The 62,463-nt window shown below is 47.8% G+C and overlaps 2 protein-coding genes across 2 annotated transcripts; both read right to left on the bottom strand.

Annotated features, from left to right (window-relative positions):
- Positions 1–5,326: 5,326 nt before the first annotated feature.
- Positions 5,327–45,399, bottom strand: POU2F3 (POU class 2 homeobox 3; the record flags this gene model as incomplete). The annotated part of the gene is made up of 14 exons (XM_080631734.1): positions 5,327–5,366; positions 6,307–6,439; positions 7,033–7,099; positions 8,539–8,700; positions 10,360–10,496; positions 11,378–11,519; positions 11,906–12,088; positions 12,208–12,290; positions 15,475–15,577; positions 16,831–16,935; positions 29,482–29,516; positions 40,333–40,401; positions 41,205–41,258; positions 45,192–45,399. 14 exons carry the CDS (start codon positions 45,397–45,399, stop codon positions 5,327–5,329), a joined length of 1,521 nt encoding a protein of 506 aa, XP_080487860.1.
- A 5,501-nt stretch (positions 45,400–50,900) lies between these two features.
- OAF (out at first homolog) lies at positions 50,901–57,721 on the bottom strand (the record flags this gene model as incomplete). Its single annotated transcript, XM_080631691.1, has 4 exons — positions 50,901–51,175; positions 51,649–51,829; positions 52,311–52,445; positions 57,485–57,721. 4 exons carry the CDS (start codon positions 57,719–57,721, stop codon positions 50,901–50,903), a joined length of 828 nt encoding a protein of 275 aa, XP_080487817.1.
- Positions 57,722–62,463: the final 4,742 nt, after the last annotated feature.

Here is a 62,463-nt window from a genome sequence, read left to right as displayed (position 1 = left end):
AGTCTGGTGTGTGTGTACTGCGCTCCAAAGGATGGTTCTCTGTGTTCTAAAAATGCTTCTAGTTGGATTGTAGATTACAGCTTATATTTGAGCTAAAACTTCCTGATTTTTCTGTTCTTTGCCAGCATTTCAGCCCCACTCTGAAGCAAGCCCATGGGCTGTGTAGGCAGGGACCCCACTGCAGCTCAGCAATGGGTCCCTGCTGGCATCTGTAACAGTGAGCCTGAATTGAAGCTTAGCTACCAAAGGCATTGTACTGGAGTGTTAGGTTCTATGCTAATTCTACAGGATTGTAAATCCCAAGGCTGTGAGCATCAGCAATGATGAGAGCACTTGATGGGATCACTTAGACACTTAGAAATACTCAAAGTCTCCCTTCAGGCCACAGAAAAAACTGGGAAGGGCAAGAAACAGAGCCCTGTTCTCCCAGCTTGCGCTCACTCGCCTCACAGGTGGAAAACAGAGGAGGAAAGAAAGAGGAAAGAACAATAAAATACATTAAATACAAGAGCAAATTGTGAATTTTCCAGCCCTTCCCAGTCTTCCTTGAACTTGGGCACTACCAAGCATCATGGATGTTTCAGGTATCTCACCTCCTACTTCATCTGCATGTGAGCCTAGGTCTCTAGAGTTGCTACAGCAGAAAAGCCACCCTTGTTGTGAGTCATTAATAGGAGTGCATTTCCTATATGCACTCCAGCATCTGTCAACAGGGGAGAAAGCCAGGAGTATTTATCCCTTTTATATTCTGAGGATGTCAGTTCATTTGTCTCTGGCTGAGGAGAGCAGAACTAGAGAGAGATCCATCTACAGCCAGCCTGTAGCTTCCAAAGGCACACCATGTCCTTGGTTTGGCTTTGGAGCTGAGTGAGGATCCAGCTTATTTCTCTAGAGAGCTTGTGAATGACCAGACCACAGATAAAGATGAAAAACAAATGGGGTCACACCCCGTATACTCACAAGCAATTGGGATGGGACCCACAGATGTCCTTTAGACAGGGACTTAGCTGACAGCTCTCTCTTCGTGTGCTCCTGGGGTTCGCGTCACTGATGCTTGAGTCCTAATGATGGAGGAGCTCTTCTCCTCAGGAGAAGAGAAGGGACAGAGAGCATGGAGACTGTTCTGGCACAGGGCTGCTTTGGGAGCAGGTCAGGTTGGCCAGGAGATGATGTGAGTTCTTATAACCACTATGAGGCACATCTGCAGTGAGCAATTGTTCCCAGCATTGTTTCTCTATGGCTGTGGAAGGTGACTCTTAGTCTTGGAAAGCTGGAATTTCCTGCTCTGTGTGTTTTTATTCCCTTAGATGCTCCTGTGAGACTGGAAGTGTTCCTAGAAGCCAGGGATACCCCTTCCAACTATAGCTTTTTGTCAAACAAACAAGCTGCTGATGTTTATTTTCCTATTCAGCACCAGTTTATCAATAAATCTGAGCGCCTCATTATTGTGTTTATAAACTTTAGAGTGGAGATTGACTCTCATGATGTGTTTGCACAACACCTGGCACAGCTTGGCTTTGAGCTCAGCTGCGATACTAATGTGCAGATACCGTTATTCAGCATTTAATGCGCTTGCAATTCCCCTCCCAGCTCTCAGAAATAATATCCCAAAATGTATGAAATGCTGCTTTGGTGGAAGCCAATTACTTAGAGGGATTTCTGAAGATTACATTGATTAGTCCTTGTCTGGTAAGAGCCAGATGATCTTGATGCATCTTCTCTATGCTATAAGAGTGTATACATGTACAGCAACTATAATTGTAAAGAGTTAGCTGCCTTTCACAACTTTAGTTTTGGTCTCTTTTGACAAAGAGGCTCCAAAACCGAGAGTTGAAGTAGACTGTGAACTGAATGTGAAATCAGCAGCCAAGTTACAGCTCGGCTCTCAGGTATAGGATTAATGCAAGAATGCTAGGGCTATGAGGCTATAAGAATGGTCGCTTTGAGCTTTTAAACTATTGCTTATAAACTATGAAATAACTTGTGATTTTTCACAATAGAAATGAGCTGGTAACTAGAGCTTTACTAAGGGTCAGTGTAGTAAGAGTATTCTATTGTGGCTGGCAGCAGAATCAGCTGTAATGTTCATCATCCATCAACTATGCTGTTTAGCACTGGGAGGAAGGACGGACTATCAACACCATCATCTAATGGGGATTTAGTAATTTGCCCAAGATCACGCAGGAAGTAAAATAATATAGGGTGGTGCAAAGGTACAAATTGGTGGTTTAAATCTGTTCTTCCTGTCTGCTAATCTTTAAAGGAAAAGAGAAGAAAAAGGGCAGAAAGAAAAGGGAAAGGAAGTGTAACTGTCTTAGCAGTGTGCCATCCTGTGATGTACTTGTGGCCATTATGTAGAGTGGTAACTTGAAGAAGATCTATATTTTAGGAGGAAGAGGCTGGAGCAAGATCCCTTCCACCCCTCTTTTTCATCCCTGGCCAGGGCTGCTGTTTGGTCAAAATCCAGGTCCTACTGACTTTATTCATAGCATTGCAGCATGGTGAACAGTCACATCCAAATCACTTCGCAGCCTGGTATGAAAAGACATCATTCGTTTCATCCTCCTCTTACCGTGTTGGCCAGCCCTCACAGGAGCTCAAGAGAGGTGGTTCAATGAAAGGCCTGAAAGTAAAGGCAGCTCTTTGAGGCAGGGGTTATGAATTTGCCAGCTCTCACCTATACCTGTCCTGTAGGACTCACAGCATCTCTTCCCCAAGGGCCCATAGCAATGCCCCTCGCCCCACTCAACAGGGGAAAGCATGATTGAGTCGTCAATGTACATTGGCTCACCTTAATCCACTGTGGGTTTTATGCCAGCCCAGACAGAGACAGGAGAAGAGAATTCCTATTCCAACCCTTCTACCTGCACATGAGTACAGGTCATACCCCACCAGCCTCCAGGACAGTTCAATGCATAGGCTCATATGAAATTAATCAGGGAAAATACTTAAGTGCAGTAGCAACCTCAGTTCTCTATCCAGTAACAAAGATCCTGCGTGTGAATAAAAACTGGTTCCAGTCCATGGGTGTTTTGAAACAGCACAGAGGTAGCTGAGCTTAAACGCAGTCGTCGCAGCACTACAATCCTGTTGTAGGATCATTCTCTTGGCTGGAGGAGAATGTGTTTTCTCTTCAAGAACCCTGTGATTAAGGCACACCATAGAGGAATTTGTCATGTTTAATTCCTGTCACTCTAGCTGTAGAAGACAGGGAAGTTCTCACAAGGAAGTCTCTGATAGAGACAGTAATAAGACCTTAAGAACACTGCCAATCCACCCGCGCAGCTGTACCGAGCCTGTCACAGCTCCTCTTCACAATGATTATATTCCAATAGTTCATTACACATCTCTATATGTAGTGGGAAAGCAATGGAACACAAGGCTTGAAATCAATCCTCCCAGCATGCAAGAAAAGAAAGGCAGAAAGAAGGGCCATAGCAACCAGGAGAGTAGGATTAATACTTCCCGTCTGGATGTCTTTTTTTCCTTAGCATGTTTTTAAATCACACCAGATTTTGTTGCCCCAAAACAAAAGTTTCCTTTAATTTTAATGTTTCCATTGAAAAACAGATACGATGAAAGTGTTTTGAGTTAGAGGTGAATGAGTGGTGACGGGGAAGGCAGGAAGCAGAAATACAGTTTTTCCCTTGTTTATGTTATGGCATTTTGGAAAAAACCAAAACCAAAATAAACCCCAATTTAATTATTAAAAAAAAAAAAAAAAGAGATTTTTTTCATTTCTATTTCCCCAAAACCTGCTACCCTCTCTTTTCCAGTTGTCATTATCAGTGTCTGCTTCTGTAACAAAACCTTATACTTAAAGCAACAACTGCTGTTCTAGATCAACACGTGTATAGGGCTCAATACTTTGTGTGAAGGTAGCTGAGAAACTCTTAAGGTTCACAAACTCCCTATAGCAATGATTCATCATGATGAGTAGGATAAGAAACATCAATATTTCCCCCCCAGCAATGAAAAAGGATATTTATTTTTTTAAAAAAAAGCTCACATTTTACCTAAAAAAAGGCATCAGGAAAAAAAAAAGGCTCCTCAAAAATATCTATTTACAATACCAGGTACTCATTTACTCTAGTTCCACTGAATTCATTACTTGTACCCATAGACAACTTGACCAGGGGTAGGTGTTACTCAAATCTACTTTAAAGATCTGCCTCTTTTCAAAGGGACAGTTGCAAAGTAACTGCAATTTCCCTGGTAATACGCCGTGAAAGGTGAAGTTTCCTACACTTTGGCATCTCATGAAGTTCAGAACCACTTGAACACACAGACCTCTATATTCACACCTGAGCAGTACAACTTGTCCCCCTGGAACAGAAGAGCATGCTGCAGAGAACAGGCAAGCTACATGACTTACAGTTCAGGAAAGGCCAGAACACAAGCACACCTCTACTCCAGGTTGGTTTTGTTTGGTATCAGATAGAACCCAAAGGATGAATGAAAGCAAAAGGGAAGGTCAAGACTAATCCTTGTCCCATCAAATCCATACAAACTGCTTCTGTGTGCAATGGAGTCAGAAACCCAAGGTCTGCAAACAGTGACATCCTCCAGTGGGGCATTGAGGCCAGTTGTGAACAATAACAAGACCTGGACACAGATTTTGCAAAAGACAACCATTTTTTTTGAAGGAAAAAAATAAGAAGGCTCTAAAATATTAATTAAAAAAAATAAAAAGGAGAAAGAAAACTGGGGAGGAAAAAAAGCCCCTTTAGAAAGAGAACAGAATGGCTCAAAGCAAAGCAAGTTTGGTAGTGGGTAAAGAACAGTGCCGTTAACCTTGGCGGTCTGTTGAAGACCAAGGCTCACAGCTAGACACAGGTCTCTGGTGAAATGAACTGGGTAACCTCGGCTCAGTTTGAGGGTTTATGGTATGTGTGCGTGATAGTATCAGCATGATAGACCCTTCTTATGGGAAGCTCTGAAATGAGCGAGAGGGGAAAAAGAGGGTCCTGACACAGAAATCCTTCCAGATCAGAGATTGCCAGGCAATCCAGTGTGAATGCAGAGATTTGCAAGCAGAGGGCAGTGTTTCATGCTAATAGTGCTAAGCAAGGGCTCATTCTTGAAGTGAATGCCTGGAAGAGTATTATAATGTCACTGTTGGCGTCGAGAATCCTTGGGGAAGGTCAGCTGCAGTTTGAGTCCCTGGAGAGTTCTGCTGCTATGGGCTCCCTTAAACAAGACCTTCATTTGGCAGCATTTTGAAGGCACTGGAACACCAGATGTTGCCCCAAGCATTGTTCCTAGAGAAGTTGGTCCATAGCTAGAAGTCAGAGCTCCTTTTACACATGGTGGAGGAGGAGTCATCTCAGTGGAGGTAGGTAGGTTGATTCCATCGGTACCAAGATCTGTTTGCAACATAGGGAATAAGAGCTACAATTGCCATGTTGTTAACAGCTTCCCTTTGAAATAAAAGGCATTATTATTCTGTAACCATTGTTTAACTTGGCAGCCAGTGAACGATCCTTTGGGAGCTTATAGCAAAACCCCTGCCTTTCAAAGCAACACCTTCAATTGTGCTCAGGATTTCACATATTACCTGGCTGTTGGACTTCCTCCACGTAAGAGAAGGTCTGATTCACAGCACAGGATGATCTATGACTCAAAGCCCAGCAGCTGTGGGTAAACGCCCTCTGCTCTCTGCTGCCTTCCTATTAACACAGCATTCTTTATGTGATGTAGCAGGAACTACAAGTGCAGAGAGGCCTGAGCAGCTCCGACTGTAGCAAAGGCACATTCTTTGAAATAACCACAAGTGCTCTGAGCCTATATGTGTGGCTTAAAGCTTTTGCAGCATCTAAATGCAGGGTAGAGGAAAATCTTTGTTCTTATTTCATTTGCCACCATGGAATAGTTTTTCTGCAGCAGTCCCAAGTTATTCTATTGGGTGGCACTGCAGGAGAGGAAAGGGGCTGTGCAGCAGGTTATCCAAGCAGAAACAGCAAAATAAGCTTTGCTCTGCTTCCTCCACACAAGGAGCTAGTTTAGGACAGTCCTTTGGGACTGTGTTTCCATTCAGTCCTTCCTTTCCCTGTCCTTTTTTAACCAGCACGGGGTTTTGTTTAGAAAAAACTTGATTTACTATTTGTCTTCAAGATGAAAAATAGCTATATCTCAAGAAGCTTCAGGTTAGATATGAAGCTTTATGTAAGAGCATGCCACCATGTAGCTCCATGTTGCTGGACTCTCTAAGGGCATTCATATTCTTCTCTAAGGTCCCTTTGCTTTTCTCCCCAGCCCTCCCGATTCCTTTGCCAAGGAGCAAGCTGTGATCCCCCAGTGCCTTACCCTGAAGAGTTGAAACCAGTAGAGTTCATTGCAGCTTTGGAGTTGCTCTGGGCTGTGCCGGGGCTGCTGGCATGGAGTGCACTGCCAGGGGACGAGGGCCTGCTGGAGTTCCCTGGGGAACACGATGATGTTACTGCGTAGCAGAGAAAGCAGAATAAAACCGGGATCTCCTTTTCCTGCCTCGGACAGCCCAAGCCCAAACGGTCCCATCATATCTCGTACCCATCCTGTTGTTCATCTCATTCACTGCCTGCCCTGCAGCAGCAAGGCAGAATCTGTGCCCCAGCCACAGAGAAACAGGGTGGGCTCCAGTACTGCTGCTTCTGTAGTACTTGATCTCTATTAGTGTGAATCACGCTTCTCAAAGGAGATCTGACAATGTTCTGCTGAAGAAATGCAGTAACCAGTAACCTACCCCCAAGCACTCCTCTTGTTTGGCTTCTAGGTGTGCCTGGCTCCCGAACCTAAACACCCCAATAAAATTTGCCTAGGATTATCCTGGGAATGTTATCATGCCTGGGAAACTTTCCATGCCTTTGTTCCAGCCAAGAGACAGTCTCAGCTGTTTTTATCCCTTGTACATTAATTGTATGGGGTTACTTTCCCTGACCAAACCCAAGGGTCTTAAGTGGCCTGCAAATGTGACCTAGAAACCAAATAGTCAGAGAGCTAGAGCAGAGGAAGGAGGGAAGGAATGGTGAGTGAGGCAGGTTTCTCAAGGCTTACCAGTCCCAGGCATGGTGTTATGCACTGGATTGACGGAGAGGGGCCCCAAGGACCCTGAGGTAGAGACCTAAAGAGAAACAGAAGCAAACAGTAAGCAGTTGGCACTGTGACGGTATAGATCATAAAGCACCACTTCTTTCTCATTCCCTTTAAGTGTCTGGGCTCCCAGGTAGACTTCTTAGCCACATCTAAAGCTCCCAGAGATATTTCTATTCACACACTAGTGTAAAAGCACCATTCCCATATCCAGGGCCATGGAAAGAAACCAGAATGAGTATTACATGTGCCTGAAACTCTATGTATATGTCTAAATTTGTGGATCAGCCATGGAAAACACTGAAAATATCAAACATAACCCAAGCTTTCTGGAAATCACAAGATCCGGTTGGTAGGAGCTGCTGCCCTTTAGGTGTTTCACACTGGATGTTCCCAGTTGAAACTTCCCAGCTCACCCTGGTCTCGAGTACAAATAATCCCTTTTCCTTCAAGGAGCTCATGATGGGTGAGAATTCTCAGGTGACAATTAGTAATTTGGTGCCTGCAATCAAAGCGAGCCTAGGGCATTCGTTGTTCAGCTGCGATACTTGAACTCGACGTTGCTCACAATGACTGATGAGCAAAGGGCATGCTTTGTACAACGTGTTCACAGGGAAATTATTCACCAAAGCGACTGCTTCAGAAATTCATGGCTTGCAAGCAGCGTTTTGTGTCTCTGACTGTAAACCCAATGTGTTGTGCAACAAGTGACCAAGCTCCTTGTGATGTTTTTCCTGCCTTCTGATGGAGAACTCAAAAACCCAGATTTCAAGATAAAATACTGCTTGCAAATATGTATTCTGCCTCCCACTCATATGTGCTTCAGCACTAAACACCGTTGGGAGGTTCCTGCTGCTTTTATATGTGGAAGCAACCATTAAGCAGCAGAAATGCAATAGTAGCTTGTTATCCACAGTAGCCACTGACATTAGGTTACAAGGATGCGCTTTCACCATCTCTCCATAGTCTCTCCTTTCCTCATCTTTCCTGACTTGCCAAGGTGTGAATGCACAGCATAAGAGGACAATTATTCCACAGAATGCTGATTCCTCCTCCATTGGCATTGGAAAGCTTTTATTTACCAGTCTCAGGATTGAAAGTTTTGGGATAGCACCTCTATTCGGATAAATTACCTACACTTAAACTGACCTTCTAGGAAACACACATTTTCTTTCTATTGTTCACTAATAGAGTAAAAGTAAATGCTCTGTAAGTGTGGGCATGAGATTCCATTAAAGTTGTGATGCGGATTATATGTGCAATCCGTGGCTAGCCCACCTGCCTCTCTGCACATTCCTGGAGATACAGTCACCCACCGCACTGTGAAGTGGCCTTGCCAGCAACTGAGGGACTTGTGTGTACAAGGAAATGTCCTGTTTCCTTTTCCAGCAAACCCTGCTGCATTCCTCCCTCCCTTTTCCCTTCTTGTTTGAGCTGCAATGCAGAACTCCTTAATCCACAGCCCCTCACCAGTCTGGAGTTGTAGATGGGTGATTTGATGGGGGATGGTATTGGGCAGCTGATCCTTTTTTCCTTCTGACGCCGGTTGCAGAACCAGACCCGAACCACCTCCTTCTCCATGGAGAGCTGCTCTGCTATCAAGGATATCTCCTCCGAACTGGGCTTGGGGTTCTGCTGAGAAAGGGCAAGAGGTTAAAGAAAGTCCCAAAGAGCTGTAATTTACAGCATCAATGAAGGCTGGAAAGGCAGAGGACAACAGGGTGGGGTTGTCTGTAAACTGGGGAGGGGACAAAATCTGCTTCTAAATCAAAGGGTAAATATTTGGGTGGGAGATTATGTTCTGTGAACCAGCAAGTGCCTCTGAATCAACATCAAGTCTCATGGAAGCAGTGGGGGGTGAGTCACGGTACCTGGACCTGTTATTGCATAAGGCACCATGCTCTTTGATCTTAACAGCACCCTAAATCATTGCCGGGGGGGAAGCTTATGGCTGTTGGTGGTCTTATCACTACATAGGACACACAAGCTCCAAGTGCTGTTTGTACACCAACCTGCAGCATCTCAAGAAAGCCATTTCATCTATTCATAGAATAGTTAGGGATGGAAAGGACCTTAAGATCATCCAGTTCCAACCCCCCTGCTATGGGCAAGGAGACCACACACTAGACCATGTCACCCAAGGCTCCATCCAACCTGGCCTTGAACACTGCCAGGGATGGAGCATTCACAACTTCCTTGGGCAACCCATTCCAGTGCCTCACCACCCTTACAGTGAAGAACTTCTCCCTTATATCTAACCTAAACTTCCCCTCTTTAAGTTTGAACCCATCACCCCTTGTCTTATCACTACAGTCCCTAATGAAGAGTCCCTCCCCAGCATCCTTGTAGCCCCCTTCAGATACTGGAAGGCTGCTATGAGGTCTCTACGCAGCTTCTCTTCTCCAGGCTGAACAGTTCCAGCTTTATTCTCTTTCTCCCTCCATCTGTCATTTATAAAAGGAAGCAATAGTACTTATCCTTTCTTCTGAGTCACTTATTGTCTGCTGCATTTGACAGCATTTAGCTCTGTGGGTTTTGATCTGAGTTGGAGACTCGAGGGTCAAAAATACCTAGCATGGAGATGCCAAGACAGTTCTCCACTTCCAAACAATGGCTCATACTAGCTAAAAAAAAGAGGTACCCATAAAGATATGACAGTGAGTGTCTTCTATTCTCATTAACAGCCTTAGGAGGAAATTGTGATATGATCAGATATGAGGGAGAAATCAATTAAAAACAAGGGCTGATCAAAAGCAGTTTTGATGAGCATTTTTCAATGCCCAGTTTAGTCATACTGATTTCAAGCTCTGTTTGCTCTCTGCAGTGATTTTTTTCTTTTAAAATCTTGATGCTTAAAAAGTAAAAGGCTCCACTTGCGAAGTGATTCAGCAGCAATTAATGGAGCAGCTACTTCTGTGGTCTCACAAGACCTGCTTAATGGGGCATCGTTTCCATGCCACAACGTGGCTGCACTGTTCCTCTGATACAAGATCACAACTCGGAGAGAGAAGGGTGCAGGAAATCAGCTTTGGTTATGGCACTGGTCAGTGAATGATAATGAGGAGCTGTGGGGTTGAAACTAATTCCTTTAAAACTCCATTTATCAAGGAAATAATGGGATCTTATTTCTTTGGGTTTGACACTTTTCCTGTTAACCCCCTTTCTTTTAACCTGCTATTAAAGCAAGCAAACAAACAAGATCTCGCTTTTTGAGGATTCAGTGCTACTATGACCTAGCAAATGCCAAACTCAAAAGAGAGTCCACAACACATGGAAGGATTTTCCCCTCACATCTTGAAATCTTTTCTCCAGCGTAGAGCGAATGTTGGTCTCAATGCTGGTTCGCTTCTTTCTTTTCCGTCCAAACATCTCATTCACTGAGGGGTAGGAGTTGGGAGTGCTCATGGAAGAATCTAAAGGAGCAGATTCTGGGGAAAGAAGGAGATCATCAAGAAGATAATGAGTTATGTTCACTCCTAGAGCCTTTCTGTGAAATATGGCACCTCTTTAAGTAAAACGTTCCTACATTGTGTCCTTCCTCTGGTGATGATTAAAATTGCTCTGACAGTCCCAAATCCATTAATGATAGCGTCCAAATCAGGAAAGAAATAGGAATGCTAAAGTTTTAATCAACACGCTAGATTTCCTTTTCCAGCTTGATTTCCAGCCTGCTCTGATAGGAACCAGGCATTTCCAAGTTCCTTGATTTCACACAGTTAAAGATATTGACTTAAACCACATGGATCAGGTCTCATGTAGCCGAGACACCTCCTGACCTGAAAAATTGGTCAACTCCCATAGGGTTGCGTGAAGCACATTAGACTAATGCCATTCCTAGACCGGTTTGCAGCCAGCAGAGGACATCAGCCTAATCCTGCTCCTACTGGGGATTCCCCTTGCAGTGATACCTTCCTTTTTTAATTGCTGCCTAAGGGCTGATCTCTGAGCACTTTAGTAGGAGTCTCTTCCTATTCTGACAACTTACATAGGGAGGGACTGAATGGACTAGCCCAGTGATTCACCCCAGGCCATGCAACAGAGCAAGAGGTGATGCAGAAAGTGACTGGCCCAAACTCTAAGTCACAATGTGAATCCCATACTGCCAGGGAGAAAGGACAGATGTGGTTTGATATCTAGGCAGCTCTGCAACCTGCTGTGTGATTCACAAAGTAGTCTATTACCAGCTCAGCTATGGATATGAGAGATCTTAGCTCCAGCTTTGATTTTCCTGGCTTTTATTGGAGGTTCTCAGGTGGATCCTCTCATCCTGGCCAAGGCTGATGGCATTTCTACACATAATGTCACCTACCTGCATCACTCAGCCACTTCTCAAGCAGGGGTTTGAGCTTGCACATATTCTTAAAGCTCAGGTTGAGAGCCTCGAAGCGGGAAATGGTGGTCTGGCTGAAGTCATTGCCATAAAGCTTCCCCATGGCAAGTCCAACATCACCCTGCCAGAGAAGATCCAAATCACAACATGAGCTCAGAAAACCTCTTGACAGCTTCCTGCTGCCAAACCTCCTCTCAGGTTGTTTCCAGAATAGAATCAGCCTGGTTTCCAAGGCCTGCCTTCCAAAGAAAGTGAATACTTTTCCCATGGGAATCTGCCCTACACTCCTGAGTCTTTTTATATTGAAGAAGGTGCAGTAATGAGATCACGGTAATGAAATACCTGGAAGGGCTTGTCTGTCATGTGCTTGGAAGGGGATTCTCCAAAGGAAGCTAAACTGTACCTAATCCAGCCCTCCCTCCACCCGTACCTCTGCCACAAGCTCCCCCAGCCCAACAAGTCAACATCACAAGTGACACCACTCTTCCCACTGACAGGGCTGCTCACCTGCGTGAACCCCAATTTGATTCGCCTTTGTTTGAAAGTCTTAGCAAACTTTTCCAGCTCCTCCAAATCACTGGGCTCCTCAGATGCTCCTGATGGAGTTAGGTGCTTTGCCACTTGCAAATGCTGGGGTACATCCAGGTGGGGTTCAACCGATGAGCCAGGGAGGCCAGAACGACCCACAGCCTGTGAAAATGAAGATGCATAAAGTCACGATGACAGAAAAGTACATTTGGCCTTAATGAAGCAGCACCTTTTGCGGATGGGTGCTTCTCAAGGTGGGATTGTATGTTGGGGCAAGTTACCTGTGATGCCAGGCTGGGGCCCGGCTGGGAGAGGAGAAGGCTGCCTTGTTGCTGAGGGAAGGAGAGGATGTTTGGCTGCAAAGCTGAGGAGACAAAAAGAGAGACATATGTGATCAGATCAGCTCCTTCATCAGCATCTAGGCAGCTGAACATCACCAGGCACCAGAAAGCCTCAGGAAGCTCTCAATGGAAAACATCAGTTAGCTCTTGTTCAAAATATGAGCATTTCAGCCATTACAAATGTGGATGGCTCCAAGTTGGATTATGAGAAAGAAAAGGTTATTTCCATGGCTTTTTAGCCTGAAAGGGATTACTACAATAATGATATAGGTAAAATATCCATTGATCCCTGCACGTAGCTCATTAATCTAAGGCTGAACTAAGGCGCAGACATTTTACATAGACACCTAACTTTGATTTTAGATGCCAAGCAGCAGAGAAGTTACTACCTCCTTAGCAGTGATCTCTCCCAGTGCTTAATCATTGCAGCTTTTAGAAGAGTGCATCTTCTTCCCAATATAAGCTTTTCTGACTCCAACCTTCAGCGCTGATCTTGTTAAAAGAAATCATCCTGATCCTACAGTTAATCTCATGAGCCTACCCCACTTTGCTTTCTACTCTACATTTCATTTTGAAGCATCATTTCGAAGCCATCTGACCCTTTCTTTTCTACTCTACTGTATTTCAAATAAATTGAATTTCTGTTGGAATATATAAGCTGACAGAAAATGATGAAAGGAAAAAAGAAGGGAAATCTATAAAACTAACAAAACCCAGTATTTATAGAGACTGCATAATTGTTTAGTTGACAAACTGCCTAGTACAAGCCTACATCTCTTACAAGCAATGCCCTAAAGGATTAAGTAGTGACCAAAGCAGCGTAGTTCCCTAGAAATGCAGTCAGATTCTTCAAGTCTGTTGTGGGTGAAGCCTATAGAATTCAGTGAGGATTTATAACCTGTCTTGAAACAGTCAATATATTCTATTGATTGCGAGTGACAGTCACAGGGAAGCTATACAAATTTATGGACTTCTGCTAAAAAAACTGGGAAAAATATCTCCAGAATCAATCACTCCCCCCTTTCTGACTTCCCTCTTTTAATTTAGATCTGAATGTGCAGGATCCCATTTATTTATTTAGATTGGAGCTTCAATAAGCCTTCCCTAATGCTGGAACAACTTTGAATTTCAAATGCAGGCTGGTAATGAGGTGCACATTTTGAACAGTGAAGGTAATTAATCACTGGAATGGCTTGCCTAGGGACATGGCAGATGCTCTGTCATTTGGAGTCTTTAAAATCATGATTGAACACCTTTGCAAAAGCAAAGCTCTAGCTCAAATGAAAATGATGGGCTGGAGTCAGGAATCACCGGTTTGGCAGCTGATGGATGGGACCAAGGCTGTGTTTTCCTAAGATGAAGACTTCAGCAGCAATATTTTGGCTGACAGTATTCCCAGCATCTACCTGGCTGCTTGCTTCCGTCTTCACAGTACAGAGCTCTCACCTCCTTATTTAGGTGCACCAGCATTAGCTGCTTTAAGGGCTGCACAATAATCACATCAGAGCATAATTAATCAGATCTGGGGACAGATCTGGCTTAAAACCAGCATGAAAACACAAAAAAAACAAACCAAAATGTGTCCCCTCTTGGGAAGGTTAAGCCCACAGCCACGTCCCTTTGGCCATGAAACCCATGAACTGATGTACCCATCACTCAGATCTCAGGAACATCAAGGGTTTTCCATGATGGCCTGAGGGACAACTTCAGGAATATTTCATGCATCTCTTTGGTATGTAGAATGCTCCACTGTATCTGTAGCAAGCAGCTAATTCCACAAAAACAGTCTGTGCCTTCACCTTCACTCCCCACTGGCTGTGATTGCACATGGCAAAGGATCATTGAAACTTGGCAATCATCTGTTCCACTGGAAGTGCTCTTGCACAGAAAGCTGGAAAATCCAGTCTTTGTCAAGTTTGGAACCGAACAGGGTCATGGCCAAGCAAGTGTCCATGCGTTTGAGGGGTTATAGCTACCAAAGGAAGTCACTTAACAGAAAAAACTCACTCTTTATAGAAATGACTCCTGTTTTGCAGTATAATGTTTCCTATTATACATGAATAAAAGCGGGCAGTAAGCAAAAGATTATCCTGACCCTGTCATTTCAAACAAACTAAATACTAGATTATTGGGAAATATACATCAAGTAGTTTCTTTATACATCACTCAGCATCATTTGGCTGAGAAAAGAGTTTATATGCTGCCAAAGACAAATAGGTTTCCCACCTGCCTATAATAAACATTTTCTATTGGGGCTTATGTATCGGTAGATTCAAGTTGCAGAGATTTTAAGGTTTTAAATCTGAATTTTGGGTCATGTGGAGGGACCTCTGTGCTGGAATAAATAAAGAATGTGAGAGAAGGACCCAAGTCCCTGTCTGTCAGGTTATGAATCAAAGCCTATGTTTGTCTGTCCTCAAGCAGCATAAAACTTTACCAATGGCATGCTTGTATCCCCGTTGTTGGAGAAATGCCATTAAAATCGACAGTAAAAATAGAAACACAGGGACTTTCTCTAGTAGTGAGTTCAGTCCTCACAACTTCCATCCCTTTCATGGGTCTGATTACACTGTGTTTCAGAAGTAGTTCTACCTGCTGTCCTCCTCCATGGCTTGGAGCAAGATTTGAGAACAACTACTGGCAACTCCAAACCTCTCAGCTCTCATCCCTAGGTTTCTCCTAGCTAGGTTAGACCTATTTGTTCTAGTGCCAGCACCATCCTTCCTATAAAGCAGCTCAGTTCCATCCATGGATTTACTCCTTCTAAGGTACTTGAGATCAACTCAACCTCCCATCGGTTTTCTGCATGAAATGAAGAGCGCTAACCCAGCGATCCTGGGAGCACAGGCAGGCTGCAACTGCTCCCCAAGGAGCAGGCTCCTTGCCCTTTTCCTGAAAGCCATCCGGAATTCCAGAGGTGGGATCCCTACCAAGCCTGCGAAGAGCGGCCCCAAGGTGGCACTCTTGGCGCACGCAAGTCACAGGTGCCAGGAGCATCTCTGGAATTGGACCCTTCCCGCAGCAACTACACACGTAGGGAATCATCCCAGGCATGGGAAACAGCATCCAGTAACGTACAGGGTAAAGACACCATCATGCTTGGATAAGGTAACAGACCAGATTAAAAGCAACAGCAAAGAGAAGAGAGGTTTTCCCTAGATAAGTATCTGCTTATAACAACACCCCTTCAGCTTTTATTGCTCTTACCTTGTTGCCCGGCCTGTGACTGAGACAGAAGAAACTGGGGAACTGACTGCATATGACCAGGAAGCAATACAAGCTGCTGCAAGGTGTGAAGAGAGCTCATATCCTATGGGGGGGGAAAACAAAGGGAAGAACAAAACTCAGATGTCTGCTCTTCATACAGCATACAGAGGTGCTGGCAATCAAAACCTGGTTGTCAGAAACCACAGGGAAACCTTTGGGATTCCAGTTTCTTCCAGATGATTTGGAGAGGGAACTCCCTAAAATTACACAGTGAAGCGCAACTGACTGTCCCATCTCACCGAGAGCCTGCTTTCCATGGAAGGCTGGTTTCCCAGGTAGCCATGTACTGGCATGGGAAAGAAGCAGTGCCCAACAGACCCTGATTCTCTGCACCTATAGCAAACACACTGTAATGAACACAGTGACCAGACCTAAAAGTGTTTCCTGATCTTTGCCTGGAGGAAATGATATGCATCCAGCAGATCAGGCAATAGGTACTGAGAGATTAGGATTACATGCTAACTCCCTGTCACATTACTGGGGTCCCAGTCCCAGGACCTTTACTGGGAGTAGGGGATAAGAGTTTGCATTTGCTTGGGATAGACACAGCCACACACATGCAGATGCCCCAGTAAAACCAACTGTTCAGAGGTACATTTTTAAAGGGACTCATTGCTCAATCAGATGAGCTCTTTGAGCTTCTCAAGAACTGTTTTGAAGCTTTAGGGAAATTGAACAGTGCCAGATTTCGTAAGGGATCTGAATACCCTGCAAAAGAATAGGGAAGATAAATACTACTGATTACTGAGCAGTTCTGTGGCCTTCTGGCTTCTAACTCACACTAGCTTTTAGCAAGAGTTAAGTGCTCAACTCCTATTTTATACCTTAGGAAAACATCCCTCAAGGAATTTGTTTTCTGGTGTAAATCAACTTGAGGCAATATACTCAAGGATGAATATACTGGTTCACATCAAGAGTTACTCTAGCTGAGCATCCTATCTCCAACTATGGCATTAACCAGATGTTCACAAAAGAGAAAGCAAGCATATCTAACGCTTCCCCTTGGTGTTGTCTCAACCTCCAGTTATTTTCAGTTCAAGAGATTTCCTGAGTTTGCCTACTCAGTAAACCCTCAAAGGAAATCATTTTCAAGTACGTGTCCAGTCTACCTTGGAGCCCATGTATAACCTTCTATGGAAAAGAAAGAGGCTGAGGAGGAAACTGACTTTTGCCAACAGACTCTTCTCCAGTTTAGTGTCCATCATACCCTCAAGCCTCCCCTTGTCAAAATACTAAGTAAGTACCACGAAGTGCTATTTCAGACTTTGGGGTCTGTGAAGCATTGGAATCACTTACCCCTGCAATTTGGCTTCCGGGCATCATTGATGATCCCTGCACAAGGTGACCTGACCTAGGGGGGATTGTAGATTGCAAGGAGTCACTGAGGTCTTCAGTTTTAATCTGAAAAAGAGCAACAGAATTGTAGCATTAGGAAGCAGAGACAAGGGGATGCAGGAGGTGTGGGGTACCTAGAAGGATGAGAGGCAGGAAAGGATTCGGAAGGGGCTCCTTTCAGGGAAAAGTTAAAGGTCAGGGCTCACTGCTTCCATCCCTGGATTTGCAGTAAGTAACATACGATTGTTCCCCCACTTTTGCTCTCCAGTTTATCACATGGACATAGTTTTCCTGCTCTACCAAGCCAAGGGAAGGCTTGCAGTTCACTCTACTAAAATGCATGAATTAAAACACTTCGAGAAGTAATCAAGTTCCAGTGGCTTAGCGAGGTTTAAAGCATGCGAGCGCTTTCCTCAGATGGAGCACTGAGGTATTTTGTGGAGTTATAAAGGAAGACACAAAGCTATTATCCTTTATAGATCACGACTCACAGACCGATGGTGGGGCTGTCTATAGATAGCCTCTCATTTTGTTCTGTGGGTAGGAGAGAATGGTACGAGGTAATGGGAAAGGAAAGGTCATGAAGTAAAAGACCTCAAAAAGCAGTGTAATCTTCCAGACCTGAAAATGCAGCACCCCAGGCACCAAACATTTCTGCTCAGCTTCTATCAGAAAGTGACAAAAACCGTACTCATCTGGCAAAGAAAAAGCCACTTTCTTAGCTAGAACATGCTGTGGAGAAAGAACTGGAAATCTTCACTGATGTCAGCCCTTTATGCAGTGGTCAAAGCTTGACCTACTTTAATGCTCAGGATAGATTCCAGTCTACAAGAAAATTACGACTTCCGAGTCCACATTCTGAAGAGAAGAATTTACCCAGGGACCAGGGCTGAAGAGAACACGGCTGGGGTGGTTTTAGAAGGTTTTAGGTTGATTCCTGAAAGCTGTATGAGGAGTTTCTATGCACAGATACCATGCACAGGAGACAGAAAAGTCATATGGAGATCTTGTAACACATTTCATTTAAAAAGAGATCAAGCAAACAATTTCCAGACGTAGGCTCAATTTATTCCTAAGCATGGCAATGCATGGAACAACATCATGAATCCCATTCCTCATCTAAGCCTTCCTAGCGCAAGAGACAGCTTCGGTTTCCACAAACTGGAAAAAGCAGGACATCATCCGGAAGGAGAAGTCTTGAAAACCCTGTCCATGGGCTCAGCAGTGTAGACTCACTCTTATTATTATGGCTGAACCTCGGCATCTCACATCAAATTACTCCCTAGTCCCCAATGAGGGTCACACTTGGTGGGGTTTTGCGGTGCCGTTGACTTTAGGTCATGCAACCTCCTACCAGCAGAGGGGGACAAGAAATTCAGCTTGTGAAAAGAATGGCCCAAGCAAGTAGTTTTGGTTGAGGGAGGTTTTGTTTCAGTTTGACTCAAGCAAAAGAGCACACAAATCACCACAGGAGCAAAGGAGAAAACACCATCGCAAGAGGCTCATGGCTGCAGTGCAGTGAGCTGGCCACGTAATATTACCCTCTGCATTTTGGAAGGCACTTTGTAAAGGGAAGAGACTTACAACATCTCCCTTCATTACAGCTATAGCTCTGGACACTGCCGAAACTAGTTTTGCAATACTACCAGCTCCTTGCAACAAGAGTTTATACATGCTATGAATTCCAGTTCTTTCCTACCTTTCAGGTTGGCATGATCATCCCTCTTAGCCTCGTGAAAAGAAAAAATCAGATGGAAAGATCTTCTTGATCACTATTGATGCCGATAGGGTCAAAGCTACCAAATGTTAGACAAAAGGCTCAGGAGGATACACCGTTACCCCTGAGCCATCCAGTCATTGCAGGCAAATGGGTTTATGCACGTTTTCCTTTCTGAGGGTGCATTAAAAAGGAGTCATCCGAGCCAAAAAGCAAAAAATAAATTACCCCTCCTTGCAATTCATGCGTATCTGGCTCACACAACGCAGTCATCCAAGTCTGAACAGTCCCAAAAAGAAGAGTTATCCGTGTCTTAGAGAACCAGGCACTTGATCCCGCCTAAGTTATGATCCCAATAGAAGTGGAGTGTTGAAGAAGCACAAGCCATTTCCAAACTGAAATCAATTTTTACAGCTGCCAGGCGGAATGATTTGGAAGGGTTCCAGGGTGAAAGGGGTGTGTAGCTGCATCCCAGCATCGCACAACATGAGAACGGGAGGTGGGTTTGGCAAAGGACCGGTTCCCGATTTAAAAACAACAACATCTCCCACTGCTCCTTCCCCCGTCCCTGGAATTCTCTGGCTCCCTCCTGCACAGTGGGCGGGAACCTGGGTGTTCTTGACAAATCCTTCTCCCCTGCACCTATTTTCATTGGGTTTGGGCTCAAATTTACCTCTCCCTCCTCTTCCTCTCCCCAACAGCTCTGCAGCTGGCTAATGGTTCATTAGCAAAAGTTCAGGGTATATCCAAAACTTTGGGGATGGTTTATGCAAATCCTGCACCTTCATTTTTTCCCTGGCTAAACCGGCAGTATTACCAACTGAACATTAAAAAAACCAAAACCCCAAACCCCAAAAAACCACACACATTGTGGGCGAGGCCACTCAATATCATGAGACTCCCTTAAAATAATGTAAATTTCCAATTAATAAAACAAGGAGAGCAGTTGCCTTCTCCTTTCCCAGTGCATCTGCCTCAGATTTGCAGGCATTTGCTACAAGCATGAGAAAAGTTTTCCTTAAGGAACCAAAAGCAGTTGAAATTATCACAGAATCACCACATGTAGGGATGTGATGAGAACCCTGCTAAAACACTGCAAGTGAGCAACAGTGATTTGGATCCCACTGTGGTTCTTCAGGACCTTGGCTTTACATGATGATCAGCCAGATAAATGGGGAATGAGAAGTCATTGAGAGCAAATCTGAGATTCTGCCCATTGAATTTGATTTGGGGCAATAACACAACCTAAGGAAAATGATCTAAGGAAAAGCTTGGAGAACAGCGGGACCAGGCAACACACTGCAGACACGTCCTGTTCACAGCTCGCAGCTGAAGCGAGGTGCGGAGCCTGGGCTGCTGGCTGCGAATTCAGAGGCACCTTCTTCCCTTTGGGCTGGAGGGGAGTCTCCAGGCAGGGCCGGGAGCAGCTCCGAGCTCCTCCTGAGGAGGTAACGGCAGGTGGCGGCACCGGAACGCGGAGCTAGCGGGGGCTCTGGGAGAGGAAAGGAATCACACTTGCAAATCTCAAGTGGATGTTTTCGCAGCCTTAAAATAGGGTCAGCCGCCCTCAAGCTATCAGGGTGAAAAACACAGGAAGGGTGACTGTGTGGAAAGAGAGTCCTTTCCTTGGCTAGCACATCTGCTGGGCCTGGGCAAGGATGGGTTGTTTCTTCCCTATCGCTGGCCTAAACACAGAAACAAAAAGCAAAACAAACTAAGAAACATATTGAGGGTGATGGAAAGTGATCAAAGCTCTTCAGCTTGCTTGCGTAACCGATTTGTGGAAGGTGTTTCATAAACATTTCATAAGAAGGAGAATTATGAAGAAAACATCTCCCAACCTGCCTGCAATTACTGCACAAACTCTTCCTTACCAGTAGGAAGAAGGGGAGAGGGAAAAAAAAAGTACATCTGTTTTGTAACTGATCTGTGAACTTTTGGCAAGCGTTCGGCTCATGAAAACATCCTGCAGACATATTGAAAGCTGTAAAAAACCAGCCTTACACGAGGAAGTTGCAAAGATTCACCTTAGCAGCTCTGATTTCACCACGTGGAAGGCCATACCCTTCTGACAGACTGACCCACGTTCGATTCAATGAACTGATGGTCAGATCCCATTGGTTGGGCAGGGTGCTGGTTGCAGCCCACCTCTTATAAACCCAGCTTAAACACTGCTCACTGGTAACCTGAATTGGTCTTCCTCACCTATTGGACACCCAAGCAGGCAGCTTGAATGCAGCTCCTTTTGATGAGCACTTCTGATGTAATGTAAGCATTGCTCCGTCATTCACTTCACAAAGGTGGGACCCACTGACTGATTCAGCACCCAGAGCCTTGGATGCTTGCCCCAAATCTAGGTAAGAGATCTCCGTACCCTGCCAGAGTGAGGCCGTTAAAGCCATGTCAGCCTTCTCCAGTACCAGATAGTAGGCAGCAACTGCGGTCATCATTGTGAGATAGAAGACAATCGTATTTGTTGTGTAGTTTCTATTTAGACGGTAACCTCTTTGAAACAGATATTTATCTGCCTTCATATCTGGCTTATCTCATAGTCAGCAACTCACAACTGTTTAAGAGGTTGACTTACTCATATCTATCCCTCCTCCCCTACTGCAGAGTGCTAAGGCTATTTCACTAAGTAGCAGAGGATCAGGTACACACAGACTTAAGGTCTGAACCGATTGTCCCTCACTGAAAACAAACAGCACAGGGCTCAGTCACTCCCAAAGCACTATTCAATACAACAGAGCTGTCTGAAGCTGCCCAAATTGATTTGCCTGAAGTCAAGGGAGGAAGCTTTAAGACAGAAGCAGGTATGAAAACTGAATCCAAGGCTATTGCGCTTAACTAAGCCTTCCCACCTTCCAATGGCATAAGTGTACTTCTCTGTGAATTACCCACACACGTGGGCATCATAAAATAAAAAACACACTAACAATAAATTATAGCAATAATAATAATGGGCTTGCAATTACTATTTCCACATGTACTATCCTGCACATACGGCAAGGCTTAACAGACTTGCAGGGAGAAAGCAGCAAACCCTTATGTATTCACCCTATAACATTTGATGTGCTTTCACAGGGAAGGGGGGGATTATTCAGGAGCAGGCAGCATGACAAAAGGGGAGTTAATCTCATGCTGGATGTCTAAGAGACTATATCCTCAAACTCAGCAATGACAGCACACTGGAACATTAAAATGCAATCCCTAACCTCAACACACCTGCACCGCAGCTATACGAGGCTTTTGACTTTATTAATTGAGGCCTGATCTGATACGCTTTACCCTCTGAGCTTCAGTTCGGGACATGAACAGTTGTGCCTTAGCTGTAGTAAAAGTGGGGGTGGGAAATCAAACTAACAATAAGCAAGCCACATGCTTCCCAAAAGAAAACAAAGAGAACCACGCTCAGCCCTGCATTCACAGGCTTTCTGATGCAGCATTCCTTTAGTGTTTCTGCAGCTAAACAGAGAACAGGGAAAGGAAATAAGCTGCCCCTCTCCCCTGTGCCGACAATAAACCTCAAAATGACCACATGCAGCACAACGGGCTTCAAAAGCAGGTGCTGGGCAAGGGAGGCGAAGAACCAAAACCAGAGATGGGAAGAGCACCTGCCCTGAATGGCCACACTCATATCAGTGCCTGCTCAGTAAGTGCATCCTGACAAAGGGCTGCTCTCCACATTAGAGACTGCAGCCTCTGCAGGAGCATCAGGAGCACAGAAGCTAACTAGTGCTTTTGGAAGGTGATCTGTGTCCAGGGATCACAGAACTAGCAGAAAAATACTGAAAAGCAACCACTTGCAGCATCTTCGCTCTTATTATTTGTACTTGGGCATGTGGCATCTTCTCTGCAAAGGCCTGTGGACATGCCAAACTGGAAATACTTTCAAAAAGGGGAGGAGGATATCCCATTTTCTTGGTCAGAATGGTGAGAACATCCAAACAAAAGCATGGAAAGCAATTTCAGCACCATTAAGGCTGTCAGTTCTCTCATGTCTCCGTTCCAGGACTCTCCCCGCCCCTTCCTCTATAGCCATCCTCAGTCCAGGGGTCCTGCCCTTCCACCCCAACCTTCTCATGCATTGCAGCGCTGCTCCCTGCGTTTCTCTCAATTTCACTTGCCCAACTTCCAAAGCTCTCCAGAGCTCCACCTCTGCCTACACCTTTGTGCTTATCTTCTTTGCTCCCACCCTGGCCTGCATCCCTGCCCCTTTCCTTATCAATCCGATTTCACACACACCAGCCTTCATGGCTTCTCCCATGCCCTCTTGCATGCTCACACAGGTTCCCCAGAGCCTAATCACATTCCTGTTGAAGTCAGCAGCAAAGTTGCCTTATTGGGCTTTTCTGGGGCCAGAACCAGACCCTTCACCATTCTCCTGCATGAAAAATCTCCCCTTTCCATGGATCTCTTCTCTAGAGGGAGGAAACTGTGATTGGTCTGGATTCTCTGTGCCCTCTGGCTTCCAACCAGTCACAAAATATCTAAATACCTGTCACTGCCTCCCTGCTGTACAGTACTGATGTCCCCAGCTCAGTCATCCATGAGGAGGGCAGAGCAATGTCCACCTAACGAGTCATGGAGCAGGTAGCCCTCTCTAGCAGGGCTCTTTCCACCACATCCTGCGTTTGAAAGGAATTAACTTGGAATCAGACAGCTCCCATGACTGAGGCTGGCTCCATCCCAGCTCCACAGGTTTCTCTGATTGGCTCCCAGTAGTTTTGGCACCAGTTGCTGCACCCCAGGGAACTGGGACACAAGAAATGAAGCTAGAGGGATTGCATTAAATACACACAAGTAATGTAATTAAAAAAGAAAGAGAGAGTGAGAAAGATCAACTTTGCTGGAGCATCACAGGTTTTCATTTTGGGTGGAGGGAATAAAGTCTAGATATTGAAGGGAAGAGGGAGCTCAGAGCCAGTTCTTCTCCCAACGTGGTGGCTCTGGGCAACTTCCATGTGTCGGCAAGCAAGGCAAGAGGGTTTCTTGCTAGGATAAACCCAATGTCTGACTCCTAAGGGGCTGAGCTGCCCCGGTTCAGCCCACTGATTTCACATGGAGCGCTAGCAGATCAGCACCTCTGGGAAGGGAGAAAGGGCACTCTGATGTCAGGCTTCCAAAATTAGAGGCCTTGCTTGAAAGCCCATCACCTTCACTTTCTTATGCTATGACTTGCCCTTCTGCAAAATGGGTGTAGGGCCCCACCCTTGCTGGGTGGTGCAGGCTTTTGATTGAATTCTTGGAGCTCACCAGATGAAAGGCCTTCAGGAATTCAGAGTCCTCTCCTTATTACTGGTGAGCCATTCTCCAGCAGGCACAAGAGTCATATCCATGCACAGTAGTTCCTGCAACTCACCGCTTAAAAGGGTGCTGGGCAACCTCAGTAGTGGTTTGACAGTGACAACCATGCCTTGAGCTTAGTTTCTATTACGGACACAATTGTTATGTCCCTCTAGACAGGTCCGTGAAAATAGGGCTTGTCCCCTATGAGCCTAGAAAACATCTCCCAAAGGGTGATAGAAGCCCTGCTGGAGCAGGGAATTTGCACAAAGAGATCTATCTGTCTCTCCCTCATCTCTAAGACAGCTTAGAAATGGCTGTACAAGCTACATTGTCAGTGGACCAAGGCCACAAGAGTAGGAAATACCTTATAAACGCAGGTTGCTCTTAAGCCTCGAGAAGGAAAGCAGGAGTTTATGAACTGACTGCAGCTGGATCTTAAGGACCCAGACACGTCTGAAGCCAATCTGGGTTGCTGTCAACTGTTATTGACTAACATAATCAGCGGTCTCAGTCCACCTCTTGAGAAGAAGTTTTAAAAGGCCAAATCCTCCTTCCTGCTTCCATCCCCCTTTCCCTCACAAGCTTCCCCAGAGACTCAGTGGCCTGTTTTGGAGTTCGTTCCCAGCCATCTCATCTGAGGGCCTCTGCAAGGCGCCAGAGCAAAACCAGCTTGAAGAAGGGGTTCCTCTGCATATCTGTCCTAAGCAAAACAGTGCCATATATAGAAACAGAGGACTTTCCCTCAAGCCAGGGCTTTCTCTGATGTTTTCCCAAAGGGCTGCATTTCAATGGAGAACTAGAACACACATACAAATTTATGCAATCAGTCTGTCCCTAGGACAGAGCAAGGAGACTTCAAAAGGGAAAGGCCAAGGTAGCATTCAGCTTAGATGCAGTGTCAGTAAAGGCAGATACGGGACAGCCGGGCTGATTTCCAGTTCATGAAGGCTCAAGAGATGAAAAGCAGATGCAAGATTTCGGCAGATACCCCGGGGCAACACAGAGAAGAAGAGAGAGTGAAATCTGAATTGATCCCCAGAGGGGAGAAGGAAGCAGGATGTGAACCTCCCCTTGAGAGGAGGGCAAAACAGGACTGGGATGGAAATCTGGAGGGCAGACTGAAACCTGAACTACCCACAGGGAAAAGCCAAGCAGGAACAGAAATGACATCTAGGGAACAAATGAGATTAGGGGGAGGTGGGAACGCAAAGTGGAGTGAAAAACTGAGAGAGATCCCTGGGGGAAGGGAAGCCCTGATTGAGCGAAATTAAATCTGCAGGGAGTTTTGCATCCCAGATATTAATAACAAACTACCTAGCAAGTTAGGCCCTTCTTTCCACCTTCAAAAGGATGGAGGGGAGGAAGAACTTGTCTGTGGTTGAGCACAAGACTATGAATCAGAGAATCAGAGTCCATATACCAGCACTGCTAAGGAGCAGGTCCCTGGATTAAAATACACCTTAATGTCCACGGGCAACTGTCCTATAAAGCATCCATTGATTTCAACAGCAATCACAGTACTCAGCATCCTTGGGAAAAGCCAGGTAGTCAGTCTGTGTCTGCTGCATCTGTAAGGCAGGGTTAAACGCCTCCCTACCTTCCAGAGGCACCAAGGTTCTAAAGTCATCAGCAAAGAACCTTCAGACGTGTGGGTGGAAAGTACCAAACAAGGTCAGAGTGTTATTAATGGCACTGAAAAAGAGCCCCCAGTGATTTTAGATCTCAGGTGCAGTTTGCCCACTCTGATTTCTCATATCATGTTTCTACAGGACATCAGCTATGAAGATCTGAGACAACTCACTGTTACCCCATGTGCAAAACTAAGTGCTGAGCTAATGTATGTAAGAAACACGAGGCCACTTCAATTGCATATCCTATGTTCTTATTTTGTTCGGGATGCTTCTGTTTGTGTTCTGAAGATCTCTCCTGCCCCAGCAATACATCTCCAAGCTACCTATTTCTCCCAGGTAAATCCATCCCAATATCCTACTTCTAGGAAACCTGTGGGAAAGAGATATATATCCTTCTTAAATCCCCTGACTGGTGCAAATTGAAGACAATAAACTGATAGGAGTAAAGAAACAACAGGAAGATTCAAGCTGTGCTCAGCCCAGCCCTGGACTGCTCAAGCACATTAACGCCTGCTTGTCTGTCTTATGGTAAAGTCTCACAGCAGGATCCCCTTCACATTGATACCAATATCAAACCTGTCATTATCATTAAACAAATGATAGCCTGTCTGCAAGGGGTAGCCTTCTGTTGGCGTGAAATTGCACGACATATTTGAATACAGAGCACGTGTACATCCTCCTGAACCTTTCCTGCTCTGGCAGCACGTAACCTTTCAGCTCGATTTCAAGACAGGCATTCTCTTCCAACACAGTGTTTGAGAGCATGAAGGGGCTTGGAGAGCACTTCTCATTCCTTTCTCTGGAAGTAAGGGAGATCTGAGCCTTTGTTCCTCCCTAGCACTCAGAGACTGCATTGCTGCAAGGACCAACAGGTGACACGATCCTACACATCACTTCCTCATGGAAAAGAAGTCAGCGATTCAGCATCTGTGTATTTTCCTCCTCCAGCTGCAGATCGATGCACGGCACTATGTGCGGGGCTATCGTGCACACAAGCCCTGTCATCTCCCAAAACCATCAGCCCTAGCTCCGTATGTGTATTCCAGAAGACAACACAAACTGCAGGCACAGGGTGAATTACCTGGGTCTCTAGAACAGCTCTCTTCAGAGCAACCTACAAAACCAAACAACACACTATTTCCTTAAAGGCTGAACACTGCATATACCAATGGAGAAATAAACCAAACAAGACCTGGTAAGACCGCAGCAGCATCACCACATTAGAGCAGGGAAAAGTTCTTGTTTCAATGCTTTCAGTCTGACCTTCCCCTGGTCCCACACAATGTCCTTTCATGGCAAGACTCTGAGTAAATCTGCAAGTTCCTCAGCTCTGTTCCTGACATGCTCTGGACACGATCCCAAACCATCAAGAAGCAGATGGCCCTATCCAGGTTGCCAGCACTGAAGGTGAAAGTTTATTACTATCTCTTTGCATTTCCCTTGATATAAACAGGAAACAAACAGCATTAGACTCGCTAAATGAAAAGCCAAACCAGATAGGCAAGGCAGAAGATGCTGCTTTTTTCATACACACCCTTTTCCCTCTCATTCACATACAAATTACTGTTGCATCCAGGTGGGAGGAGAGTTTGAAGAGTGGAGGGGGGGGGGGGGAAGAAATGTTTGCCAAATAGGTTGAGGGATCAGAAGGCAGCTTTCTCATAAAGCACAGGGCTGACCCACAAACTGCCTGAAAACCTCAAACTCCACAAGAGTTTCCCTCCTCCCCATTTTCAGGGTGAGTGCAGCCACAGCAGGGAATTGGTAGGCAAGTAAGGGGTCTAACCAGGTCACTCCACCCTGCTCTTCCCGCCTGGAGCGTAACATGGGAGGGAAACAGACCTGAAATGTAGGCCATCTACAAAGACTGGGGGAGAGGCTTAAACGATGTGAGATTTATGATCTTCAAAGTGATTAGCGCCCAGCACTCCAAATAAAGTCAAAGAGAGCTCAGCAGCTCTTGCGTTCGGGATGGAGTTGGGTTTCAAACCATACTTCTTGGCTTCAGCTTGAGAACTTGAATTGCAAGGTAACAAAAAGAAGAAATGCCACCCAAAACCAACCTCAAACCCCAAACCAAAATTAAACCCCCACCAACCTCCACCCCAAATCAAAGAGCTCAGCACCTGATTTCACACGAAAACACTCTGAGATTTCCATATCCCCCCTCTTCCTCTTTCTCGGCGTTTGAAATTTACTTGGTGAATTGAAGATGAATTCACCAATAGCTGAGGTTAACCTGAAACGTGAGTGTATAACCCATGTGCATTTGGGCTCCTCATTTCAAATAGTAGTAATAATAATGGCTCAAGTCTACCCATGGCCTTGTGAGAGCCAAGAGAGGGAGACAAAGAGCCGTTTGCTCATGCTTGTGTCCACTCACATGGACTGTTAACAACCCCAGCCCTGGCATTGCTGGAAGAACATTTCATGTGGGGAATCAAACCAGATTAAAGAAAACCCCCAAACAAAACAAGAACACAACATTAAAATAAGCTTTCTCCCAGGCTTCTGCTTTTTAAACCTCAATAGGTCCCCAGTCAAGTTTGCTGCTCAATGGCACAGAGGTGCAGGCCCAAATGGAAGGGAGTTTGTAGCACCCTTTTGGTAGAAGGGGAAAAGAAGTGAATGCTACAAAAAGCTGTCACAAAACCCCAATCTCTTTTGGGGAGGAGGACATTTCTATCAAGCTGAGTCTGGCCCAAACCCGACTGCCTGTGATGCGAAGCTGTCTGCCCCCACGACTTTACCAGCATCTGCTCACTCAGTGACATGCAGAGGACTAGGACCTTAAAGATAATGGGTCTGATCATCAGTGGCTGTAAATCAGCACCACTTCACCACAGTCAATAACATTTCCTTGATTAACCTCAGCCCAGCTTCCAGTTCTAACATCTTTGTGGTGCTGCCATAGGAAAAGTTTGCAGTGATCTTCTACCTTCATGGCTTATTTCTATCTCGGGGGAATTTTCTTTTATCACTACTTAGAAGTAGATTGGATTCTTCTCTTGGCGTGCAGAAAGCCTGTGCTTTGGGCTCTGCAATCCCCAGAGCTGGAGACACAAGACTTTTTGTTTTCAGCTCAGTATTCCAAAAACCTGGAAGATGGCTGAACATGTCAAGACACCTTTGACAGGAAGTTACGACCCACCCAAAGCCAGAGCAGCCAAACCAAACAAACAAACAGCAGCTTGCTGACATCTGTCAGACCAGAGCCACAATGGCAAGCTGGAAGGACCGAAGAGTCACAGTGCTGCCCATCTGCCATGAGTAGGAAGCCTTTGCAGGCACTCAAGGAGACAGGGGTTGTTTTCAGCTGTATGAAATAGGAGGATAACAACAATCACAGCAAAGACAACGGTCCCTGACACGTTTGCTTGCAATTAGGGCTCGCTTACCCTGCAAGAAACACTTCCTTTTATCTGCTGTCCCTTTCCCCACTGTCTTGCAAAGAGGAATCTGTCATTGTAGGCAGGCCTGGTCTTGACCTGTGCACTCCAAGACCGCAAACCACCTCCTCCTCAGTCCTTGCTGATACTCCTGTGAGTCAGCCCTGTGCTCTTAGACTTGCGTACCACAGTGCTTTCAGCGCCAGTGTCACAAACAGTGGAAATGCATGGGGGTTTGGGGCGGGATTTGCACATTTGCCAGTGTAACTGAGGTCCCTTTTGTTTCCAAATGACAATGGGAAAAATTAAAAAGCCAGAAAAAGCCTGAAGCAAATGGTGATTTAAAGATACTCTATAATTAACTGAACTTCTATGAAATAGGAAGGCCTGGAAACCAGGAGTTTAATCTGTCATCCTATCCCACAAGGGGAATTGCAAAGAATTTATGTGGTCTGTTTAATGGTAGCTTCTGACCTAACAGTTTTATCTCTTAGCAGTAGCTGCCTGAGACTCAGCAAGATGAGCAATTAAAAAACAATAAGGCAAGAAAGGAGGAGAATACCTGGTAACCCAGGGAGCGTCTTACCTGCCTGTTAAAGTCCAGCCCATTCTGTTCATTCCCTACAATGAAACAAACGAAAATCTCAGGATTAATGACAGCACTGATTTAAACTTTCCACAACTTAGAACACACATAAGCAAAGACACACTGCTGGCCCAGCTCAGTTTGTTGTAAGAGCAAGGAGAGGAGGAGGAGGAAGGTGGAGTCAACGTGAAGGCAGCAATGGGAATACAAAGGCAGCTTTTGCAACATTTGGAGGTATCAGCCTTTGCTGAAGTTAAACAGAAAAAGCTTCTGCCCTGGAGATACCTGGCCAAGCAGTGAGGGTGGGGGAAAGCTCACTGACTGCAAGGGAGATTCCAGCAGAGGTGAGCTGGAGGACATTACAAATATCCAGGGAAATCCATGACCATGGCACTGTACATGAAAGAAGAACTGACTGTGGGAGAAGCTAGCAAACAGGTGGCCAAGGCTGTGAACCAGGGATCTTCGGGAACCCATGTGGCACCAAGTAATTACGGGATATCTAAAGGAACAGAGGGTGCCGTGGGGTTGTGCTCAAGAGGCGTCTCCTTGATTCCAAGAGAGATTGGCAGGCAGAGGGGGAAAAATCAGACAGGTTTCAGCCTGAAGGTACCGCACAGGCCCTCACTCATTCCCCTTTGATGATAAACATTTCCCCCCCTCCATCACACCTGCCAAATTCATCAAGAATATCACAGAGGAAAAGTTGTATGCTCCATAGATATGAATGCTTTAAGGGATTCCACGAAGCCTCTTTAGTTGCAGAGGCAACCCCAAGAAACCCCTTCCCTTTGCAATCCATTCCCTAAGTCATTCTCTTCTAATCCAACTGAGCTGGTGGTAAACAGCCTGAAATTGCTTACATCCCACAGGCACAAGCCCCGAGGGCCTCTTCCTTCTGCTTTTTGAGTATAACGTTCCCCATAAAGCATAGCCCATGCCCTGTGATCTGATCAAGCTTCAACACATCATGTTTTTCAGTTCATTTCTCTCTTGCATAAAGTTGGAAAGTGGTTAATAGAGGTTGTGCAGGCAGCAGTGCAAATCCAGCACTCCCACTGACTTGCTTTCTTCAATGGAACAAGCCCCTATCCTATCCTAGCACACAGTTTTCCAGCTTGCACTATACACAATATTCCCAGGCAAGTCAGCATGGCTCTTTTTGACCCTCAGGGGGAGCATGCTTGGTACAATTATTAGATGGCAAAATATTTTAGAGTCAAACCATAATGATTTCATGGCACCCTGTTCTCTGCTATCTAGAAACAGCTCTGGAGATTTAATCTTCAGCGTGTTAGCAGCATTGACTGTGGAAACTGAGCTGCCTTTGTTGCTCTTGTGAGGCTGAGCTGTAGGTCTTCCCTTCCAAGCAATACCACAGCACTATTTCACAGCAGAACAAGCTGTTGCCCCCCAGCTCTGAAATCTCCTCTATCTTCTCATCATCTGCAACTCAACCTAGATCCAGCTCTGCACCTTCTCCCCCAGCTTGTCTGCATTTCTGCTGTGCTAGAGCCTGCCCTCACTTCCTGGCTTCCTCCAGACTCGCTTCTCAAAGCTTTTTCTCTTCCCAATCTCAGGTCTTTATCTTCTTCCATGTAATTCCCCACTCTACTACAACCTCCAACTTGCCACGTGCTTCCATGCCTCTCACTGTAACCATCTGCTCCCTGACCACCCCTCTCCAGCTGCTCCTGCCCGGGGAATTCGTTCATTCATTGCGTTCCAGCTCTACACCCCAAGAGCCAACAACTGCACACATAACGATGGGAATGCTGATAGTGTTAATAGATGATCGCAATCAGTATCCACACACCTGAGCAGGACCGTGTGAGGATCTTCAAGGCCTGCAGTTTCTACCTTTGAAACAAACCCTCGGTGGGTTGATGCAATCTAGAGGCAGTAGCTAAAGGGAAGAAAGGCAAGAAGAAGAGAAGGAGGAAATAAAGCTAGCTGCTAAAACAGAACAGGAAGCAAAAGGTTATCTTCTGATTTCTCGGATACAAGAGTTTTGCTCCTGTTCAAATGCAGCGCGTTGATGAGGCAAGATCCAAAGACCTTGAGGTTAATCCCTAGGTGCCAGTGCTGATGGCTCTGAGTCACTCTCATACACCCCCAAAACTTGGAACTTGAGACACACAGCTGGAACAGAGATGCATTGCTCTGCACTGCTAATACCAGGCCCAAGTTCTCCTGCTTATTGTTTCCTCCTCTTCCAGCCTTCCCATCTCTTACTTTTTCCTCCCATCACCAGCATGTGCAGCTGACAGGCTTCTGCCTTTCTTTTTCCCTTCCTCTCCTACAAGGCCAGACACTGCTTCCTGCAAGTCCTACCCTCTGTTCTCTTGCACATCCCACTGCAGATCACCAGGGATGTTTGGGAGCACCTCAGCCAGGTATTTTGTGACAGTGGAGCATATTGCAAATATGCATGGAGAATGACATTAACTCAGTCGTAGCTTGGGCGTCTAAGTCTGAGATAACTGCCCCAGGCTGTCTTGGTAGACAGCGAGAAGAAATAGGCACCTCCAGAGGCCATTCATTTGACCTATCTCAGATGCCTATCTTAAGCTGAGATGAATGGCCCTCTGGAGATGACTATTTCTCTTTATTGACTACAAAGGGACCCAGGGGCAACTAGTTCAGCCTTAGATGTCCAATAGTGAGATATTTAAAACCGGGCGAGGTTATTTCTATTCCCACTGGTTATGTAAATGGAAGCTGGATACACAAATCTCCTCAATGTTTCAGCAGAAGCGTTTGTGCACAGATTTATTTGCAAATGAGTCTTGTTTTTGTCTATTTCAGTAAAAGCTTGAGTTTGAGCAAAATTGAAGCGATTCCAGCTGCAAGCCAAGGTCTGGGTACAATAGGGATAACAATTCTCCTCTTTCTCTTAAATCAGTAACTTTCCTACAAATATGATCAAATTAGATTCCATTTTCTCACAGTTTCTATCCACGTCAGAACTCGCACTGAAGTAGTCGTTTCTCTCCTTAAAGGAGCAGGCTGTTCAAACAATGAGGATCTGCACTTAAGATTTAATCTTTTCTAGCTCCAGGAGATAAAAAGAAAGGAAAGTGTAAGAGGCAGCAGGTTCTCTGCTGCTGTAAAATGCCAGAACTCCACTAACGTTAATGGAGCTTCACACCAGCCAGCAACTTGCCTCTTGCTTCACCAGCCAGGCACAATGGATCCAAAATATCTGCTAGATGCAGTCCTCCCTTCCTTAAATTCCATCAAACAGGGGAAGCCTTGGCATTTAAATGGAGAAGGATCACTCTGAGCCCCTTGCACTGTGGTTCCCAGGAGCTTCCTCATCTAACAAGCCTTCATTCCCCTCTTTACCGCTGTTCTGGACAGGGGGAAAAAAGGCAGCGATAAGCTCAGCACGGCAGACAAGGACTCTGCTGCTCTCCTTGGTTCACCTGGCAGCTGTTTTGCATAGCACTGGCATCAGATCTGGTGCGAGTTTGCCTGGGGAGGTTTCTCTGGGGATGGGAGCAGCAGAACAGTTCCGGACAGCTCCCCCCCACCCGCTGCCATTCCCCCTGCCTGGAATGTGGTGCTTGCTCTGAAAACCAAAGACAAGCGCTCTGTCAGAACCGACACCATTCCCACTGGAAGCCGCTGAGCCAGTCCAGCGCTTGAGGATAAAAGCACCCGAATGGGAGAAAAGTAAAATCAAGATTGTAATGTGCCTTCATCTTTGCCAGGTAAACACACGCAGCAACATGCAGACGTCACCTATAGGGAGTGACAACCGCCCGTGGCTTTTCACCCCATGACAAAAACAGGGCTGAAACCAGAAGGCTAACCTTATACCTCTTCCCACCCAACTCCACACTGAATTCACCCCACGGTTTGATCTCAGCTGCACACAGGGACAGGCAATGAAAAGGTGATTTCAATCTTGAACAGGTGTTGGGGAATTCCCACAGGGAATCAGTTTTCTGCCGCATGCATTTGGGAGGGAAATTCGGAACAGCTGAACGGCAATGGAGGAACAGTGCCAGGCAGACACCAGGCAGGGGATTCAGCTGCCTGGGCTTAGATGTCTAACTTTTAGGTGTCTAATTCTGAGCCAATTGCTCTAGGCTCCCTTTACAGCCATGGAGAGGAAGCAGGCGCTTCCAGAGGGCAATTCATCTTACCCCCGAGATAGACGGCAGGGAGATGAATCACCTTCTGGAGATACCTATTTTCATTATTGACTGTACAAGGAGCCTGGGGTGAGCAGGTCAGACTTCAGCCTCAAAGTATTGAATAACTAAAATTAAGATGAATCTCACCTATCCTGAAGATTTTAGCACTCCAGCTGATAAAGCACAACACCATTAGGGACTGGCAAAGCAGGCCAGATGCAGAGTGCCTTTCAATGTACATTTTCCAGGAGCTGAGAAATTCAGCCGTTAAACTGAGACAAGAATCAAATCTCTCGCCTCAGACAACATGGGAAGATAAGAGATTACTCATGAGTGGGTAAAGAGTGGCAACAATCACTGCCACTATAAAAAATACTTGACCCACACACTGGAGATTGAGCAAAATGCTCACCTGCACTGAGAAGAATGTATTCTATTAAGCAAAAACGATATTCAGCATCAAATACACTTAGAATTTCAATTCACTTTGGAGACTCAAGCAAATACCAAGCCATAGCCCTCATACTACTCTTCCCAGCAGTCAGACCAGCTTCTCCTCCAGGACTAGCAAGGAAAGGAGCTCACTTTAATCACCTTCTCTCCATATTAGTGGCTGCCCCCAATTCCCTCCAGCTGCATCCAGTGGAAGCAGAAACTGCAGCTGAGCAGGCACCAGTCAGTTCCCTGGATCCTGCTGGGATGCTGCTCCCAAGTCTTACCTTAAGTAGTTTTTAAAGGGAGCAGGAGAAAGTGTGAACAGGATGGGGAGTTTGAGGCAGGCAGACGGAGCTGCAGCTTTCATCTTAACCATTTTCTCTAAAGACAAAACCAGACCAAACCGGGGCATCAAGAGCATCGCCATGGGAAAGTTAAGGCTGGTTAGCCAGAAAAGTGAATCTGTGCTGACTCAGTCAGGCAGCTACAGACTCCAGGGGAAGCTTTCACTGAAGATAAGTGTTCCATTTGGGTGGAACCCCCTGGGTTATAAAAACACCTTTCCTTTGTCAGCAGTGCCTCAAAGGAATCCCATCTTCTAGTCCCATTGCAGCTCCAAGTGCAATATACCCTTCGTGTGGAGTAGGGGGAGAAAGGAGGACAGCAACTGTGGGAGACTGGGGCAGTTTCCAGAAGGAAACCCGAGGGCAGCAGTTGTTCCCACGGAAAACATTTCACCTGCAGGTGCTGGGAGAGGGCAAGTCTCTTCTCTTAGACCAGAGGCAAGAGGCAGATCAGACCAGCTCTTCCTTTGCCCCTCTAATTCAAGTCAAACCAGCCTTTTGTTCCCCTTTCCCCTTCCCATCCTTTTTTATCCTCTTCCATAATGGGATGTTTAAGGGGAAAAAAAAAATTATATATATAAAATATAAAATAAGCCAACCTCAAACCCTAATCACCTTCATTTGAATTTCAAATACCCCCCCTCCTGTCCTCCCCCACGCCCCAACTGACTCGGAGCTGGGAATATGGAAATTTCTCCTGCTCGCCTTAAATGTGGCTGTGCTATGAAAATCATCAGCCTTATGCAAATCCTAAGCAGGCCCAATTGCCATAGCAACCAGCTGTTTCCAGCCCAACTGCTGCTGCTTTCATTTATCCGGAGCTTGTCCTGGGGCTGTGCATGGCTGCAGGGGGAAGAGACAAGAGAAATCCTGGAGGCTTTGTGGGAAGTTTCACCAGGGAGAGCTCTCCTTGGAGAGCAAAGGCGTAGCCAAGGACTAGGCTCAGTGTGGGGCCAGAGAAGGCCAAGTTTCCTCAAAAGGCTTAGGGCTGGCAATGTGCTTCCAGCCCCATCTGAAGAGGTAACAAAAGGCAATAGAAAAGCTCAGGCTGTGCAGTCTTTAAGCTTGCCTGCGACAAGGAGTGTTCCTGCGCACCAAGCAGCACAGCCTGAGCACCCATCAGCTCATCGCGCACAAGCCATTGCATTGCTCCATCTGATATCCCTCGCTGGTGCACGTGTCCTTTTACCCAAGTTGGAAGTTGACTCGGACATCAGAGGCACCGTACCCTATCCCAGCATGAGCCATTGCCTTTAGAGAGACCCTACCCCAACACCTGCAATTGGAATGCAATAAACAGCTTTCCCAGTGCAGTGCACTCTGCCCAGAGCTGTGTACCCATCCCTAGGGAGAGCAGCACCTGCATCACAGAGCTTACAGCCAGGCAAAAAGGTGGGAGAAGACATCAGGACCCTCGCTTTGGAGCCGAGGAACAGGCATAGACTTCATTAAGTTTGTGGCAGAGAGACAGACTGAGACATGGTCTCTGCTTTTCCATCTGCCCTGGTATGGATTTAATGCAAAAAGCAGTGACAAAGAAACCAGAGCACTGGGTGGAGCTCTGGTGTCTAGTTTAAGAGCTGCCCTTGGGTTCTCTCCTCCACTGCCAAGGGACCTTAGGTGTCTGGCAGCAGCAGAGGAATGAAGTATGCGATGCTGACATCCTTCCATAGGCACAAGGTAGTTGAAGTTGAGGATGCAGGGGGAGAAGAATGACATGCATAGTGTCCAAAAGGGACATTTTGCAATACCATAGGAGTGGATGCATATCTCCTTACCCTTTTCATTTTCTTGGTATCTAAAGGAAAGGATCTTTCTTACTGTCAGAGAGAAGGCATCTGCTTTATTGCTTCCTAATGCACTCAGATAGGTTACCAGAGGTGTGAGGGCTATATAACCCTGCTACCATGGCCACCAGAGCCCATCTTTCTGGCTCCATGTGCCTTCCCCAGGAAACCACACTCCTCTACCTGGCTGCTGCTCTTCAAGATCCTGGAGCTGGGCAAAACCATGAGGTCAGCCAAGCACCACCAACCCGAGGAGTGATAGCGATGGCTCCCAAGGCAGAAATAGTGCTGTGGGGCTGCCCTATATTGCACCCACACATACACACCCCAAGTGCTGGAGTGCCCATGGCACCCCGCCCTGGGCTCCTGGCAGGCTGGCCAGTTCCCCGTGTTACAGGGCGGGGAAAGAAGATGTTCGGAGCGCCTGCAGCTATTCAGTTACCGATGGTTGTGTTTGAAGAGCTTCCCTATCGCCCTTTTGGCTTCCCCCCCATAGCCTCAACAGATGAAATCAAAGGGAAGTAGCTTTGCTTGGTGTAACCTGTTTTGATCAAGCAGATAAACGGGGAACAAGTGTCTGACACAAACAAACAGACAGACAGAGGCAAGTCCCACCTCAGCATTTTGTTGCATCAGATAGAGAGCGCTTAGATAAACCACAAGAAGGGGGAGATCTCTGCCTCTCGGCTGGAAGACCAGGGGCGACACTCTGCAGTGCCAAGCCCCCACAGTTCCCATAAAAAAAAATCAACCCAGAACTTGCTGGCAGGGCTTTCATCAGTTTAAAAAGATGAAAAGAGCTTAGAGCCAAGCATAAAACTCACGCTTGTCATTACCCCCCATGGAGTCAGCGGAACTGCCTGCAAGCCCAGCCACAGCCGACCATTAAGCTGTGTTGGCATCACACAGAACAGGGTGAAAAGGACCTTTAAACAGCAGAGATGACCCAGTGCTCCAATTACGGCTGACCTGCACAGCTCCCGGGCCATGGGGAAAGCAGTTGAACCTACATCCCTTGCAGGAGGGGCTCATGCCTATTCCCCTTTTCCTATCACACATGTACCTTGATAAAAAAGGGCAGAGTTAACGCCAAAGAAGAGATTTACAGGACTGCGCAGGGTACGTGATATTCTTTAGGTTTATATATATATATATATAAATTTTCTGTGAAATGGCAAAATTTCACTATAACCAGTAGACATGGAAGGGTGGGTGAAATCAAGCAAAAATGGGGGTTTGGAGAGCATCTTATTAAATAGAACAGCTTTGAAGCCTTTTCTGTGAAATTGGTGTGGATGGAAAGAAAAAAAAGCTTGACTTTCCTAACCCCCTATGAAAGACCAACCATTTTGCCAATTTTCTCTAAAAAAGAAACCTCTCCGCTATTATTTTAAACACTTTCAAAGTAAAACAATGCCCCAAATTACCCTTTCCCCCCTCCCCAAGCCTAGAACTGGCGGAGATATGAAAGGATGAGATTATGCTTTTGACTACTGACATTTCCCATCAGATCTTCAGGCATCAGGTTTAGATCAAGGGCTTGGTTTACAAAAGCATTTTGGCACCCATCTCCCTTCAGTACTTTTTTAATTCTTCTTGGAGCCAGTCTGCATCTTTTAGTGATGAAAGGCCCTTGTAAATATGCACCTCGAAGGATTTCCATTCTTTATAAGCTCCATTATTGTTAGGTTGGTAACTGCCCTCTCCTTTGGGGGTAGCAAGAGTCCCGGGGAAGCTGTGTGGATTGGTCCAGTTCATCAGGAAACGGGTCTTCAGTTAATGAGTCATTGGAAAAGAGATTTTCCCACATGAAGCTAGTAAACAAAGCACTGAACTAGGAGGTGTTGCAGTAAATATTCCTCTAACGACGTGTGTAAGGGCAAATAAAAACTTCCAGGGAAGTTCAGTACAAAGAGCTCTGTTGTTTATAAACAGAATGGTCGGGAAGAGAAGAGAAAAAACCAAAGCCTGACGAAGATGCGCAGAGGCTTTAGGTAAAGCAGCGAGGCCGACCCTTCATGGGCTTGACTGGTTGTGATTGCCGATGGGGCTGATGTGCCAGGTTACAGCACATATACAGCTGAGCAAGGGCTTGTGATCCTGCCCTGGGCATCCCGTTCTCCGAGTTGTTGTGGAACAGGAGGGCTTGTGCTGTTTGCTACAGACCCCTTCAAGCAGCTCGTAACTGTCTGTAGAGCTTCTCATCATGGCTAAAGCTCTGGTGGTGATCTCTGGAGATCCCAAACAGATCAACCACTCACAGGGACTGCATTGTGGCGGGGGCAAAGTAATTTAAGCAGGTTCCTCGTATCAGTCCGCGGGGAAGTGTCGCTCTTGTGCAAATGAAGGCGATTGACTTGTTCTGATTTCCCTGCTTGATTTGAAGGCTCCTGGAGCAGAGCGAATGCTGCTGCAAACGTTTTTGTTATTTTAAAACAAATTGACTTCACTTCTCTGCTTTCTTTTCTCGATTACCACTCGAAAGAGGTGCTACAGCTAACACTAATGGCTGTCTGGGAAGCTTAAGCTGAAAAACGCGTTATCCAATCAACCAGGGTGCCAGCTTCTCACCTATTTAACACTATTGACTGCAACATCAGCAGCCAGAGTCTCTCACTGCATTCACGCCGACGTCAACCCCCAAATACCGTCTCTCAATAAAGCTTTCCCTAATCTTGACTCAACTTTGCTATCCATTAATTCTGCATGCCAAGACGCACAAAATACGTCAGGAGGCTGGTTCCCAACTTCATGTTTTGTTTTAAAGAGCTTGGAATGTTGGGGACATATTTGTTGCTAAGTGACTCGGAAACAGTATCCTTGATAAGACGGTTTGGGGTCATTGAAAGCCCTGAACAAAAGCCGACCTGACCAGAGTCAATCAGAGCTCATGGCCGTGAATAGAACCAGGTCCCATCTCTAGCTTAGATTAGGCCAAATAACAGCTTAATAGCTAAGAGCAGAGAGGGTTTCTAGTCCTCAGTGTAAGCTCTAAATAAAGGGGTAGTTTTAGCCTCATTAAAACATGCCTGGGGTTCTCTGCCTTTATCAAGGTGTCTTTATTTATAAGTAATCTCAAATGACAGAAGAGAAACAGTAAAATCATTCCATGCAGAGTTTTAATCTGATGTTACACATTCTCCTCCCCCAAGTTTAGGGCTCTTCATTACTCAAAGAACAATGATTCTTCTACACTGTCTCTACCAGCTTTGGTGTTAAAGGTGTTTATTTCCAAGTCTATAATAAACCACAAGGTTTCTAATAATCTTCATTTCTTACACCAAGTGGGTGCTAAAAATACTTCTTATTGATGTATATTTGCCTAAAAAGGAACCTGACCATGAGCCTTTGTGAAATTATGTTCCTGTAATTTCACAGATTACAGGTTGAGGCAGTCAGAAGTGATGCCAAAAAAGACAGAACTGATTTTCCTGGTGTACATCACACCTTGTGGCAATGCAGAAGTTGGTTGGTAACCTGGCAGAAATCAGTGCTAACACCAGCACTATCATCTTCAAAGGATCACCCTGTTCCTCAGCTTTACATATGCAAGGAAAACTGGGGCTTCCAGCCTCGGAGCAGCGAGAGTCTCAGCAGCGTCAGGTGGGAGCAATGGAGATGAGAAACCCAATCATGCTCCAAGGTGAAGAGCAATAAATTTTTGCTGGAACTACCTGGCAGGATTTGACTATTCCCCAAATCCCTTCCATTTTTCTACATATATGTGGCCAAAAAAGGCTTAGTCCCCAGGCAGTTTTGTCTACAGAAGCATTCCTGATATGAACCCTGTGTAAAATGAAGAGGTGTTTGTGCTAGACAGAGTGGACCAAGGCTATTTCAATAACATTATTCCTTTGCCAAGACATGAGCATATTTCCATGCTAAAATCGCAGAGGACATTGCTGAGGCACAAACTGATTCAGTGCTGCTACAGAAGGATCTTGCATGCTGATCAAGATACAAACACAATCCTAGCCCAGAGCACATTCTTGATCAGCTCCCAGGCTGGTTGGGAGAGCTCAATGCACCAGCAACAGGAGTCAAGCAAAGCACAGATAGAAACTTCCAGCACCCATGCCCCCCATTTCTTTGCTTTTCCCTCCCTCCTTGCTTGCCCCCCACATCCCAGACCCTCCTTACCTGGCTCCACCTGGTCAGGTTCATGCCGAGTATCTGTGGAATCTGCTGCATCACCGCTCATCTTGATCTCTGGAAAAGGAGGCACAACTGATTTTAATAACAGGTCACAGTCCCAGGCAACAGGCACATGTGGCTTCCACTAAACAGCACAAATGAATGTGTAATTATAATAAACCATCAGACTTTCAAATTTCTGATTCCTCAACATACAGTCACTAGAATATTCATCAGCTCCGAGGATGCACTTTCCCTCCTGTTGCTCTTCACATCCCTCTCATTCCTCTTCCCCCCTCCCCAATTTGCTGCTGTGCTCTCACTTCTCACATTCCTTCTTCTCCTCCTTTTCTTCCACCTTCTTCTCCTGAACAAGGGATAAGGAGCCATTAGAGCACTGGGAACACACTCAACCCCACAGATCTCTCCCCTGAGCTTTATATAGACTTCCCAAGCCAGCTGGTGTGGCTCCCAATTTAATGCTGTGCTCACACCTGTGGAGGCAGTGAATCCCTCTCAGCCTTCCCTTCTCCTCCATCCTTTCCTTGTCCCTCAAGATGGCTCAGCCAGGCCAGTGCTTGGTGCTGTATGAAGCACATTTATGGAGGACCGGTCTCAGAAGGATGCTCTAGGGAAGGTAGTGAAGTCTCTCTTCTCCTCTCCTCCTTTGCAAACTCAACTTGTTTCTCTCAATACATTTGATCCCTATTTGCACAATATTTACCCTGCTTTCTCCCACATACCTGTGCTCACAGCCCTGAAAAAGCACCAAGAAGCTGCCTTGCTCCAAAGCACTGTCCCCAGCCTAGGAGCAAGAAGAGTGCTTTGCGAATGTACTTCCCCCCATCCTCATCAGTGCCAATAGATTTGTCATTTACCCTTGAAGTGATGGCCGCCACCACACCCGGGGCCACTTTCTCCTTCGGGGACAGCTGAAAGAAAAGGTGGGAATAGTCAACTTCACACTAACTTGCTCATCCCCTCTTTAAGAGTCAAAGTACACACCAGTGAGAGAAAGAAGAACATCTATTCAAATTCAGATGGACACCCCCCTCAGCTCTTCTACCCTTTCCTTGGGAATTTTAACTCTTTCCTGGCTATCTGGGGAATAAAACCCCCAGAAGATAACATTTTGTTCTGAAGAACTAACTGATTTGCATGTGCTTCCTGCAGCCAGTCCCTGCCACAGAATTTACCCCATTTGCATCGGGTAATAACAACACTGTGGAAGCGGGACCAGTGTTTGCTGTGGTTTTGCTAGGGTAGAAAAGGCAGGTGGAAGCCTTCTTAAAGGCATCATGCAAGCCTTTTCCTCTTCCCTGTATATGCTTGTATGATTTCCTAGCAGCCAAAAGGGTGGAAGGAATCCTATAGGTTTTTATACCTATTTCCCTCTATTACTCACACTAAAACAAGCAGGTCTTTTGATTTTGTTTGGTCAGGTTTTCCTCTCCCCTAATCAAACTGCCCAGCGTGCAAATAGCTCCTTTTTGGCCAAAATGGAGAAGTTTTGCTTTGGTTGAACTTTGAAACTTTTTATTCAGCAAATGAATAAAGGAAAAGACAAGATTTTATACCAGGCACCAAGTGCAGAAACATTCACACACTTCAGAAGCTTCTTTTCCTGTATTAAGGGACAAGGTGGAAAAGGAGAGAGAAGCAACTTGTGGGATTTCCCTCCCTCCCCCCCCCCCTTCAAACAAACCCTCTGCAATTAAGACATGAAAATTTAGTGGGGCTTCTAAGCATTTCTACTGCAGGAAGAGTAATTATCATCAGCTATAAACATCTTCTTGTCTTGTCATACTGCCAAGGGACCCTAACTTAGGCAATCTACAAAGCGCAAAGTTTCACTTGGTGCCAAAGAGTATCTTAAAAGAGAAAGCCTGATTCTCATAAAATAGAGGAAGAGAAATCTTAAGCCAGGCAGAAGTTCAGTGCTTGCTTTAGTGAGAAAGAACCAAACCAAGATACATCCTGATTCTCCCATACGGAGAACAGAAGAAGTTTATTTTCACACAGATAATTCCTGCCATAAAGGTACACAAGTTATTACAGTTTAAATACCTTGGGGAAAACAAATACCAACAGGAAGCAAAAGAAAACCCTTTTGATCAGAGCCTGATCTGAGTGGTGTGGGGCTGGCCACCTTTTGTACGCCTATGGACAGCAGTGAAGGAATCACCTTCCAAGGGATCCTTAGGAACAAGAAGCAGGCGTATGGAGGAGTCACTTTCCAATACGATATGCGTGTAGCCAATATATGGGCAACACCTTTTTTATTGACACCCAGTATATATACGTATCATATATACACCCAACATATATAGTCCTCCACTATAAACAAGGACAGAGTGATGCACCTGGATTTGACTGTCCCCTCCATCTTGTCTCAAGGCAAGACAGGCTGTGAGCCTTTGAGCCCAACTGAATGCAGGCTCCTTCTCTGCAGCTTTGCCAGGCTGGCAATCAGCAGGGAATAAGCAGGCTTAGGAAAAAAAGCTCTCTGGGAAAAATAAAGCAACTTAGGCCTGCCTAAGTCCTAACCACAGACCTATTAGGAGCCGCCACTGTGGCCTGGGCCATATTAAAAATGTGCTGCTATACCTCAGCTAGCAAACAGACCTGGAGTAGGGGTAGTCTGGTTTGTTCACCCAGACCAAAGAAACTCTACCAGTGCAGACACTTCTCTGGGGATGGATCTGCATCTGTATTTTTGCTGAAACAAATGGTGTCAGCAAATAAAGCTTTCCCAAGCCCTTATTCCTAGTAGCTGTTCAGACACAGGCACTAGGGTAAACCAGCCTGATGACTTTAAAAGGGAAAACGAGAGCTGCTGGTGGTGGGAACTCAGCTTGGCTTCAGACCTGAAGCTGATTTGAATTTTCTGTGCTTTAAATGCCCAAGCCCCTCTGGAGGTGAAATATCCAAATGCCTAGGGAGGAGGTGTTGTTAAGGCTGCTGCAAGGAAACCTTCTGAGAAGGAAGCAGGGCATGCAAAGCCCAAGCAGCCCACTTGCACGTTGTGTCTTCACAGGCAGGGAAGAAGCAGAGCGCACCTCTGCAAGCAGCTCACTGCAAGGTCTTGCTGTTCAGGGACCCCAGGACTGAACACGGGAGCTGCCTTTGCACAAGGGTGAAGAAACACCCCCCCATCAGTGCTGGGGTCTGGCACACGAATTTGGGCCCAGGCTGGTGTCCCTCCATGCAAAAAGACTGCTTAAAACTGATGCCCCTCTGGCAGGCAGCAGGGTGGGATGATGTGGGAGAATGGAAGATCAGCACGCACCCAGCTCTGCTCAGCTCCCGGCCAAATCCGCCCTGGGAGTGATGCCACTGGCTTTGACAGCGGGCACAGTATCGATCTGGGGAATCTTCTCATGAAGAAAGAGTCGCCCACAAGCCAAGCAGATGGGTGGATAGGAGCCTGCGGGGGATGCGTCCCCGAGAGACACCACACACAAGCACACCCAGCGCAGGTGCTCAGACTAGTCGGGCTCACACGCTGAGCCAAGACCATGAGCCTCACGCCTCCCGAAGCCTCTGCTCACGGCTGGCATTGGGGCTCCCCTGCTGCCTTCCCCATGGCTGGCACAGGGAGCCTGTCTGCACAGTGGGGTGCTGACCACCTCAGAGGGGCTGCTGGTACCCCAGAGCCAGGGGGAGGTTGCAATGCACCCATGGAGCAGAGGCTTTGGCCATCTCTGCAGGCTGACACGTTAAGTGATGGCATTTCTGCAGCATCTCCCTTGCCCTGCAGGCCTGTCCATGCGCCCGTCTTCAGGCAGAGCCTGTTGAGGGGCTGCAAGCATTGAGCATAGACCCCTGAGTTTCCCCTTCACAGCAGGACCACCAGATACCCGAGTTTCACTGCAGCGTGCTAATAGGTATGCAAAGGGAATGAGCCTGATGCATGTATCCACCCTCTCCCCTCCAAACCTGGGGACAACACACAGTGTTTTGTGCTGCACAAAGCATTGGACATAGGTCACTGCCAGGGTACATAGCTCCCAACACTCCACTGCCTGCCCCTGCCACAGAAGGGGCTGTCAGTATCTGGCCTTCATTGCTTCCACTGCCCTGCTTCTGCCCCAGCATCATCCTCAGCCCTGGTATGCCCAGGGATGCAGTGCTTCCCCTCGAGCACAGGGGCTTGAGCTGGGGACAGAAGTTAAGCTTGCTCCGCTGGGATGAGCCAGAGCTCAGTGCATCTCCAAGGGATTTGGCAGTGATTGCCCTGGTTCCCCAGTTAATTTTATAGGGCAGGTCTGCTCACAGGAGATGTGAGGCTACCTAAGCCGTATCTCTGGATCAGACCCCCTAGAAGGAGTCTCTGTCCTCCTGAGTATCCCTGCTCATTCATTCTTCACTCAGCCCAGTCTCTGACAGCTCCCTCCTCATTCATTTCTCCCTCCTTTTCCCTCTTTGTCATTAACTTTTCCCCTTCCAACCCATGTCCTATCCCACTCTCATTCACACACACACCCTTCCACCCTTGCTGCATCCCTCTGTGAATTCATCCCCTCTCACTCCTCCCAGCTTTATCCCACAGGTCAGGCACTAAATGCTCACTTTCCAGGTACCCGAGAGACTTCTGCGCTCTGCTCCCTGACCCACGTTAGGGCTGGCAGCGTGAGCGATGCGCCCACATTGTGGGCATGGCTTGGCAGCCCCCTAAGTAGGATCAGGGCAGCATCCATCCCGAGGATGTGGGCACTTAACCTGGCACTCCAGTGGGAGGAAAGAGGAGGGAAAGGAAGGGAGGAAAGGTCACAGGAATCACAGCAACCCCATTTCCTGCCCAAGCCCACGATCTCAGCCTCACGGCGAGCTCCAAACCCGATCCTTCCTCAAGTGCTCTTTACCTGCGTGCACAGACTCCAGGTTCACCATCCTGCTGGCGGAGGGAAATCCGCGGTGCACCCAGCCTCCTGCCGTCAGCCCCAGGTTGCCAGGGGCTGCCAGTTTGCCCTCCCTCCTCTGCCACCCGCTGCCTCTCAAACCGGGCGTGGGTCCGCTCCCGAAGGGACCTAGAGCTCCATTGCCTGTTGCCATGCAGGGCCAGGTGAGCATGCGGCTCCACGCCACGCCTCGCCCCACCTCCGGCTCCCTCGGGTGCCCTGACACCCAGCAGCCTGGCGCCTGGCCCATGCAAAAGCTCTCATTTGCATATTAGTAACTCGGGAATAGATGAGTCCCTGCAGCGCTACCAGGGCGCGGGGTGGGGTGGGAAGGAGGGAGGAAGGAAGGTGGTTTTGCCCGCCCTCAGCTGCACCGATACACCCCGCAGCACCTGCCTGCTGGGCTGCGAGCGGGGGGCTGCCACCGTCCCACTTGTGCCCTCGTGGATAGGCTTTGGGCTCTGCCCTTTGCAATGCATGGGTAAGAGAGGCCGAGGCATCCGGCCAGGCTGGGCAGCACCCACAAGGGAAGGTGTGCAGGCTGTGGGAACAATCCCTTCAGTAAGCAGAATGTGGCCACTGATAAACCCCGGGGTCTGCTCACAGTGAGCCTGTGTGGTTGAGTCTTTGCAACCCCTAGGTCTGGGCTGAACCTGAACGATGTCGTATGAAACAAGCAGCGCTAAAAGGAAAGGTAAGAGCAGATGGGTAACCTGACTTGGCTGAAGACACATGGCAGGGTTAGGATCAGCACATGGAGACTCCCCTCCCCTGCTTTGTGCTCTGTGTGGTACGTCAGTACCCTTAGAATAGGAGAGTAGCAGCCTCTTCCTCCTCCTCCATGTTGTTAGAAGCTGCAGTATTTAACAGACTTCCAGGGAAGCCAGGGGGAAAAATCCCCTCATATTGGCTTCTTCTGGAGAAAGCTGCCAGGGGCCAGACCCATATCCTATGCTCAGTGCTGTGATGGGGACCAGCAGTCACCCTGCCTAACCCAGACACCATCCCTGCTTTGCACTGCCTTGATGACCCCCAAACTTCCCAGGGGTAGCAGGACGCCTGCATTAAACGCCTGAGCTCCAGTGCTGCTGAAAGCATTAACATGCTCCATTGGTAGCTGCCAGGTACAAGCTATCACACATTCATCTCTCCCTGGCTAATTCACGTTCCAGGGCTCTCGGCTTTCCCACATACTGCTCTCTCTCCCTGGAAAGACAGGTTTCTCCAAAGAGATGGGTGGGTGGGTGGGCGGGCAGGCTCTCCAGCCTCACCTCCAGCCCAGTTCGACCCAGTTATGGGGCTGGAGTGCCTGCCCTCGGCTTGCCTGGTCAGAGAGGACATCCTCAGGAGGGGGCAATGCGCCATGTGGAAAGGGTGGCCGTGTTAAACAGAGCTCTAGCAAGGAAAAGGTGGAGGGGAGATGAAGGAAAGCAGTGAGGAAGGGAAGTTCTCAGGTCAGGCTAACATTTGCAGGACAGGGCGCAGGGCTGCTTTTAGCGCTGCTCCAGGAAGCACAAAGGTGACATGAGGTGGTTTGTTTTAAGCTGCTGGAGGGGCTGGACTCCTGCCACCAATCCCCAGCCTGTGGTGGAGCCCCAGCCATTCAGGTCCTGATCCTCGGGGCCTTCCTGGGCCTATTTTCTAGTGTTTTCAGCATGACCCCCACGTCTGGGTTTTCCCCATCTTGAAGACTGACGTGATCAAGTGTCTTCACTGCGTCAACCATGGGTTCGCTGTTGGCTTCCAGCCAGCTTGAAGGGTGTCTAGGGCACAAGAGAAAGGCTTTGGAAAGGCTGGCGACCACGAGAGCTCTCTCATTCCCCCCTACATCAGAGCACCTTTTGTACACCAAAGGGCAGTTACACTTTACTCCCATCTTTTCTCTCTGCCCCACAGTGTTTTTCTCTTGCTCCCCAGCGGAGCAGCCTGTCCCGGAGCTCCAGGATGTCTGGTCCTGCCAGGTGGCACTTCCAGCCGGACGGGAGTCCCGGGTACCCTCCGGGTGAGGATGCTCTGCCAGGGCCGCAGTGCCCTCTCCTGGCCCCGCCGGCGCAGCCGGGTACAAGCGGAACCTTCCGTCCCCTCTCTATAGCTGATGCGATCTGCTTCTTCTCACTGTTATCTTATGGTCAGTGAAACAGCAGGAAAACATCAGTATTTAATCGCTTTTCACCCCAAAAGCTGCGGGAGCAAAGCGCTTCACCTGCATACCCCTGGCTTCAGTGACATGCTATGCAGGCAAGAGAGAATTCATTGTCCTTATTAAGCTGCTCAAAACACCTCTGCTACCCAAGCAGAGGAAAAAATAGAGGATGGATCACAACATCCCCATTTCTGCTGTAGAAACAGGGTCACCTTCTCCAGGCAAAGGCAGATTTGCGTTTACTCTGCCCTGAGATGGTCACTCCTAGATGCCAGCAGATGCGCTGCTCTTTTTAATTTGCCATGGCCATCAATGACTCATCTATCCTCTCTCATCCTCACCGTATGTATGTATTCCTGCACTCCTGCTGCCAATGTTTATTCCCCTCTCGGAGGAAGATAAGCTCTGCAGACAGCACTTGATTTATGGAGCACAGCCTTTGGACAGGCCCTGGAAGCGTGAACTGCAGAAAGACGTTACAAAATCCCCCACTGTTTCTCCCTAGCAGCAAGGATTTATACCAGTTCTCCTGGCCAACTGCGCCTTCTCTCCGTGCCAGGAAGATCTCCTGTCTCTGCTCGCAATAGCTGCTTTTTTAGGGTGTTATTTAAGCGCATCCAAAAGGGGGATTTCTCTTTGGAAAGGCACAAACACTGCAGTGCGGCTCTTTTACAGCAAAGCAGGGGAGACAGGGAGACCTCGCAGGGCTGTGACTCGGGGCATGGACCACACGGACCACACGCACCCCTGCACCGGGGCGCTGCGGACGCGACTCTGCCCGCCCTGGTCCGGGTGCGGCTCCGCCGGCAGCGCGCACCGCGAAGCGCAGCGCCGTGCTCCGCCAGCGCCCACTTGTGGCGGACAGGAAACCTGCACCGCCGGGCTCCCCGTCCCAGGGTTGATCCCCATCCGCAGGCAGCGCTCCCCATCGACTTGAGCACACAATGTACTGCCATCATTGTTTGGAGTTCATGTCCTTTGCTCATCTGCTTCTCCCAGAGCTCCCACGACACAGCACTGGCTTCTGCTGCACGAAAAAGCTCAGAACACCCTTCTATCTGCGCTGCTGAATATGGGTCCAGCTTGTAAAAGGCTCCTCCATCACCCCACAGAGCTGAGGTGGTGGTCTGGTTCTGCTGTGCACCATGCTGCTTTCCCAGGGTGTCCTGGAATACTTCAGCTCGGTGCTGCTAAAAGAACTGAGGAGGGACAGAGATGTTTCTACAGTCCAGGCTCCCCAGAGCCTTACTGCTATAATAGAAGCATATTCAAGCTCTCCAGGATATGATCCAATGCTCCCAGAGGGAGCTCGTATCCCCTCCCAGCAGCCCTGTATAGGAGGCAACAGCGGAAATGGGTTACACAGGGCTCCCAGGGGAAAGGCACACAGCCACCCTGCAATCCTCTCCCACTCCGCTCGCAGCCCATCTGCCCCCACAGCTGGATTTAACTCCAGAAAGCAGGGACAAAGTACCATGACATTCTGCTGCAGCAGGATGGAGCAACAGAGAATACACCCTCTAAATGCAGGCCACCAAAGTGATAAAGAAGCTGTTTCAGCTTCCCCAGAACTCACAGTAAGGGGATCAGTTGCCTTGGTGGCTCTAGCAGAGAAAGGCTGAGGTTGCAGCAGTGCTTGTCCGTCTCTGCATTCACCACACTAGAGGGAATCAGCACTCCACGTTTCACTGAGCTAAGGGCTGACCCAGAACTGCCACCCTCATCTCCTCTCAGCTATAGCTGCAGAGGAATAGACAATACTTTATTGAGTCTGCTGGACCCAGACAAGCCTCCGGCCACCTCTGCATCATAGCCCCTCATGGGACCCCACCATCACTTGGAGAGGAGGGCAGGCACCAGCCTGGGTAACCCCAGGACCTGCTTCTACTGCTGGTTTTTTACTCACCAGAGCTTGGGCTCAAAGCTGCACCAGTTGCTTGAGGTGAGTGAAAGCTGTCTCCCTTCTGTGGGCTGACCATATGGGTGAGCTGCAGGACCACACTGACAAGTGCTGTGGTCACGCTGAACAGCAGGAAGCTCCCCTAAATCCAAGTCTTCAATGTCCTATGTGCAGGCTTGAGACTTACCCATAAGGGAACTACTCTTGACCAAGAACCCAAGCAACTGGAGCCCACACAGATTACAATGCACAGAGAAACTTCTACTACAGGGATCCTTTAAAAAAAAAAATCAGTTTATTTAACCTTACAAATGATAAATAATTTGTTTAAAAAAAAATTAATTTCAAGTGTATTTTACTTCATGTTGCAATATCAAAATACCTTTCCCTTCTCCCCCGTAAGTGATCAATACAAAAATAATTGTGACCAAATCTTTTCTTTTCATCAAAAATTTCTGTGTTTTAGGCAAAAAGGCACATTGTGAAGGCTTTTCACCTGGAGCTACAGGGGAACACAAGGACCCCAACAGCCTCCTTCCTCCTCATGCTTGTTCTAACTGGAATGGAAGAGGACACAGGAGCCAGGCAGCACTTCTGCAGTGCTTTTTGGCTGATGCCCTGTGGGTATATACCAGGGCCAAGGTCAGCTTCAGTGTCACCCCTGTGCTACACATAAGGGAAACCAAGGCACAGCAAAGCAGTACAATTATCTAAGAGCTTCTTGTGAATAGCTGGCAGAGCAGGACATGAAACTGGACATAGATTTAGAAAGCTGCCTTCTTCAAAACAACAGCGTGAACCCACCTGGGATCATTCTCCCCCCTTGCAACCACAGCGTTGTGATGGTAGCCACAAGTCTCTAGATGTTTCTTGCTCAGTGGGAGAGTCACAAGACCAACACAGGGCCTTCACTAGTCTACAAAGGGATTAATTAAAGCCCTAATTACCAGCCCTTTAGGGCCAAATGTCATTGCTGAGATGTATCCCCCCCATTACATCTTCTAGCCATGGGAAGGATTTAATAGCCAGTCGGGCACTAGAAAAAGCTACAGGCAGGCTCTTGCTTTGGGTAGGCTTCGTACCTTCCTTGTTCAGGGTATGTGGTCCCTTGGATCAGCTGTTTTCCCATTGGGAAACGCTGCTGTGTCACCAGGAGATGCTGAAGGGGCTTCTTCAGTGTCAGAGATGTTTAACAACCCAGGTCATCAAGACCATTTGTCTCCCTGCCCTGACCACTCATCAGGATGCTCAAAGCTGATAACCGATCAGAGCTGCTCCCTTTCACATCTGCTAACTCCAGAGCAGGACAATACACACCCCTCCCAGTGCTTCACCCCAGAAACCTGCATCTCCTGCTTCTTCCAGGGAGCAGCATCTCCCAGCAGCTGGCAGGAGAGCACCAACACAGTGAGCTGAGCCCGCTAGTCACAGTATGAGGCAGCATCAGGTGGGGAGGGATTCACAGAGGGTCAGAAGGAAAGGCACACACACAGAGCTCTCCTGGTACAAGGCACCGCTGTGAACTGTATTCCTTCTTTGGAGCAGCCAGCTCCAGGAGGCCCTTAGCATCACAAATGGCGGCTAAGGAGGGCAGACAAGCTGCCCCTTGGAAAGATCTGGCCTGGCTCTGCTAGGTCTCCTCATCCCAGAGACACAGCTGCTTCTGTGGCACATAGTAATCAAAGGTGTAGCCCTTCTGGCAGCTGCGGATGCCACATTTGTAAGAAGAAACCTTGCCTCCAGCATCACGACTCTTGCAGTACTTGAGCATGCACGGGTACCACTCGATGCTTAGTGTGTAGCTGCAAATGCAGGGCTTCCAGCGGTCTGCGCACAGCTTGCAGCGCTGCAGGTCAGGGAGATCTGATGTCTGTGGCAGGACCTCGAACATGGAGCCATCCACCCCTGCAGGAGAAAGCAGACAGACATTGCTCAGGGCATTGCCAGAAGGGCAAAGGTGGGAGCCACCAAAGCCAGTGCTGCTCCCTCTGCACGGCTCCAGGACAGCAGAATAGAATGAGGTTATACAGGGACTGCTTGGACAGGAGTCTGAATAGAAACCACGGGAGAATAAAGGGCCCTGGGGAAAGAAAGCCAAAAGGTACACAAAATGCACTAAGAACATATTTCTTCTGGGTGGTGGACCAGGTGAAAGGTTACCTTGAAGATACCTGCCTAATAAGGTTCATTAGGAGAGCACCACCAAAACAAGCCAGATACACTAACAAAAAGACTACTGTGACGGGACAACGCAAGCGATGTCCATGCCTTATCCACTGTAAAAGAGTTAAAAAGAAGCCAAAGTGATCAGTGCTGATCACCATAAACCTGGCAGGATTGATCCCAGCAGAGAGCCAATGAAACCGAAGGAAACTCACCTTTCTCCAGCCAAAATTTGACATCTTCTTCTCGGGTGTAAATCGCTTCTTTGGCTTCCGCACAGACATTGTAGATGTGAGAGCTCAGCTGGGCCCCCTTGCTGAAGTTGACAGCTACATCCATGCTGAGATGCTCCAGGCCGCGCACCTCCTCAGCCTGCCGCACTGTCCTGGGATTCTTCTGCAGAGGATGACATAAGGAAACTTGAATCTTGGCTGCAATTATTCCTTATAGCGCGTTGTGATTCCATGCCAACACAAGATGGGCAAATGGATGCTGCTCTGTAAATGCACCTGCATCCTATCTGGATGGAAGGCACTTAAACTTCTGTTGAAGCTGAAACTTATGATAGCTTATCTCTGCTTTGATTTGTTCCTCAATGAATCAGTACTTACTTCACCGGGCAGTGTGGCAGAGATTTTCATGGCTCTAGCCATGCACCTATCCTTTGATGCAGACTATGCTGAACCAAATCATGCCTCCTTCTAGTATATTAATAGAACAGAATCAATACTGTTGACAAACTTAGCTTAACACAGAGTCTCTCAAGCAAGAGGAGTGGTCAAAGGTAGGTCTAATAGCCAAGCAGTCAGGCTGCTGCCTGGGAAGGGTATCCAGAAACCCTGGATGCACTGGGATATGGAGCTGGGGTGGCTCTTACCTGCCGCAGCTTTGCCATAGATTCACTGGGGATGATCTCGTTGCGGTGAAGCCGTGTGACGAAGCAGAGCGCCTGGAACTGGCTCTGGCCCCTCTCCAGCTCCCCTAGGATTAAGGCACGGAAGATCTTCACCTCCTGATAAAGAGATAAATAACGAGACTGAGAATCACAGATCTTTGGCATCACTGGGGTGAACCGAGAAGTCAGGGTCAAAGAGAAAGGCTCCAGCCAAAAGAACAAAGTCAAAGGTCTCATACTTCTGCTACCTGAGCACAGGGGTGTAGTTCCCAGGTTCAATCCCATCCAAAAGCCTGCAGCATAAATGACTGGTGCCTGTAAAGAAGCAAGGGTTTTCGCAATCCCACAGTGGCAAGCACAAATCACTGCCAGGTCTCATCCCACAAACAACAGCTGGGGGTTTCTGTCCTTTACCAAGAAGGGAGGCAAACCTCCAAGGAGTCTCGTTTTGTTAAACAAATATCAAATAGCCATTATCTCTGTGTATTACTTAGGGCAAGCAGACCCAAAATTGCTCTGCAGCCTTCCCTCATTCATCCCTGCACAGTTCAGGCAGTGATAAGCTCCGTCCCGATTTGGTTCAGGCCCCAAAGTGCCACTTCCAGAGCATACAAAGGCTTTCTGGATTCAGTGACCCTGTTCAGTGATGAACTCGGACACAGGTTTTAATTATTTAAGTGTTTCTGAATTCCCAGCACACAGGAAAAAATGTGCAAAAATCACTGCTGGATATGCTCTTTGGTAGGGGATGGAAGGATGCTTCTCCCTGTGTCCCCAGTCCTTCTGTCCCACTCCATGACACCTAAAGGAAGCCCTGCTTCATCCCGTGTCGCAAAGCCTTGTTTGGCTTTCCTTAGCTTCCTGGCTCTCCCTGTCCTGACTATGCAACCTGAGGTGAAGCAAGAACCAAAGCTTGTCACATCAAAACCATGTCACGCTTCTCACACGGAAGAGCCACCGAGTTTTTCCTGCTTAGAGAGGGCACCTTTCCCACCCCACCAGCAGGAGTGGGGTGAATCAGTGCCAAGGCAACAAACGACACCTTTCATTCCAGGTTCTCTGCAAAACTTCCCAGCAGGGAACAAGCCCCAGCAGGACATTGCCTTTGCAATGTGGGGACTCTCCAGATGAGCTCATCATGGGGGCGATGAGAGGCCTTGGCCTTGACCCACACTCATGTTGCTGGTACAGTTACAGCTATTGTGCAGCTTTGGATGACAAACGCTTGGTGTTATGGAGAACAACCAGTTCTGCAGCTGTGCTCTAACCATGGCACTGGAGGTAACCACAGCCTTGGCCTTCATAGTGAGCAGAGAGCAGCTCCTCTTTCCTTATAGCAGAAAGCCCAGGCTGCCTGTACCCACCAAAGGCACTTCCAGCAAAGACTAGCCTGCAAGGGGGAGCAGGGAACTCATTGAACTCCTTACCTCCTTTCCCTCCAGACAGTCATCTGCGGTGCAAGACCAATTCAACCTCTATTTCTAGCCCATTTCTACATTATCCAGTAGAGACAAGCTTGTGTGGTCTAGATCTGAGCCCAGCATCTCAACTTCATGTTGAGTGGAGCAAACCAGTTCCCAAGGAAATAAATCATTTCAATGCCTTCCTCCCCACAACCCATTCAGCTTTCCTGCCAAATTTCTCTCCCCAAGGATCTCAGTGCTGCTGCGGGGCCACTTCAGTCTTTGTTGTTGCATGCCTGCTCAGACTGGGGGATACACACAAAGGGGATGTGCTGCTTGGGGCACCACGTAACACTGGCGCTCCTGGGCTAATTCCTTGCCAGGTCAGCAGCATTTGCTGTGGTCAGGGCCCTGCTGCACTGCCCCAGGGGAATGGTTACAGCTGGCCAGAATGTCCTTGTGCTTGTACAACACAGGGAATGTGTCACTGCATCCACGCTGGGGGGCCAGCCAGCTGAGTTACCCTGAGCGGGTAGGGGTCATGTTTTAACCCCTAGAACTGACTAGAATGAAGAAACTTTGCTGTTTTGCCTCTTATATCACAGTATGTACAATGGTGAACTAAGGATGTGCTGGGGAGGGACCCACGTTTTCAGGAGCAATAAGGTTTGACCCTGATTCTTACAAGAACTGAGCAGCTGGAAATCCCCACATTGCTCTGAGATGCTCGGAAAAATATCCTCTAGTTAAGCACCCTCACGATCAGCACCCACAGCCTGAGCGATGACTACAAGTAACTGTCAGAGGTCACTTATAACCCTCCTTTATACTTTTGGTATCTCTACAGAAAAGAGACTGCTTTCCAAAGCACACAGATATAATCTTTGGACAGATGCTTTCCTGTTTCATCTGGTCATTTAGCACCTAACATGACAGAACCTTGGGGCATAAAGAAGTTCTCAAAACAGCACCCCCAGAATATCACATAACATCAGCTTTCTTAACAAGGGAACTGAAAGGACTGGCAGTACAAGGGTTAAAATACCATTACCCATGCTTGCTCCCTTGTGTTTCCAACACAACTTTTCCAGCCATCAAGAGGAAAAAGAAAAGTCTCTATATCTCTGTGCTGACCTTGGAATATAACCACCCACTTAGTTCTCAGGCCACTGTAGAACAACTGGCACGATCATGCTATTCAATTCAGACACAACATTTAGGGGTGCTGTCTCCCTCACTCATTTTTGCCATGCATTTTATGTCTGACAACACTACGCAGGAAGTGAAGACGCGTTTTCATCACATTCACTACAAGAAACAAAGTGATCTTCGCTACTGCACTGCCCAGTTTGGGCTCCCACTGCCCAGTTTGTGCTGCACCAGAGAATGAGTTAAAAACTGGGGTGCTCCGAGGACACGAATCCTTCAGGTTCAGCTCTAGAATAGAGGCAGGGATAGAAGAGCAATTAAAATCCCACCTCTGTGGCAGACTCAGCCACCGCTCAAGTCCCACCCAGCTTCCACCACTGTCAGAGCAGAGCAATGTGCTGTGATCTCATTCTAAGTCCTTTCTTCTCCAGTCTGGCAGCAACTCCTTGTCAGCAAAGGGGAAAGAAAGGTCTGCCTTTGGACTAACCCCCTGCAGTTTAAGCCAGAGAAGTGGAAAAATCATCTGTGCAAAACCACAATCTAGCTTGGGAAAGCCAGATCAACAACCCCAGCTGCTTTTACCCAGGCAAAGAGCTTCAAGACCTTCTCTCTGGAGAGGAGAAGTTGTGTAATCTTAGAGGGATGAGCACCAGAGCAGAGAAATGCCTGTGTGCAGCCAGAACAGGTCAGCAGGGGAAGCCTGGCCAGGCAGCTGCCTGCTCACATCGTTACTCACTGCACCACAAACTCATCTCCTCAGCCCTTCATGGGTTTTCTAGCTTTTTCCAGCTACTTTCCAGCAAAGCCAATGAACAGAGACAACCGGTACACAATCGCTCTAAACCTGAGGATTCGCAATGGACTTCCACGAGCTGGATGCTTGCCAAACCTTCCAGTGACCATCTCCTGAGTCCTGCCAGCAGGAGCTGAGGGGATGCATGGAGCTGAAGATTTAACATACTCAAGTCAAGAGATGTTCAGAGAAGCAGTATCTAGAATCAGCTCAACTATAATAAGAATGAGGGTGAGATAAGAGCCAACATACACTCTGTTGGGTCTGTAGATGAGACTTGAGAGCAAGCTCCCCTCAAGAAGAGCTCAAGGAAGTGAAATGATCAACAGCTCAGGACACCAAAAGTCCCCCTGTCACATCCCACTGATCCCAGAGGGCCTACTTAGAGGAACTGTAATGAGTCTCAATTTCCCTTGGCCAAGAACACACTACAGTGTGCAGGTTTTGGCTTAAAAGCCCTTCCTCCCTCCCTGACCTTCCCTGATGTGCCATGTCTTGCCTTTTTTTAACAGGAATCATGGGACTGCTTTCCCGCATGTGTGCTGCAGTACACAGAGCATTGCCATCACCTCCAAAATCACCACGGCTTTTGCTAGCATCTTAGAAAGAGGTGGGCTCGCCCCTGCATCCTCCACTTGGAAAAGGACCATCCAAGAGGCTTGCAAGGAGACCGGGACCAAAGAGAGCAGCTGGAAGCAGAAGAGGCACCAGAACCATCCCTGGCAAAAGGCTCCAAGGTTCACAACAGGTAGGGACACAATGCCTTCCTATCTCATGGCTTTGAGCCTCCTGCTGCAAGCCAAAGTTCACTGAGCAAACACTTTGGAGGGCTGGAACAAGGTAACACCTCTGTGCCACCGGACATCCCTACCACCCATGTGGCAGCAAACAGCTCTCCCCTAAGCAATATAAAGCTTGATGCATCCAGCCAGGCTTGGTGTGCTCTGAAGCATGCCAGGCTGGCCCAGAAGCTACCATTTACTGCTGAGAAGAATGGGATCTTGGGCTCCAGCTCAGCAGGTATCACTGCCCTGCACACTGGGCCAGAAGGAAAGGCTCCCCTTATGGGGGGTTGTTGTCAGTCCCACAGGCAGCTCTCAGTCAAGCATCTCCCACACCACAAACACACCCAAAGGCAGTGGGAGTCCCTCTAAGGAACTAACTGTACCCCACACACATCGTGGAGAGAGATGTTCTGGAGATAGATCAGAGCATAAAAACCCTATCCAGAAGGGTCTCCCCACCACACAGACTCTCCTGCCCAGGGTACAGAAGCAGCCCAGGGTATAGGTGTAACAACAGCCTGCTTAAAAGGCTTGGAGCTAAACATGCATGAATTGCTCTGCAGACATTGCAGACAAAGACCCCAAACAGTGCTGGATGGACTCTCCCTTGAACAAGCAAAAGGACCCTCCATCCCTCAGTCAGGGCTTTCCCAGGCTCCAAGCCAGTCACAGCTCCGGAAGGACCTCCTGTACCGCTATCACCATCGCTCACTGCACAAAAAGCACACACTCTGCAGAGCTCTGACCCGATCCTCCTGCCGACCCCCGAGGTGTGATGCGCCAGCATTCCCATGCCACAGCCTTTGATCTCCTCGGGGAACCACCGTGGGAGACGGGACACGCAGAAAGCGCTGCGGGTTATCCCACCGCATCCCTCCTCAGGGCTGGGGGTCCATGGATGGAAGCAGGCTCCCAGCGCACACATCCTCCTCGGGGAGCCCTCCTCCCGGCACCTTCCCGTGCTCGCCGGGGATGCCTCTCCCGCGGGGCTGGGACGGGACAGCGGGCCGGGAGCCCGAGCCCTACCTGTCTGAAGTCGGCGGTGAGGGTAACGAGGGCGCCGTCAGCCGTGCGCAGCTCCAGGCTGATGCAGTCGGAGCCGCTGTCGGCCTGCAGGCTCTCCTCCGTCACCTGCCCGCCGGGCAGCCGCACCCGCACCCGCAGCTCAGCCCTCGCCGCGGGGCCGGGCGCGCCGGGCAGCGGGGCCAGCGCCAGCCACAGCAGCGCGGGCAGCGCCGGCAGCCGGTGCCGCGGGCCGCGCATCCCCCCGCGCCCGCCCCGTCGGGGCACGGAGCCGGGGCCGGCCGCCGCGGGCTCAGGGCAGCGCCGGCATGGGGCGGGCGGCGGCGTGGGAAGGAGCCCCGCCGCGGCCCCAGCCCCGGCCCCGCAGGGGTGGCTCGGCGCGGCGACCGCTCGCCCTTTTCATTCAAGCCCTCGGCGGGCTCTTCCCTCGCCCCCCGCCCGTCACTTCCTTCCCCAGGCCCAGGGACCTGCCCCACCGAGGCAGCGCACCGCCCCGCCGTTAAAGGGCCAGCGCCGGCCCACGGCTGCGCCCGGCCGCGGAAGGGAGAGCGGGCAGAGCCCGCAAAGCGGCCGGGATAGGGAGCTCCGGGCCGGGCAGCAACCCCGCTCCCTCCCGTCAGCTGGGTGCGGCGGGAGGATGGAGATAGACGTCCTCTCCGGGCAGCTTCGGGGCGATCTTGCACTTGCTTTGGGTGGTTTGGGTGTTTTCCTAAGGGACACATAACTGTCTACAAACTGCAGTTGGAAAGGAGAAGAGCGGGCAGCGTTAACAACAAAGCCCGGCTCTCCTGCCTGTGCAAACAGAGTCCTCCAAACGTGCGGTTGTAGTGAATCAAACGCCATTTACATGATTGCCCAGGCCGTGCACCGTTACAGGTCTGTCACGAGGCATGCTGGATGTATTCCTGCCCCTGAGCATGTAACCTGGGCCACTTCAGATAGTGTTTCCCAGGCGTGTAGACCTGTGTCGCTTGAGAATCTGCAGGTCACAGCCAAAAGGCTCCCGATCTGCCCTTCACCCACCCGGTTCTGCAATCACTTCCAGATGGGCAGATGCTCGTGAAGGGCCCCTTTGATTTCAAAAGGTCTCTCTGCAAACACAAAGGTCACTTGTGGCAGGCAGAATCAGGCTCTCAGAGAAAGAGCTTTGCAAGGAGGAGCACAGAAATAAATAGGAAACAACCGTTTAAATCCATGCTTCCAAGCAGGGATAACTCCTCTCCAAAGAGGGCTTTTTGTGGGACCTCATACAAGTTTTAACCCTAAATTTTCACAGCCTCCCTCAAACAAATTGTCTCCTTGAAATACCCTTCAGGACAACAGCAGTGCTAAGAATGAGAGATGGGGAGAGGAAAACGTTAAGGAGTACACACAGGGGAGAAAAGAAATGGCTTAGCTCGGATGGAAGAGAGGGAGGGCTCACAAGGTAGAAACATACAAAGAAGGCCCCACTCACAGCGTATTTATTCAGAGGAGATTATGCGTAAAGACAGGAGGACCCCAGCTGGGGCTGGAAGGAGGAGTGCCATGAGGTCAGTGGGCACAAATAACCCTTGGAAGACTTCCAGTCCATAGGGCCGTACTTGCTTCTTAGCCCAAATCTGGAATCCTCTTCCCTGTGGCACAAGGGCTACTTCAGGTCCATCAGCTTGCAGCTGAGCCCCAAGTACCAGAGCACGGCATGGTCCCCTGTGTGTGCTGGATGTGATGTGATGAAGCACAAGGAGGGAGAAGCCTGCACTCTCTGCAGCAATACACAGCTGTGGGAATACACTCTGTCAGCTGCAGGTTTCAGCAGTGCCCGCTGGGTACCTGGATCCTGGGGTGCAAGAGATAGCTCAGGATTGTTCCTCCCGTGTTGCCAAGCTAAGATTCCAAACACTGGCGGGTGAACAGAACTAAAGAGCAAATAGTCTTTGGCAGATAGCAGAGAACAGAAGAATAATCAGGAAGGAGTGCTTTGCTGAGATTTGAAAGAGACTGAAAGCTGACAAGTGAAATGGACAGACACTGCTGGTCAGTATCCCAGCAAGAGACATCCAACAGGTTAGTGGTGAGTGGAGATGTACTGAATGGCAAGCACAGCTCAAGGACTCTGGGACAAAGTGGGTGGCCGAAGAGTACTTTACTGGTGTCGCTTAGCCTCTTTATCTTTGCTGTTTGCTAATATGGGACAGTTCTTCATGCACACAACCCCTCCTCTGAACTGCAGGAAAGATGAAACATGCCTTACAGTTTGATGTTCCCATTGCAGGATGAGTTACTGAGTTACATTTAGTTTTACTGAATGTTAATGGTCTGCGCCAAGAGTTTCTGTTACGTGTGCACGCTGCAGTGTTTTTCCTGGGAGGAAAATTCCATTAAAATACCTCAGCCATGCTTGAGAACAAGGTTAAAGGAAAAAAATGCTGTTAAAAGAAAACACTCTCTGCCGTGCTCTGTTGTGTTGTTCCAGCAGGGCAGTGCGTGGGAGCAGGGATTACAATCTGACACGGGGCTTGCCTTGGTGCCTTAGATGGATTCTTTGTCATCCCCAGGGAAAACCACTAATGTTTGGCCAAGCTACAAACCTGCATTCCCTCTTCCTCAAAACTTCATTTAGAGAAGCTCAGTGTCACATCAGCACCTTGGAAAACCAGGAAGGATCTATGGCCACTAAGACCTGGGCTCAAAGACAGCCCTTGCTGTGAAAGCTTAGAGCCCTAACAGGCAGGGGATAAACAGAAACGGAGAGCGTGAGAAGTCCGACAGCGTCCCACACTGTGGGTAAGCTGCACACAAGAGCCCTGCCTTTCCTGCATGCACATATACCAGGCAAACAAAAATGCTTGTAGCCACCCTGTCTTCACCACCTACCACCCACTTGCTGTTATGTCCAGGCTGTCAAAGTGGATGATGCATAAATACCTGCACCATCTTCTCCCTTCATCCGTTCCAGGAATACATCTGTCCTGTTCCACACCATCCCAGAGAAATCCAAAATCAGACTGTTGCAACTCTCCTATGCAGTCTAGGACACTTCCTGCCCAACCAACCCCCTGAATACGGGAGCATTTAAGACCAGAGAGAATGAAAGCACCTTCCTCTTGCTGTTTCACCCCAGTGTGAGTAATCAGTCAATACTCTAGAGGCCATTAGCATCTGAAGTTTACTCTCCCATGGAAGAGAGTAATAATGACTGCTACTTTCTCATCAACTTACTGAAAGGCTTTGTGGCCAGTTTTCTTATTATGAGCATGAAACCAAGGCATTTAAAACACCACAACAGCAGTACCACCAATACATCAAAGAGTGAGGATGTTTGTTCCGAAGGAGCTGCTTATTCTAAGAAACAATCCTGGTAACTGGGCAGTGGGGAAGAGCACCTGATCTTGGTCCCACACAACCCTGCTGTTGTAGAAACAAGCTTCGTCACTGCCGGCGTGGTTCCCCTCAGACAGCATGCTGAATCAACAACCACAGTGGTTCCCAAGAAACTCTAGGTCCTCCAAATTGTCTCTGCTTCTTCAGAAAGGCCTCCTGTTTGCCATTTCAAGTTGCCTTTGCCTTTAGAAGCATCACGCAATCTGTTGGACAGAAAGGCAGTACAGAAGCCACAAAGCAGCCAGGAAGCCCTGGCTCTCAGGAAAAGCGCACCAGTGGGATTGCATTGGTGTTAATCTCAGCTGAAGTTGGTGTAACTGTGGTCACGGATCAGACCCAAGTGTTCTGCCTTGATCTCTTTAATCTTCCGTCCTTCATTTTCATGCCAAACTCTACTTTTAAAGCTACATGAAAGAATCATCGGTGCCTTTTGAAGGATTCAATCAGGGCAACTATTTTTGGGATCTGAACACACAAAACCCAGCTTTTTACTATTGTTCACAGCACTGCAGAACTAATAGAGCTCTGGGAGAGTTAATTGGATGTTTTTTACTCTCTTAGTCCCCAACTTGTTGACTAAATCCTGGCTATTATCAGGAGTATTACTACAGAGGATCTATGGCTTGATCCGAAGCTCTGGGAAAGTGTTTGTGTTGTGGTGTTCAGTGAAGATCTTACTGTTACAGAAGGGAATCGGGCTTCAAGTCATTTTTCATTAATTAAAAACTATTCAGCGTCCCTTTTGAGTGTTCCCTGCTGCCCCTCCTGAATGCCCTCCTTTTCTTGGCAATTACATAAAGCAAGCTTCTGAATGGTGTTTAAAACAGCTTTACTCTCTTTAAACAACGTCTATCATCTTCTATTTCTGACCTGTTTACGACGCTATTCTCTGTCTTGGGCAATTAAAAGGTTGAGAAGTACAGCAGCCTGGGTGTAATTAAATGAAGAGGCCCCAGTGGCAGAGCACTGGGAAGTTAACTGAGTGCTCAACCTCCATGGCCGATGCAGACTCTCTTCCAGAGATGCTCATGTCCTGATTAGAAGCACATTAATTGAGATCCCATGCTCATTCATTCAGAGGCTGGATGCAACTGCAGGGAGGATGAGAAAAGCAGAGGAAAGGGGGAGGAGAGCAGGTGGAGAGGTTCTTGGTGTGCACAGAAGGGGTTCTGCCCCTCTTCTCTTGGGTATATTCACATGAAGGGACTCAAAAGCATGAGCCCGCTCCTGCAGTGGTCTGTGTGACCTGGTCCATAGATAGGATAGGACAGCGAAATGCCACAAAATATAACACCCGTGAAGGCGCAGTACAGATAAGGATCCCATAAGAGACAAATCCTCAACTATGGGAGCTGGTGGGGATTGTCCACCAACAATAGTCAAGATCTGGGCTGCCCTTCCTTGGAAAGGCCATGAGAGCTGGAAGGATCATGTGGAAGAGTCTGGTATGTCTGAAGGAGAGACTTCAGAGTTCAAGCTGATGATGTACATCTGGGAGCTACTAAGAAATGCTTGGGAAACTCTCCCTTGTGATAAACACTGTTTTATAGCTCCTTGTGTGAGCAATAGCTGCTTTTGTGATGCGTTGGCTGTGGATGCCTTCTCCTCTTGGATCAGGA

This window comes from Psittacula echo, assembly GCF_963264785.1.
Source record: "Psittacula echo genome assembly, chromosome: 18".
NCBI lineage: Eukaryota > Metazoa > Chordata > Aves > Psittaciformes > Psittacidae > Psittacula > Psittacula echo.
Note: the sequence above shows the minus strand (reverse complement) of the source record. Positions and strands in the feature narration are given on the sequence as shown.